Below are 72,089 nucleotides of genomic sequence, written 5' to 3' on the forward strand. Positions count from 1 at the left end.
GAAAGAAGATCATAAATAGTCCATAAACGTATAAGCAAAGGGGGGGGGGGGGGGAGAGAAGGGATTAAAAAAAAATGGGATGGAGAGAAGTGCTTATCCACTTCCATAGGAATTGGAGGTGTTTGTTTTTCTTCTCTAGAGGAGGATCTGGTGGTAGTGCTTGGCCATGCTAGCAAACTCCTCCAGGGCTTGTGCTTCTGCTACCACATCTACTATATTATTCATTCATTTTTTTCTTTCTTTTTATTCAGAACCATCATGAATGGATGAGATTTCAAAACGTTAACAATTAGTAGTAGCATGAAAAAACATCACAATCCAAAAACTTCAAGGATTTTGACCCTTACATGCTTAAAAATAATTAGGATAAGAAAAGGAATGAAAGGGTGGGCATTGGAGAATAGGAACATTTAATATCAACATCGATTTTTCAGAGGAAGAAAGCATCCAATCAATGTCAAATTGCCATAAAAGAAGACCTGAGTTTCTCAATGGGTTTAGATCCAACTCATATAAGATAGTCATACAAGCATCAACAGCCCATCATGGCATAGTTGTACTCAAACCCACCTGCTTGCTCTTTGATGGAAAGAACATCCCACTCAAGTCTTCCCCCATTGCTATCATCTGGACACCATGAATGTAGCACAATAACTTCACCATTAGTTCCTCTAGGTCCACCAACCAAAAACAACTTTTCACCACATGCTTTGAATGCTAAACCCGAACCATTGTTAGAGTCAACTTTGACTGGCAATCTCTTTTTTTGAATAAAGGATCAGACTTCTATTAGAACAAAATTATAGATTGAAATACACACACTCAGGAACCATAACACTCATCCTGCAACAGCATTTGCCCCACATACACCCAAACTCCCAATTTAGAACACAGCCATTCTTGTCACTTCCTCCATAAACAATAGCAACTTCTTCAAAACTACTTGAACCAAACAAACAATGGGATAGACACATTAAGGGGCATCTACACCACTCATGATTGAGCTTACTGTACATCCATATATGTTGCAAATCCTGATAGTTCTTGACCAAAAACAAGCAGCTCAGTTCCACCAGAAAGAGATTCCGTCTGTATATGTGAAGTAATCATTGTATGGCATTCTAGATAGGTAACCTCATCCACCTTTGTCTTGTAGGATCAAAAGCTTCCCAAGACATATTGCTCCAAGCTAGATAAACTCATTGTTCAATGACACCCATCTGCTGCCTCAATTTGTAAAGAACTCCACTAGATATCACACATGAATGATTTGGGCAATCTGATCTACTTGCCCAAGTAAGAATATCCGTGGCAATGTCATCATAAACACCTGGTATAACGGTATCACCTGATGACTGACTAGTGGAATCCCCACCTGATTACTACAAAATGCAAGAAATAAAACATGTGAGGTAGTAGAAAATCAAAATTACATGGTACTATGGAGACAAATCATTATTCAATTGCTACCATGCAACTAAAGTTCTACTTTTGGAAATATGAGAAATATATTTCTTAGGTAGGTTCTAAAATGAAAAAATTAAGCTAAATAATCCAAGTTTTTGTACAGTTGATATTGCCTATAAGGTTCAGAAGCAATTTGAATCTTTTATCTTTGAGATTTCAAGCATGCAGAAATACCAACAAGCTATTATGCCGGAAGTCATTGTAACATAATATGTTCAAGATTTCAAGGGCTTAAGAGACCTTAAGTTTGTTGGCAAGTGCAGTTTTTTCTTTCTTGGACCCAGAGGAACATGCTTCAAATATAGTTAGACAATCGCCACCGGTTCATCATCCCGCTGAGATATCCAAGCAGACATTTATCACTATTAACTAAATGAATGAAAGACCAGCTGCTTAGCTTAATCAGTTTACAATGACAAAGCAGATTGAATAACAACGATGTTCTTAAATTGGTTTTCCCATTGTGCCTGTTGATGAGGCCAGGATTTCCTTTTTTAGCTTCATGCATGCTTGACAGTCTATGTCAACTTCACCTTAAGCATCAGGGACAAACTGATGAAGTTTCACCATTTATCTCTAGGGTAGTACGTAGGGTTCGTATACAAGTGCATGGGACATGTAAGGACAAACCACTTTTTTAAGGGGAGAAGTGGTGAAACAGTTAAAAAGGAGTAGCTAATGATATAAACTAATGGACTAGAACACACATCTCAGGATTAACAGCAAGTGGGCTTTTGATTTGCGGGCAGGAGAAGTGAAGTTGAAAAGGAATATACCAGAGGACTTTAGAGGAGGAGTAAGAAGGAGTCCATTAAACCAGAAGACTTCCATTGTTTAGATAGAGAGGATTTAAGAATACCAAATGGAGGGTAGGGACCAAGGATTGGCCAATGACCACAGATTTCCAGCGGAGGGTACCAGCTTAAGTGGCAGAGGAGGGGCAGTGAACAATAGGAGAAGATGAAGGGGGAAATGAAGAATTTAAACAGATAAATCTAACAAATCAATCACAACTTCATTTTTGTAGCAAGTTATTTAGAATTGGGCCCAACATTGTTATTTTGGGCCAGGTCTCGTGTTATAAGTTCCTTTCAATTTATGTTTAGAAGTACCGCTTACATGCATATTTTAAAGAGTTTAGTGGTTGTTAATGGGCCTTAAGAGGGCCCTCGGGCTTTTGTCCGTTAGTAATAAATAGGTCCTTTCATCATATAGAAGACAATTTCTTAGTGATAACAAATTATAGACCTAGTGAGGCTAGAATTTGCTTTGAATTCTTCTATGGACTCCAGTGAATTTATCAAGGTTATTCTTTTGTGGTTTTCATCTCTAATATTCTTGGTCTGCATTTGCTACTAAAACATGAGGTCAGATTTCATTCATCATAATCTTGGTTCATGTTTTGTATCTCAAACGTGGGGTTAAGGATTCTCTATGTACCTTTTTTTTCTTATCCAAGTTAGTTTTAGGGGTCCGTAAGACTTCGTTTCTTGGGGTTCTACATCATTTATGTCCCTTGGCTACCCTAATAGGTGTGTGATTCGGAGTCTTTTAAGGTCTCACAGATACATTAGGATACCTATCCTTCTTCTTTGTTCCTGGTAGACCCCTCCACTTAGGTTTCCTCCTAGAGGCGATTAATGCATTGAGAACCACCAGTCGATGGGTCTCTTGATCACCTCATCCACAAGTACCACTTTGTGATGTGTGTTTTTTGTAGAAGAAAAGGAAGATAGATGCTTAGTGTGCTACCTCGGCCGATGGTCTCATTGATCGTCTCATAGACTAGTAGTAGAATGTGATTAGGCTTTTCTGCAGGAAAAATAAGCATGTAGATGCTTTTATACCCTCGACCGATCGGCTTTTCATCTATATCTTAGTTCTATTATGCGACTGCCTTCCTCTTGTATGCCTTACTTTCACTACAGCACCTCCCACACTACAAGAAAATGAACCTATAGCGGCATTTTGGAAACGCCGCCAAATGTTAAAAAATGCCGCTATAACGCTTCCCCGGCGCTTCAAAAACGCCACAAAAAATACCGGCAAAACCAATGCCGTATTGTTATAGTGGTACTAAATAGAAGTGACGATGATGGACGGCACTTTTAACGGCGTTTCCTAGAAACGCCGTCAAAAGTGCTTATTGCGGCATTTATAGGAAACGCCGTTAAAAGTTCTTGTTGCAGCGCCATGAAAAGTTCTTGTTGCAGCGTTTCTTATAAATGTTGTTAATAGTTCTGTTGCGGCGTTTCTTATAAACGCTGTTAAAAGTGCTGCCGTGATATGTTAATTATGCTGGCATTTTGTAAAACGCCGGGATAGGTTTTTTAAATTAAAAAAAAAATCATTCCAAAAAGCCAAATTCAATTTTACAAATGAATATTCAATTCCATCAATCCAAATCCAATTTTACAAATGAAAATCCAATTCCATCAATCCAAATTCAATTTTACAAATGTAAATGAAGTCCATTAGGTTAGATCCCTTGACAGTTTAAGTGGCCTAGGAAGAACTACATTTAAATAGGAAACTCTGATGGTGAGCAGAAAATTAACAGAATCAAACTCTGATAATGCCATATGGTTATCACTGTGTCCATGCAGAATTGCTCCAACGAGGTAAAATCATTGGTATGCTTTGGCCTCAGGTTCACTGGGAAATTTGAGGTCATGTTGATGAGGGCATGCACTGAGAGATGTGGGTATCTGAAATTACTGAAGGCCTTGGATTCAATCACCTTCTCTATGCTTTTAATTCACATCTCTCTAAATCCTTTGCTTCTTTGAAGTAGTTGAATGTGACTGATGGGTTGTCCTTGGGGTTTGTGCTGTTGAGCTCAAGATGCCCTTTCGAGATAGGACCAATGACTTTCTCCAAGATGAACCCACCTCTAAAAGCATCATTGCTAAGAGCTTTCATGGCTTCTGTTGCTTTTGCTATGGCTTCTGGAGTCCTCTGCTTTGGAGGCACAGTCGACAACTGCCCAGTCTACAACAAGAAATTCCCATTTATGTCAATTTTTGAAGATTGCACAGATGAGTAAGAGAGGTGTACCAATGAGAATTGAATAAGAACATGAGGCGAAAACATGCCAAAGTCTCTTTTGGTCTGAGAAAAGTTGCTGCCACTTGAAGCTTCAATATAGGTTCCAAGGGTAGTAATGCCAACAACCTGAATCAGAGAGATTTCAACAGCATTCATGGGATTATCTGCCATTCCTTGCCCCACTAGGGGCTGGTCCAATGTCACCTTGATGTTGTGGGATTTAAGGTGTTGGGCAGGACCAACCCCACTCAGCATCAACAGTTGTGGACTGCCAAGGGCTCCTGCTGATAAGATTATCTCATTCATGGCTCCCTTCTTCAAGTATGCTCTGTGTCTCACTCCTGCATCATCTGTGAACACCACTCCATTTGCTGTCGGTCTTAACTTCCCTGTAATGGGATGTAATGCTAACTATTTAAGATAAGATCAATGATATCGTTTATGAAGTCATGCATAAAGGAAAATTGGGTTCTTATTAGTTTCTTACCTTTGGTTCTAAACATGATCCTATGAACTGTGGCATGTATAAGAACTGTGAGACCTTTGGGGTTGGCATACCTGAGCAGATCAGCAGTAGTGTGTCGATGACCCTTAGAATCAAATATAGTTCCACCAACCTTAGTCCCATAAATGTGGTCATAAGTGAAGCCATTATCAGGCAACACACCAGCTTCAATCAATCCATCTCTGACTGCAGATTGCCACTGAAGCATGGGGGCCTTGCCGGCTACCATCTTCTCAACCCAACGGTAGGACTGGTTAACAAGTCTAGCATTCCATCCAGTGTCCCTGATGTAGTCACTGCCGGCACGGGTGTAAAACTCCCGCATTCAAGTAGCTTCCGCCGCCTAAAACGCGTGCACGGACATTGTAAACGCCATCTTCAGAGATAAATTGTTGTGCAGGGAAGTGAGGTTGGAGATGTATCAACGAGAGTGTCACCGAAGGATTCTAAGTTAGTTATATTTTGGGCCTCGAGGACCCAAATCCAATGCTTGAGTTCAAACCTAGAGCAACACCTTCTTGTGCTACACTTTTTAATCTCTGGTCGATATCCCTTACTTTTGATCCAAACTTTTTAATTTCTAGCAACTCTTCAGTGATACCATAAACCTTAGACCCAATGTCTTTTATTCCTTCAAAAGTGCCATTAACGCCTTTAATTGCAGATTCTATGCCAAAGTTCAACCAAGAAGAAATGCTACTTTCAGTTGAAGGAGTGTGAAGAACAGAATTGTGTACCTCTTGAGTTTGGCGGGCATATTCCAGTTTCAGGCATAGAAGTTCAGTGGCATACTCATCGAGTATGTCTTCAGCATCATATAGGAGTTGTTTAAGGTGATCAAGCCAGAGTTTCACAGCCCTGTTGGTGAATTGCTTCACTTCAGCTTCATCAGATAAAGCCTGAATCATGGCTGTCGTCCGTTTTAACGATTCCACCTCATCCAGGTTGATTTCCCATCGAAGTAAGAAGTCCAGCAAATCAGGAGAGGCAAATCTGTCCAAGGACACTTGAAGGAAGGTGGAGAGAAAAGACCCTCCGACAAGTTGTCCCATTGATGCCATCTTCTTCTTCCACAAACAGGGGGAAAGAATGTAAAACAAAGAGTTTCAAATGACAGAAGCAGAAGATTTGAAACAAAGGGAGCGAGAAGTGAATGAAACGTTCTTTGTTCATGAAAAGCAGACTCATGGGCTGCTACAGAAGGTTGGAAACTTTCCATTGATATATGTTGTAAGCCTTCACTTTTCTTCTTCTAACGTTGAACCCTACAGCTCAAATTTGAGTCACTCTTTCTTCTCTTTATGGATCAGTTTCCCACTCCAAGTGGATACCGAACTTAGACTATGTCTTTTTTATCAATCCCAAGTGTGAATTCTTCAAACTACTTGGCTAATGTCCTTCTCCCTCTCATTAGCAGTGTTACCAAGAACTGTCTGAGACACCCTTTTCAGTAGCCTTCCATGGATCATTTTCCTAGCATCTGATGTTTCAAACATGTACTCCAAAAAATACATGGGTAACATTTCCTCTGAATCATCAACGTCCAGAAAAACAGCACTCTTGAATTGAACACTGCAAGAGATCTCTCCGGCTGTGAGAATGGAGCTTTACGAGAAGCAGCTCTAAGAGTGGCAAAGGATAAGATAGTGCCATACACTTGTGTCCATCCACCTACCTGAAAAGACAACCAACAGTATTCTGTAACACCATACACAAAAATTCTAGCACGCTTGATAAGATTATTCATGTAACCATTCACATGGAAAGTGCCATAGCCCTTATTTTGCCTTGTGTGAATGATACTAGAAGATCTTCTGGAAGCCAAGAGCATATCATGTGTAGATTTTATAGAAGGGTCAATTATGTCTGTCTGGCTGTGGAGGGAGAATTAGGAGTTCAACATCCATTTTAGTGTCCTTCCTTGTTTTGGAACCATACAGTCCCTGCTCCATTCAATCCAAGTTTGACACCAAACCTGGATTACATGGGCATCTGATTTCTGTTTGCTGCTACAGTTTCTAATACTATTCAAACATCAAATTAGTTCACAGTTTAGAAAATTATCCCAGATGGGCTACTAAGCCACAAGATATGGAAATAGATGATAATGATAACTTTGATGGGAAGAGAATTGAACATAATGAGAGACTTCAAAAGACAAATGTGAATATTGCTATTGATCTAATTCGACAATTTCTGCAAAATAAAGTAACTTCCAAGCTTCTTTACCTGGCATGCCAAGACATGTTTGATCTTTGTTCCCTAATGATTTTTCTGCTGTTTATGGCAAATATACAATTATTTGTATGTCTAGTTCGTATCCACCATCTATCTGGCATGCAATCAGTAATCTCAGCATGTGTTTAGTGCTTCTAGGGGTTTAATTGAGTGATAGGTGTTTGAAGCATTACACTTCCCCACTTCTCAGGCAATTGCCTATTTGTATGTCTAGTTCGTAATAAACATTAATTTGCCATCCACTTTTAGCACTGGGAAGAACTCTGAAAACAGAGCATCCAACCCCCAACCCCCAAACAAAATCCAAAAAACAAATATCAAAAAGTCACATTGACCTGCAGCCTGATGAGGAAAAAAAGTTAAATCATCAACCAAGACATTACTTAAATATCACATGGTAAACAACTAAATCATCCAATAAAAGTAGATTTGGATGGCTTAATTAGTAATCTCTGGCTATCAAACAGAATGAAGAAATTCAACACATAATGGACAACAGAAGAGAAATCAAACATTAGAGTAGTTCAACCTTTCCCACCTACATGAGACTCATTAGAGCTGGCTTTTAATAAGAGCTAAACGAAAATTCCTTAAAAAATAACCTAAGCATATTCTATAGAGAAGTTCAACCAAGAAGACTTGCAAAGCAAAGCTAAGTTGTAGAGTAGAGAAAAACATCCCAGGGAGCCTAAAAACATGTCTATCACACTAACGATCCTTGCATTTTCATTGTCAAGACTCCAGACACTACTGAATTACCAAATAGATTGGGAGTCTACAAATCTGTCTTAAGCAAAACATGTGTTTTAACAGAATAAGTCGTCATTTTTTTTTAACTTAACAACAAAATTTTATACATGCTTCAAAGATAGGCCAGATCAGGAACAGAAAATCCAAAGAGATGTAGTCAAAAACAGAAACAGAAAATATCAAAAAGAGCAACAAGATTTATGAGACATTAGGTCAAGGTTTCCATACTGAGCAAAACTGAAATGCGATAGTAGGAGAAACAAAAAATGAACAAATGAATGGAGACAAATAAATATATCATTGAAGTTATCCATGGAAGAACAGAGTAGATGTAAGACAAATAAATATATCCAGAGCTCCTAAAACATAAACACCATAGCTAAATTTCATTTCAATATCTGCAACTGTAACTCTATAAGTCACATTTTCATGTAGTTCTGTAAGTGATACACTCCAACCAGATTAAAAACAAATTACTCCATAACAAACAACAGAAGCAAACACAAATTTATCACAGTAATCATTCATCAATTATGGGTGTGCGATTCTAAATTTCTAACAAACATAAATTTCCAAATCAACTCAATATGATCTACTAGACGCAGGAGGAGGGAGTCTCAGACCTAACGAAATCTCCGAACAAAGCTCCTTACCTGAGATTCAGCAGCTGAAAGCTCTGACGAAAGCTCCTATTCGAGTTCGATCTCTCAGAATGCTTGCAGGAGTGAGTGAATCGAGAAGCAGCCGTCCATGGAGGTTAGAATCAGGCTTACGAAAGCTCCAACTCGAGTTCGATGTCTCGATTGAGCGAGCAATCCAGAGAACAAAGGGATTGAGAGAGAGAGAGAGAGAGAGAGAGAGAGAATGAGTGGTTTTTTCATTCTACTGCTCGTCTTCCACAAGTGAAAAATAGGCGCGGGGTGGGAGGTATTAGGGCAACCACGGCATTTCCATGAAACGCCATAAGACCTACAATGGCATATTTAAAATACAATCATACGACGGCGTTTCCAGGAAACGCCGTTATAAACGATATACAAATAAATGCCGCGTTTCTCTAAAACGCCGTTAAAAAGTTTAATATAACGAAGTTTTAAATCATTTTTCATAGTTGTAGGGGACATATGACGGTGTACAACGGCGTTTCTGAAAAACGCCGTGATAAATAGCGTACAATAGCATTTTTTTAGCAAACGCCGCTATAACATCAATAGCATACTTATCTACAAGAGCAATCACAGCAGGACTAGAAGCAATTGGCTGGTGCAGGGATGGGTTATAAGAATGAGTGAAATTATGTAACTTACTGGTAAATCATTGATCCGATTGTACAATTTCTTTCAGTTTATCTTTGTTTCTTAACCGCTTGAAGAAAGCAATTCTCCACTTTTTTCCCATGTTTCGGTACATTCATACTCCTAAAGTAATCCCCTACAAAAAGTAACAATGGAATGAAAACAAAAATAATATTATTGAAGTAATGAGCAAAGATCATCATGTAATAACTGTATACTATACTGTTCAGATTAGAATTGTCAGCTTGTTTAGCCTGAGCCAAGATCAGAGAGAATCTTTTTCCATGAAATAAATCCTAACTATCATATGCATTTTCGTGAATTTAATCGCATCGAAATTGAACAACAACAAAGTGGTAGCAGGAAAATAATGATATCAAACACAAGAGGTAAAGAAAAAGGGGGGGGGGTTGGGGAGGGCAAGAAAGAGACGGATGTTTACCCCCAATGAATCTTGATTGCAATATAAGTTACTGAAATCCAAAGTGCTCATGTGGGGTTTATGAAGAAGGCTCACTATATAGATGGAACCCGGTTAATGTGAGTGCTAAAATCTGAAAAGTATAGCAGCCTAAATGGAAACTGGCACAGTCTCCCAAATAAAAAAGCATTGATGGTGATTGGTAAAGCGAAAGTGGAAATAAATTCGCATATTACTTCAACTTTAATGATCTATTGAATTTAAGAAATATTAATTAATTTTATATTACTATAAGAAAAACATTTTTAAAGTCTGAACGGTATTAAACCTACATATTAAAGAATATGGAAGTAGTGGGTGTTACAATGGAAAGGACGATCGAAATCATTTGCGGATTAAAAAAAATTTAATCATTTGTTGAATACTATTTCCAAAAAACAAAAAACAAAAAGAAAAAGGAATCGTTTTCTATTAATATAAAATAAATATCTTACCACTTTAAGGATGAATGTAGTGGATCCTATCCTTGTAGAATATCTAGGAGAAACCCACCTCCTACAGAAGTCGAATGGTCTTCAAAAGAGAGAGTGCACAAATATTCTCTTAGATAAGATACTATTCCCCATCTGGGAAGGAACTGAGAAATTAATTAGAAAAGAAACAATTAAAGGATGGGGTATTTATTTGGCTTTACTTTCATTTATTATCCAATAGTTAGATTTCACTTAAAGTGTACGTTTTATATTATTTTGATAAGCTAACCAATTTATTGAAATAAAGGGGAAAAAGCTACAAAAATAAGGTGTGAGTGCTGCAACCGACCCCGCGTAAAGGATGAGGTATCACACCAATGATCCCTTTCTTGGCTTCATGTCATTAGGGGTGGTCTATTTGTGTCTAGAGTTATGAGGTTCACTACTTAAATTTTCTTTATCAAAATGAGGCTTTTTCTTTTTCTAGCAGAAGCTCATTTGTGTTAATGATGAAAAGCAAATACAAAATACGGAAAAAACAACTTATATAAAGTGGACTACTATATCCACCCAAAAAAATTAGAACAGCTCTCAAAAAGATCCTATCCGGACTTGTATTGAGGGCACCCATTTGCATCCCTTTCCTTCTCCCATAAGTTACCCTTAGCAATCTTCCCTACTAAATAATCTACAATTGGATTAATCTCTCTAAAACAATGGTATATCCTCCATGTAATAATCCCTAAACAGCTCCTCAAACTCCTCCATCTTTGCAAAACACACCACATGAGTTGTTCTTTATTGATCGAGCAAACCGGTGCCATCTAGTCACACTCAACCCATATTTATCAATTCCTAACTCTCTAGATTTTCAAAACCCTATCACTAATGCCTCAAATTGTGCTTAGAATTTGTCTTGATCCATAAGAAAGGTTTGAACACAGCCACCATTTGATCTCGTTCCTTATTATTCACCCTACGCTAGCCAAACCTGGATTTCTTAATGAGCTACCACCAATGTTCAATTTATACTAGACTTCCAAAGGTCTTTGCAAACACCTTTGATGGAGTGCCCTAGTGTTAATATACTCCTCCACTCCCAGTGCTCTTATGACACACTAGGTCGCTAATGATAGGCCTTTCAAACGACCATATTGCTGCTGCTGCTAGTAACACAGTGCTCACAAAAGGGTAATGAAACCTTTGTGAGACCTCGGAGTAATTTTTGTTCTGCGAGGACCTTCAACCCTTGCTCTGACATGTGGCCCAATTTTCGATGCCACACTTTTGTCATCTCTTCTGTAGTACCGGTTGATGCAACTAATGCTTCTGCCTCCAGACACGTTTCTCCCATTAGTTTGTACAAATTTGCAGCGCTTCTTTCAGCCTTCATTACAACTAGCGGTCCTTTAACGTTCCTCATCATTCCATTTTGGATGCGTGTCTTGCACCCAATTTCATCTAATTGTCCCAAAGACACTAGATTTTTCTTTAAGCCCTTCACATGCCGCACATTTTGAATAGTGCGTACCATACCATCGTACATCTTCAACTTGATGGTGCCAACTCCAGCAATCTCCAAGGCATGATCATTTCCCATGTACATAGATCCTGTAGAGATAGGTTCATAAGTGTGAAACCAATCTCTGCGAGAGGTCATGTGCCATGTTGCTCCCGAATCCAAGATCCAAACATCAGTATGCTTCAATCTATCATTGTCTGTAGTTGCTGATTTGCTGTAAAGAATATCTCCTTCAACAATGCACCCTTGAGATGTCTCTGCCTTATCTACACCCTTTTTGAATCGACACTCATTTTTAAAGTGTCCCCTTCTGCCACAATTGTAGCACTTGAAATTCTTCTTACCCCTGGATTTTGACCTCCCTTGATTGTGACTCCCACTAGAATCACGTTCCATTGACCTTCCTCGCGTTATTGACAGAGCTTCCGCTTGTTGTGAGCTTGCCTGTCTCTCTTCCCTGCTTTTTCGTCTATTTTCTTCTTCAAGAATTGAAGCAGCGACATCATCAAATACCAGATAATCAGAGAAGATATTACTGGTTAAATAGATGATGACTGGGTCATATGAATTTGGAAGACTTTGGAGTAGAATTTCAGCACATTCTTGTGGTGAAACATTATGTCCCAACGATGAAAGTTGAGAACATAACGAAATCAGAGTATGTAAGTGCTCTATAACTGATGTAGATTCAGACATCCATAAGGTATACAACTTTCTCTTCAAGAAGATTTTGTTGTGAAGTGATTTGGCTTTATACAATTTGATGAGGTGATCCCAAACCTCCTTAGCAGTTTTTCTTCTCTTCTATGCCCGCTAAAATATCATCAGATAATGTTAGATGCAAATTGGAAAAGGCCATCACATCTATTCTGTTCCACTTTTCGTTATCTGTGATCTCCGCCGGCCGAACACTGATGGCTTCCAGGCAGTTATCTTTTATCAATAATGCCTTCATCTTCAATTTCCATAATGAGAATTTCGTGCCGTCAAACTTGCCGATGTCGATCTTTGCAGCCATTGCTTCTATCACGAACTGTTGTTGGCTGCAGAATAACTCCCACTATTTCATTTGAAACTTGTCTTCTCAGGTTATCTCCAACTGGTATATGGTTGAACCAAAATGCACTTGAAATTTTTTTAGGAAAGACTGGAGGGACACAAGCGGTCCGCTTAAATACCAGACTCCTTAGACAAAATTTTCCTAGACATGCACTTAATCACCCAATACACCTTTCTAGGATACCCGAAAAGAAACCACGTGAATAGTGACTTCTGCAGCACCTCCGTAGGATGGAAAAATAATATCTTACTTATTTTTCTGATGTGAAGGATCCATCTTAAAGTGGCAATCACAGAGCATACTATAAGTAGATATTCACACCCTAAACCAACCAAGCAGACCCCTAAGGAATTTTCCTTTTCTGATGTGGAAGATCAGACTATGATGCAACCACAGAGCATACTTTGGAAAAACCGCAAGTCGGGAAGCAAATAGGGCCCAAAGGCAAATAAAAGGAACATAGAAATTTACGTGGAAAATCCTTAACAGGAAAAACCAAGGGCAAGAGAGAAACTCCAATATTTATTTAAATAATAAATACAAGGAGGAAGAATATTCCTTTTCTAAATAGGATATTCCCTGTTGTTTTGGTGTGCTTTACAAGAGGAGGGGAGGCTTACTTTATAGCCTCCTCCTCTCCCTTCTAGTCCCACATCGACTAAAGTAGTCAAACTTTTCAACAATCAAAAGGGGCAACTGGCAAGTCAAAGCATCACCCGTTAGTCATTGTTTGTTCTTCCACTGCAACCCGAATAAGACCAAAGTTTTATTGTAAGGTTCCAAGAAACTTCAGCATACATTTGTGTCAAAAAAATAAAATAGAAAGCTCCCAAACGTAGACGAGAATGGATCTCCAATGTTTTCATCAAATGTTGAACAACAACCATTACCATATGAATTACTTCAATAACAATGAAAAAGTAAAGAGTTTTTTCCATGTTGTCTACTTAAGTTGGGCCAAAACTCTTGACTGCCCACTTAAGTGGCAAAAATTACATGCTGCCCACACAGACTTTTTTCAGAAATTACAAGTTGCCCACTATTCCTTTTTTTTTTTTTTTTAATTTTTTTAATTTTACAAAACCTCAGTTAATTTTTTCAAATTACAGAAAATACTCCCTGTTCACTCGATCCAATGAATTTGTAGTTGGATCGTGTTGTGAATAAATCACCCAAGACCTGGTTCATCCGAATGAACGTGTTCCAACTTATGGTTTGGACCAAATATTGGATCAACCCAAAAGCCATCCAAAGATCCAATCTTAACCATCGGTTCTATAACACTCAATCGACGGCTGAGAGAAGGCAGAGTCAGAAAGAGGATCTATAAATAGGGTTGAGGTGTATGCAGAAGGTAAGACATTCGAATTCACTAAAAAGTTGCTTGCATCTTCCTTCCTTAATTACATTCAAACATTCCTTAAGCTATCAGGAGCTTTACAACCTAATCCTTCGACACTCACTGACTTGACCATCGGAGACGGAATGCTGATCCAATTGATCGGCTCCGTTTCTAACAGCCTTTCCTTAGCTTTGCAGGTAAGAGGGGATTTAGGACCAGATTTGAAGAGTTTGGTAGGATTCGCAGTTCATAACCCCTGGTAAATCTGCACCAACATTTGGTGCCATCTGTGGGAATAACTTTCAAAACAAAAGCTATGACACTGTCACCTGAGAAACAAGAGGAGATGCCAATGAACAAAGCAGCAGAAACTAGGTAGAGAGAGTTAAGAGGAAAAAATCCAAAGAGAAAGACGAAGGAAGCAACATTACCACCACCAGCTCCGATGATGCTTACTCATCAAAAGTAGAAGGTCTTGGAGATCGTTCACCTCATCTCCTAGAAGTTCATAATTGACAGGAGAGATAGCTTTCAAAAGCTTCTGCTGCAACATCACAACCCAGATTCGATTCACATCAGATCTTAACTCAAATGGAAAATATGCAATGTCAGATTTTGGATACACAAAACTTAATGAGATCATACATCCGACAAATCAGAATTCCAAAACTAATTGGAACTCCAATACCAACACTATCAGCATAATACAAAACTCCTCTTTCCCGAGTTGATACGATCCTTGACAAAAATCCTCGAAAGCAAGAGTTGAGACAAAATAAGAAAATATCAAATCTAATCAAGGAAGGCTGTGGAGAAAGTCAGATCCGGATTTTGATCCACTTCCTTACGAGTTAAAATATCACATTTCAACTAGAGAAGATAGAAGAGCTCAACCAAGACAAAGCGGAAAAAGTAGAATTTTGAGAAGCCTAAGAGATCGAAAAGAGAAGCTACAAAATTAGTTAGCAGCTATTCTGAGGGTTCTTGAATCCAAAATCAATAATGGATTGGATTTTGTATTCTAGATAACTAGATCCAACGACTGGCAAATAGGGAAAAAAAGGAGAATATGGAAGAATCCATAGATCAAAATCCATCTTCGAAGGAGATAATGATGACTCCATTACTACACAATTTCAAGCTCCTAGTGTTCACAACGTACGATGGGAGTGCTGATCCACTAGAGCATCTAGCTCAGTTCAACTCGGTTATGATGTTAGCTGGAGAATCAGAAGCTTTCAAGTGCCGGTCATTCCCCTCTTCTCTGAAAGGACCTGCAACAACCTAGTTCTTTAGTCTAAAGCCAAATTCGATTGGAAACTTCAAAGATTTAACCAAAATCTTCCTATCACGCTTTGAAAGTAGCATAAAAAGTAGTAAGACAGTGGATAATTTGGCAGAAACTTGCCAAAGGCTAGAGAATCAGTTTGCAACTACATGAAGAGATTCAATCAAGAATCAATTTAGATCAAGAATTTGAATGAAGCAGTGGATTACGACGCAATGTTCAAAGGTTTGAGTGATAATAACTTATTAGAATTTCTAATCATGAACAAACCGGCAAACATTGTAGAATTAACATCACGGTGTAACCAATATGCAAACATGAAGGAGATTCTGTAAGCAAGGAAGGAAACTACTGGTGATGGAAATAAGAGAAAAGAAAGTGGAACATTGTGATCTGATCAGAAAGACTGGACGAATAATAAGAATTATTCAAGAAATGATCAACGGGTCAGAAAAGATGATCAGCGGCCAGTTCTAGATCAATATACGCCTTTGAACTCAAGATCTGAAATTCTGATGCAGATTCAAAATAAAAAAATTCTTGAGATTGGCCAATGCCAAAGATCTTAAGAGCGGAGCAGCAAAATCAAAATAACTTTTGTAGATTCCACAGGATCACGAGCATGATACAGACGACTTAATTGTTTTAAAAAATGTAATTGAACATCTAATCAGTCAAGGACGTCTAAATCGGTATGTTTAGAAAAGGAATAGAGGATAACAAAGAAATGGTGAACAACCAAGGAGGTGGAATAATAGAGGATCAACGAGAGAAGAGCAAGAAAAGAAAGACTATTGAGGGGACTGTTGAGTTGATGATTACGCTCGGATCTCATCCTCAAACAATAACAACAGTGACAAAGTTCTTACTGGTCAGGAATTTGTCGGCATATAATATGATTTTGGGAAGACCAACTCTGAATGCAATAGGTGTTGTCATTTTGACAAGACACCTGAAAATGAAATTTGCAATAGAGTCAGGCATTGGAGGATGTCGATCTGATTAGAAGTTCTCCAAACAATGTTACACGACATTTCTGAAGGATTCAAAATTCCAAGTGAGGCCTTACAAGTGTATCTATCCTCTTCAACAGCAGTAGTGAACATAGTTAACTTGAGAAGGGGAGTATAATTATAATGACTTTGACCGTGGACCCTTTGCCGTAGCTTACAGTCCACCGATTGGGGGAACGGATATTAGAGAAAAAGAAATTGTAGAAAAGAAATAATTAAAGCAATAAAAGGAAAGGAAAACCTTAACCAAAGAGAGGCATGATTGTAGGCATCTCTGATCAAGGACCCAGGGGAAGGGAGAACAATAAATAAATGCTGAAAGTAAATTGTAGAAAGTAAATAACAGAGTAATAAAAGGAAAGGAAACCTTAACCAAAGAAAGGCACGATTGTAGGCATCTCTGATCAAGGACCCAGGGGAAGGGAGAACAATAAATAGATGCTGAAAGTAAATCCTAAATTAAGAATATGGAGGGGTAGATAGAAGCGGGAATGGAGGGAGGAGAGAAGATTATTGAAGAAGATTACTTACTTGCGAATTGAACAAATGATTTGAATCTCAACCAACCATAACAACCGGATCTAGATCTAGAATGATCTAGATCTGCAATTGCTAGACCTAGAGAAAAACGAATCTTAAAACTTGAAACTCGAACTTGAGTTGCATTACATAGAAAAATTAAACCTAAACATTCAATCTAGAAATTTAAATCTCACAAATGCAAGCAAAGAAAACTAGAGAAAGCCTAAATAAACTGAAGAGAGAAGAAAGAGTGCTTCTACTAAGCTCTAAAACACCTTCTCCCTTGATGGAGTATGCTCTCCTTTATAGAGTTTACATGGGATATGAATCTTGACAGAATTTGAATCAAACTCAAGGTTTCTATCTGACTCAACCAATTAGGGTTTTGATGTACTAATCGGACTGACTTAGAGAAATCAAATGCATAATTCCACCGTTGGATTTGAGGATCAAGAAGTGTGAAGCTCTCCTCCAAAAATCAGCTCGATCGGACACCGGATGACCGTTCGATGAAGGGCTTGATCGAAATTGAACAGAGACATTCAAAAACGGGATTTTTCCTTCTTCCTTATCTAAATATAATTCTTTTTCCTCTTTTTATTTCTTTAATCAAATCACAAATAGGAAATAAGATATTGAGGTATGCAATGACTCTTTCTCCATTTGGACTCTCTCAATAATATCTCTGTAGATTTGATTGATAATTTATAATCTCAGCCGTAGATCAAATTTGCCTTCTTTATCTCTTAAATATTTCGGAGTTGGCCCATAATCACATCTCTAGCCAATCATGCTCTAGATCAGGCCAATTTTCACATTTGAGAATTTGAATGGACCTCTTGACATGTAAAATTGCATGATTCATACCCAAAACTCCAAATATTTGCTTAAATGTTGAAAAGTCCTAAAATCTACAAAAATAACATAAAACCCAAGGTAGCTCCACTCTAAGTGTATAAAATGTATGCTTTATGCCCTAAGATTTCACACATAAATGTGCTCATCACAAAGGATCTCTTCCAAACCTGCAAAATCATCTATAAACATATCCTTGAAGGGTGAACTCAATAGAACTCAACAAGTAGTTCAATCACAATAAACAACTACAAACAGTTTAGAACAAACATGATGCAAATAATATGAAACAGTGATGTCAGTATGCTTCTAACTCTATATATGCTAGTCTCTAGTGGCAGACACGCATTAAGATAGAACACCATACTCTTCTAGGTAGTCACAATCACCCTTCCCTCAACCACCTCAGTATCTTGGGTTCTCCGCGGAAATGGGTCGGGCGTCCGTCTCGGACATTCCATGGTTGGGATTTAGGTCACCACTCTCTCACTACACCATTGGTATGAGTATTGGCACATATTAGGGTTATGCCTAACCCAATGCATAGTCCTTTACTGACTCACATCTACTCGGACTTGGATACCTCCCTTCCGTACACTTCCCTTCCGTACACTAGACAATTTGTTCCGGTTTGATAGCCTCCCTTCCGTGCCTAGGTAGTCTATTCCGGTATCTCCCTCCCTAGAGTCATCGTATCCTATGGCTCCAACCAGCTCTCATGTCCTCTCATGGGCTGGCTACCGGTCTTGAGTGCCCATGATCCCAAGCTTATTATGTGCGACCCCCAGTGCCCCATGGGTGACCCTACCAATGAATGGCCCCCACAAGGGCGTGGCATCCACTCACGGGGCCGGGGGCGGGGTCTTGAGTGCCCACAATCCCCATTGCTTGCCATGGGTCACTCGGCTTCAATACCCTCGCGATGGGGTTAGATATGATGAGGTTTCCTAGCCAAACTCATCTAGACAAGTTGTCACATCCACCCAGCCGGTACCCCAATTGGAATACCCGAGATGTGATCCACAGTCCAAGGATCAATGATCTGAGGTCCATGCCTCCCACATATACGGTAACACAATCATGAACAGTAATAATCAATGGCAAAAACAGCTAATACTAAGTATCATGAATAAGATAAGATTAACTAAATCGAGTGCGGAATATAGATAATAATAAAGTGTGATCAAAATCATAAAGGGTGAGAAGGTGTGGTAGCCACCCTCTCGGGAGCGGTGGAAAAGAAGTAAATCAAGTTAGTTACATATCCAAGTGTCACCAGAATAATTCAAAAACAAGTTAATTACAAGATCCAAGGTTCCACAAATACACCAGGGGAATGGGGCACTATGCTAGGGTTTCTTCTATAGTAAAGGTAGTCTCCTCCAGATGCGGATGAAGTAAACCCAACTGCCGCTCCCGCACAACCGTGGGCTAACCCGGTGCGGATAGTAATCCTCCTTGGCTCCAATATACGGATCCTCACCGACGCCACTACCCGGAGGGTAGTATATGGAATCATAGTCCGCCTCATAGGAGGTGCCATCGTAATCTTTCGGTACCGGAATGTAATCTAAAACATTTGCACAAAAGGAATGAGTTCGAAGAACTTAGCAAGGAAGTTATCCCATAATTAGAAATCATACACATTCAGAACATATAATAATGCAATGCGATATGGAACATATGATGTAGATATGAGCCTAACTCTATGAATGCTGGTCTCTAGGGTAGACATGCTTTAAGTCATAGCACCGTACTTCTCCGGGTCGTCAGTCACTCTCCCATTTCCATGTCTTGGGAATGCCGGGGAAGATCGGTAAAGTCATCAAAAAGCCGTGGTAAGAGGATCGGTCACCACTCTCTCAGATCACCATTTGGTCAAGTACTAGCGCATGTCAAAGTAAAGCCTAGCCCAATGCAAGTCATCTACTCAGTCGGTCAAGTCAGATTCAGATACATCCATTCCTAGCCCCGGCGATCCTTTCCGTATCCTTCACACTAGAGTCGCGAAATCCCGGATTTCGGACTCATCAACCCTATTGGTCATCCACATATAGTAAACAGGAAGCTCTCACGCCTCTCACGGATTGGTTACCGGTCTTGAGCGCCCGTGAGCCCAAGTCTATCCATATGCAACTCTACCAATAAATGGCCCCTTCCGGTATCCGTAGCATGGTTTATGTCCCCTACCGGATTGGCTACCGGCCTAGAGCGCCCATCCAACCATACACTACCACGGGTTGTTCGGTCTCAATGCCCTTCGACGCACCGGACAAGGATGAACCTAGCCACACAACTAGACAATCCTATGTATGTCATCCAATAACTCGGGAGAATGTCGATAGCACAGGAGAAATCCAACACCCCCGATGCCCAAGGACAAAAGGAGAACACCCAAACCAAGCAACGAAACAAACACACAACCAACAGCATAAATGCATACATAATAGTAACAAATCATGATATTGAAACAAATCATATAAACATAAGCAAATCAAAATGATAAAATAACACAACAAGAGTATAAAGAAAACAGCAACACAATGAAGGCCAAATGATTGAAAGGAAATTAGGGATTTACTTAAATAAAGCAACAATATTTGATGACTATATGTTATGGATATAACATCTACCTTGGATGAATTGATGATGAATGAGAATACCAAGAATAGTCCAATAGAATTGTTAAGGCCTAAACAAACACAATAATAAGTTAGAAAAGAAGGGGAAGATCGGATGTCATTTGGGAAAATGACCAAGGCGAACAACGGGAGGTATCGACAAAAGGATCACAAAAGTCCCGGGCAAAAAGTGGATTGGGGATATGGTCAAAGAGCTTGCGGACAATCGAAACGAGGCAACAACAAAAGAGGACACTATAAATCAAGGAATTAACCTAACCAATGGCAATTAAAAGCCCCAATGAGCACAAGTTCAAGTGATAAACACATGGCAGAGTTGGAATTGATTGCATGATGAGGAATACATGCAATAGTTAGAGGAACTAATAGAAAGATTGGAATCATATGCAAGTAAACAGAACATAAACACCAACCATGATACAAATGGTATGATGTTAATAGGTAAACATGGAATACATAGCTAGGCATGAGATATAACAAGCACAATGAAAGCAAGGAAACATGGATTGACAGAGAGGCACGGAGGGGGGAAGGGCAGACCATCAAATGTCTCACACAAGGGACAATAGAAAAGAGAGAAAAGGAGGGTAAGAGGGAATGAGGAGCAACCAGGAAATAAGACAAGAAAAGAAAAAAGGGAGAGAACAAAACAAAGAGGAAGCTCAGAAAAAAAAGACAAAAGGCCAAGGCGAGGTCAATTAAAAGAAAAGAAACAGGAAAAAAGAAAGGGAGAGACAAAAAACAAAAATTAAAAAAAACAAAAAAAGAGGAAAAAACAAGAAAGAGGAGGCACAACAAAAAGAGAGGAAAGAAGTAGAAAAAGAGAGACAAAAAAGATAAGCAAGGGGAACAACAGGGCGAATAGATATAATCGGAATGGTCAAAATTTCTTCCAGGGGTTTGACTGAATACAACGATGGATCGGGTGGGTCAAGGTTAGAATAGGGCTAGATATTACACAAGTCCTAGGTATGACATCTAGTAGGTGCGGAAAGCGCCAAGGGGTACCATAGGAATGCATCCCATACCACCTCCACTAGTGTCCAATGACAGAAACGTCCAGTTGGCATTGCCCAATCCACAACCACACTTAGTCAATCACATCACATCATGATTCCATAAATATCATAACAAAGTCCAACTCATAATTAAATCAATCTCATTCATACAAGTACGCAATTTACATAATGAAACATATTCTGGAATAACTGAAGTATAACATTATAGAAAAAGTACTATTACAATATCTAACACTTGCATACAAGTTCTAACATATCAAAGCATGTAGCCCTGTTAATTGTGAGTGACATACTCTCCATATATCCGACTCACTAACTCCAAAGAAAAGAGATCAGGGGGGATAGGTTCGAAGTCACCAAAATAATCCTACCCAAACAATTATAGAACATAAGGAACAAACCCTAATGATCGAAGACAAAACAGAGCTAAAACAAGGAAAAGTTGCTATCAAGACACCCTTTGGTGGCTTGGTTTGGTCGGATGGGGCGACCAAGCAGACTGTGTACGGACAAAAAACCTTAAGTTTTGATCAGAAACTCATTGTTCAAGTTCCAATCACTCCAAAATTAATAGAAAAATTCAAAATAGTATATGAATACTATCTAGCATGATCTAAGCATCTAATATGGCCATTGGAATAGAAATCTATCGGATCACATAATAGTCCTAATCCGACATCAATCCATATATTTCACGGATAGACTAGAATGAATGGGGATTCTTTCTAGAGATAAGAAAACAATATATCATGGTCGAAAATATACTTAAGAACAGATCTAGCATAGGTTAGAGGTCAAACAAGACAAGTAGATCATGTGAAGTTTAAACTATGTTTAGTATCGAAATCACACCGTGTAGTCCACGGAAAGAATAGAGTGAATAGAAATTCACTCTAAGACTATGAGGATCAGAGATTAGGTCATTACAGTAGTATAAGACCTTCCTCACAATCAAAACAATGGGTTGAAATAGAAGAGATAATGGATCTAGAGAAAATAGAAGCGAATACTAACCTTGAAGAAGAAGATTCAATGGAGGAATCTCTCACAGATGCTTGGGATCTACCTTGTCCTTGAAGAGGAAGTTCTAGGGTTCTTCTCGTTTTGCAACAACTAAGAGGCAAAGTGGTACAATTTAGATTGAAGTTTGAATATATAGAGCTCCAAAAACCTAATTTTCCAAAAAGTAACAATTCTGCCCTGGACTAGCTTTGGTCGCCCAAGGCAGTGTCTTTTGGTCAAATGTTGAATTTTGGTCTTCAAAAGCCACAAACTCCTCTTGGGTCCTCTTCCACCTTAAGAGAGAGTCTTACTTGACTTTATAGGACCTTCCGAAGGTGTCATCATAGTACTCAAAGTCCATCTTCCAAGTCCATCTTCACTCAAGCTACATCTTCTATCAAAGTCATTCAGGGTTTCCATAATTGGCTCTTCATTATAAACCTCCATTGGTTCTAGGTCAAACCCAATGGGTTCAAATGAGAGGGTCCATAGTTGTCTTCTTCCTTGACTTGGGGTCTTCGGACCTACAACATAGACTTCCGGATTAGGGTTGTGAGGGATTTCACAAGATACCCCGAAATTGAAAAGCAAGCCTTGGCTCTAATAGTAGTAGCTAGGAAGATTATACCATATTTTCAAGCACACTCTCCTATTGTTTTGACTAATTGGCCGTTGAAGAAAATTCTTCATAAGCCTGACCTTACTGGGAGATTGGTGTCTTGGGCAGTGGAATTGATAGAGCATGATATAGATTACAAACCCAAAACTGCAATCAAAGCACAGATCTTAGCGTACTTTGTCGTTGAGAGTGTCTCGCCACCCATGGATTGAGGAAATCCCAGTGAAATATTTGGTAGAGGATTCTCCATGTTGATGGCTCGAGTTACTCTCAGGGATCAAGAGCAGGATTGATTCTTCAGAGTCCAGTCGGTTTTGTCGTTTAAAGTGCACTTCACTTCATGTTTCATGCTTCTAATAATGAGGCAGAATATGAAGCTTTAATTGCAGGACTCCATTTAGCCAAATCATTGTGTGTGCAAAACATTGAGGTCAAAAGTGATTCTGAGTTAGTGATTAGCCAAGTCACAGGAGTATTTTGAGGCGAAAGATGATAGGATGATCAATTATTTGAAGAAAGTGATTGAATGCAAACCATGGTTCATGCAATTTCACATATTTAGGTTACCTAGAAGTCAAAATACAATGGCAGATTCCTTAGCAAAGCTTGCTTCAGCGAAATTTGTCTCTCTCCCACAAGAGGTGTATGTTGAAGAGTTAAACTCCCTAGCATATCTAGAGCTTGAGGTAATGGAAGTTGCTAGTGAATCATCCTGGATGGATCCTATAATAAATTATCTCAGGGATGATCCTATGCCTGATGATAAAGAAAAAGCCCGAACTTTAAAGAGAAGATCAGCGAAATTTGTCTTAAAGAATGGATTACTTTATAAAAAAAAACAATTTTTGGCAATTGTTGAAAAGCTTGAGACCATCTGATTCACAGTATGCGCTAGCAGAGGTCCATGAAGTAATTTGTGGAAGTCATATTGGAGAGAACCTTTTCTTATAAAATCCAAAGACAAGGATTTTATTCGCCTCGAATGCAATATGAGGCAATGGAATACGTAAAGAAGTATCATCAATGTTAGATCCATGCTCTAATACAAAAACAACCTGCTGACTAGCTAACTCCAATTCTCAGTCCCATACCTTTTTCTATGTGGGGGATGGACATCCTTGGTCCATTTCCTGTAGCATCAAGAGAAAGAAATTTTTCATAGTAGCAATCGACTATTTCACTAAATGGGTAGAAGCTAAGGCTTTGGCAATGATAACTATCAATCCGATGGAGAAATTTAGGTGTCTAGAAGTGTTTGGCTAGATAACCCTATGTGTACTACTACCCTTCCAGTAGGGGTATTGAAGCTGGTTAACCCATGATGTTAGGGTCCTAAGAGCACCAAACAGGCCCACTACCATCATGGAATGGTAGGGTTGCATATAGTAGATAAGGCTCATGGGCACTCAAAACCAGTAACCAACTTGTGAGAGGACATGAAGACCATCATGTCCATTATATGTGGATGACCACTGGGTTAAGGAACGGGATCCAACAGATGCCTCCCGTTGAGGATACCATTCCAAGGTAAAGAAGGATATCGAACCAAAAGGGCACTAGGCATGAGGGGAGATATCCGGACCACATGTAGTATGAGACCGTATGACTATGCATTGGGCCTAGAGTTGTCCTTGACACACACTAAATCTCAAGCCAAACGATGATGTGAGAGAGTGATGACTTATATCCCCAGCCACAGATTGGTGTGACTTTACCCAACTACCGCGAAAAACCCAAAAGACATGCTTGAGTGCTGTGAGTGAGAGTGACTAAGACTACCCAGAGGAGACTGGTGTTTAACTTAATGCATGTTTACCATAGAGACTTCATGATAGATTTAGGATCATAACATCCTAATCATTCATTAGTTATATTATCATCATTATTTATATTACCATCATTAATCTTATATATTTGATGTGAGAACTTGTGAATGCATGCATGATATGTTGTTGAGTTGACCTCACTGAGTTATGTTGACCTCATTCCTTTATAGCTATGTTTCTTTTAGATTATACAACAGGTTATGAAGACTCCATTCAAATGGAGGTTATGAGGACTCCATTCAAATGGAGGATCCGTTGTCGACAGACTATTATGAAGGAGTGACTAGAGAGGAAGTGGAAAGATCCGTTGCAAACAGAATAAGATTTTTTTTCTGAAGGACAAGGGTTTTTCAGAAAGGGAAAGTAATTTCAAAAAATATATGTATGGCTTCTAAACTTCTTAGTTACTCAACTACTCACTTAGGGGTGGGGGATGGGGTTAAAAATTGATGTGCAAAGCCTATCATATTCGATCATAAGATTTCTTATTTGTTTAGTTGGAAAAGTTTGGGTTTTCTAGTAGATGAAGAGCTTGGATTAGGGAGATTTTCTTGACAACAAGGGTGTTGTTCCTGCTTGACTAGGGGTCCTGTGGGTTTCTTTATGTGGAAAGGGGTTTGCAACTAGGTGACCCTATGTCCCCAATGTTGGTTATTCTAGCAAAAGAGGTGCTATGTAAGAATCTGAAGGAAAAGGTGAGGAAGAAGGAGTTGCAAGCACTACCCAGTCCTAGGGGGTGATTGTTCCTACCTTCTTATTATGATGATGATGATGATGATGATGATGATGATGATGATGATGATGCTTCTATAATGATGATATCTGAAATATGTTAAATATTTTTAGTATAATTTACTATTGCCCCCTAGTTTGGTTTTATTACTAATCAAACATCCTTCTTTATGAAATTACTATTGCCCCCCTCACTTGTAACGGTGTTATGTGGCTATTAACATTGAAGATGTAATATCTATTTTTCCCTTAATTAAAATTAAGAAGTCAAAAAGATGACATTAACCTCATTGTTAGAAATTATCTTGAATGCCAATTATATCCTTAAGATCTTATATTTTAGAATCAATTTTGGATTTGAAAGAGTACGAGTCGTCTCCACTATGATAAAAACCCAAATCAAGAAAGTTTGTGAATGAATTACCTCTTGAGATCTTGCTTCTTCATCCCCAACTCCATCAAAATGTGCATCATGGTAAAGATGAACTATTTCACATTATAAATTTAAGTTCTAACAGCAAAAGCAGTGATCTGGGAGAAAATAAATGAATCTTTATATGAGTGTTGTAATTCTTGGAATTTACACAAAATAACAAAATAACAATGATCTCTACTGCAGCGTGATACTTGTTAATGAGGGTCTTATTATTGCACTAAAAAATATAAATCATATAGAGTTTCAAGTAAGGTTCATCTTCAAAGGAAGTTGTCCTAAAATGATTTTCCTTTTTGTTTTCTTCTAAGAATTTAATTCAAGGATTGGTGGGATCACACGCTTATGGTTGTTAAAACTCTCATGCTCCAATTAAAATTTTCACAATCACAATGATGGAAGTTTTACAACAAATTGGCATATAAGATGTTAATTAATAGGAAATTTGATAACATGCACAATGGTTAGCATATATTAGGTGATTTTCAACTTCCAACTTCAAATTAAATTTGATACTTCCTCATATTTAGTTTCTATTTTGAATTTTATTCAATCACATCTTTCCTTCATTTGGTGGTTTCTTTTCAGAGAAGAAAATTGATTTAAGGTTAATTTTCTCCCATGGTTAATTAAGGGTAGTATTATAACTTGAAAAAATGATAAATAAGTAAAGAGATGACTCTAGGGTTATTTTGGAATTTTAAAAAAAAATCTATAGATGCCACATCATTAGTAAACTAATGGAGCTTAACGGTAGGGGGCATTAGTAATTGTAGACAAAGTTAAATGTTGGATTAGTAATTTTGGAAGTACATGGGATAAAGTAGTAATAAAGTCAAAGTACAAGGGTCCGACAGTAACAATTCCAAAAAAATTTCAAACTTTTCTTGGCATGTACTACTCTTTGTAGGGTAGTACATCAACGTGGAAAAGAGTAAAATTTTCTTTGGGAAGGTGGCTCCTTTCAAAAACTAGAGGATAAAGCAGTTATTGAGAACAAGGGAACATCCTTGCCAACAAGGTACTTGGGAGTGGAGCTTTGGGCGGGAAGAGTGACAACGGATAGATTTCTGCCAGTCATAGACAAAGTAAAAGCTCAATTACAAGGCAGGAAAAGGAGGTTGTTGTCACATGCAACAAGGGTTGAGATGGTGAAGTCAGTGATCTCTTGCATGTCGATCCACACCTTCTTTGTATACTGGTAGCCCTCTTTTGTTGTGTCTTAGGTAGCAATGGATGCGCAATTTTGAGTGGAAAGGAAGCATCAATCAAAGGAAGTTAGTAATAGTAAAGTGGGCTCACTTATGTTGTACAAAGAAGGAAGGAGAGCTTGGTCTGAGAAGATTAATAGATGTGAATCTCTCTTGTTTGTGCAAACTTGCCTGGAAGGTAAAGCAATATGCTATGTTGATAGGGGTATTTATGAGAGCCAAGTTACTTGCAAAGGGTGGTGCTCTGAAGAAATGCAATGTTCGCTGTTCGATCCTCCTTGGTCTTAAAAAGGTATTGGACTTTATTTGTTCTCAGGAATAGTGGACTGTAGGAAATGGTTAAAAGATTAATTTGTTGACAGATAAATGGTGCCTTTCATAGTGGTGGAAAATATCCAGTTGGATGGTGCTACTATCCAGGGATGTCCTCAGAGAGTAGAAGATTTTTTGCATGAGAGGGTGTGGGATTTTCCTATAGCTGGGCCAAACCCTCTTTGATATGTTCTTCAGTTGTCCTCTAAGCTTGAAGTGGGTGATGCCAAAGAAATGGACAGGTGCCATTGGAAGTTGGAAACTAATGGTACATTCTCTCTCAAGTCTACTTTGAATAGCCTTAGGAATCAGCACACGAAGGTGGAGTGTCATAAGGCTGTTTGGGGTGTGAATTTGCAGCCTCGTGTGTGTATGTTTGGCTGGAGACTATTGATGAGGAGACTCCCAACAGAATCAGTTGTGCAAGGACGAGTCTAGTTTTGGCTTCTTATTGTATTTTATGTGATTCGAGTGTGGAATCTATAGAACATCTATTTATGTAGTGTGATTTGTTGTGGGTGCTTTGGTGTAAGTTCAGTGACCTTTCCTCATTCAGATAGGGGCCATGTCATTCATTGGAGGACTTATGGGCTTGGTGGTACAAGGCTACCTCTTTAGTCAACGTGTGGTTGAAGTGTTTTGTCTTGATTCCATACTTCACCTGGTTGGAGAGAAATTTCAGAAAGCATGACAGAGTTGGTAGACAGGTGGATTGAGTGTTTAGGTCAAACTTGTGATTGGAGCTTCAGGTTGAGACTTACAATGCGGAAGGGGCTGGGCAGATCTGACCAAGAGGTGATGTCAAGAGCAGCACTTTGTGTGAAGGTAAAACCAAATGTAGAGCCAAAGTAGGTGGTTTGGAACGACCTGAAAGGGGCTAGTTTAAACTTAACATTGATGGTTCGGCCATAGGGTTTCCTAGGCATGCAGGGATATTGGGACTGATTTAAGACTCAGAGTGCTGCAGTGCTGTCCTCTTTCCATGGGTACTTGGGTGTCAAAATGAGTTTGGAGGCTGAATTCATGGCCTTGATGAGAGGGTTGGCTGCCGTTCAGTCCATGAGTATTGAGAAGTTGTGGATTGAATATGATTCTATGCCAGTGGTGTTGGCGATGAAGGAATTTCTTATTCCTTGATGTGTATTTGAACTCTAGTATGGATTGAGACTATGTGGAGTAGATAGATTGGAGGATTACCCACTATTATAGGGAGGCTAATCCAGTCGCTAACTTTCTTGTGAAATCAACAGCAAGGGATTAGACTTCATTCCCTATAAGGGATTTTCTTGAACAAGTCAAGATGGATAGTGATGGGATGCTTTAGAGCTCCCACGGTTCAGGTTCTCGCTTGTTTAGTTTCTTTCTATTCTTTGAATGGAACCAGTGAGACTGGGTGTATGTGGGGTAATTGCTGTTGTAGGGTTGAGAGGTATGGTTCCTGGGTTTGTATCTTAAACATTATTTCTCTAATAAAGGTCTGATCCTTTAGTGTCTTTTTCTCCTTCCCCCCCTTTTTTTTTCTTTGAAAAAAAAAAGAAAAGAAAAAGGATCCATATTCCAAGACATGGCTTTATTACTTGGAAGGCTCTAAAAGGTAACTTCCCTAGCTACTTTCAGATGCCTTCTCTGAGACTCTTGAAAGGTGGGGGGAGAGGTGGAGTTGCATGGGTACTCAAGGTGAACTCTTCACAGTCCGTCATCGTCCATTGAGGGTGTTTGGAATTGATAGAGATCAATGCAAATTAGTTTTCATTTGGGTGGTCAAGGTGGCTGTTGGACTTCTTTCCATTAAATTTGGTTGGAGAGAAGGCTTCTCCATCTGGTACTCTCAACCAAGTATGCAGTTCCATGAAGTTTGATGTGAAGAAAAGGGTCAATCATCTCTTTATTTCTTTTTAGATTCTATAAAGGACTGTAATAATGTTTAGCATGAAAAAACATCATAATTCAAAAACTTCAAGGATATAGACCTTTACATGCTTAAAAATAATTAGGATAAGAAAAGGAATGAAAGGGTGGGAATTGGAGAATAAGAAAATTTAATATCAACATCGATTTTTTAGAGGAAGAAAATATCCAATCAACGTCAAATCGCCATAAAAGAAGACCTGAGTTTCTCAATGCGTTTAGATCCAACTCATATAAGATAGTCATACAAGCATCAACAACCCATCACGGCATAGTTGTACTCAAACCCACCTGGTTGCTCTTTGATGGAAAGAACATCCCACTCAAGTCTTCCCCCATTTCTGTCCTCTGGACACCATAAATGTAGCACAATAACTTCACCATTAGTGCCTTTATGTCCACCAACCAAAAGAAACTTGTCACCACATTCTTTGAATGCTAAACCCTAACCGTTGTTAGAGTCAACCTTGACTGGTAATCTCTTTTTCTGAATAAGGGATCAGACTTCTATTAGAATAAAATTATAGATTGAAATACACACTCAGGAACCATAACACTCATCCTGCAACAGCAGTTGCCTCACATACACCCAAACTCCTGATTCCAATACGAATTAACCAAAAAAGCAACACATAAAGTATCCAAACTCGGGAACCTAATACTTGAACTTGGGAGCTCAAGAGCATCCCATCACAACTCCTTGCTGACATGTTCAGGCCCTGACTGGGAATCTCTTCGCAACATTCCATGTATTATTTGTTTTATCGTATTTCTTCACCTCATTTGTAGTTAGATCAGCAGCCCAAAGCTGATTATTAACAACCACCATCAGGGTAGGAGACCACATAGGTCCACCCCAACCAAGGAACATGTTATTTATCCTCCTCCATGTTCTTGTCTCCATATTATATTCTTCCCTACAAGTTAGACGGTCAGATTGACTGTTAATTCCTCCAGTAACATAAAATTTATCATCCATGAAGAATCTTGAACAAAGTTTACAAGGAAAATTCATATCTGGCAAACTTTCCTTAGAACCCAGTTCGGATATGAAAAGGTGAACAGATCTTGTCACTTCCTCCAAGCAACATTAGCAACTTCTTCAGAACTACTTGAACCAAACAAACAATGGGATAGACTCATTAAGGGGCATCTACACCATCGATGATTGAGCTTACTGTACATCCATGTTCAAAATCCTGATAGTTCCTGACCAAAAACTAGCGGCTCAGTTCCTCCAGCAAGAGATTCTTTGTCTGCATATGTGAAGTAATCATCGTATGGCATTCTAGCAAGGTAACCTCATCCACCTTTGTCTTGTAGGATCAAAAGCTTCCCAAGGCATATTGCCACAAGCTAGATAAACTCACTGTTCAATGACACGCATCCGTCCTGCCTCGGTTTGTAAAGATTTGGGTAATTTGATCTACTTGCCCAAGTAAGAATATCTGTGGCAATGTCATCATAAACACCAGGTATAAGACTATCACCTGATGACTGACCAGTGGAATCCCCATCTGATTACTACAAAATGCAAGAAATAAAACATGTGAGGTAGCAGAAAATCAAAATTACATGGTACCATGGAGACAAATCATTATTCAATTGCTACCGTGCAACTAAAGTTCTACTTTTGGAAACATGAGAAATATCAGTCTTTGGTAGGTTCTAAAATGAAAAAACTAAGCTAAATAATCCAAGTTTTTGTACAATTGATATTGCCTATAAGGTTCAGAAGCAATTTGAATCTTTTATCTCTGAGATTTCAAGCATGCAGAAATACCAACAAGCTATTATGCAGAAAGTCATTGTAATAGAATATGTTCAAGATTTTAAGAGCTTAAAAGACCTTAAGTATGTTGGTAAGTGCAGTTTTTCCTTTCTTGGACCCAGAGATCATGCTTCAATAGTTAGACTATTGCCCCCAGTTCATTGTCTTGCTGAGATATCCAAACAGACATTTATCACTATGAACTAAATGAATGAAAGATCAGCTGCTTAGCTTAATCATTTTACAGTGACAAAGCAGATTGAATAACAACCATGTTCTTAAACTGGTTTCCTCATTGTGCCTGTTGATGAGGCCAGGATTTCCTTTTTCAGCTTCATGCATGCTTGACAGTCTATGTCAACTTCACCTGAAGTACCAGGACAAACTGATGAAGTTTCACCATTTATATCTATGGTAGTACGTAGGGTTCGTATATAAGTGCATGGGACATTTAAGGACAAACCACTTTTTTAAGGGGAGAAGTGCTGAAACAGTTAGAAAGAAGTAGACTAATGATTAAAAACTAATGGACTAGAACACACATCTCAGGATTAACTGCAAGTGGGCTTCTGATTTGCAGGCAAGAGAGCTGAAGTTGAAAAGGAATATACTGGAATCAAGTAAGAAGTAGTCCATTAAACGAGAGGACTTCCATTATTTAGATAGAGAGGATTTAACAATACCAAACGGAGGGTAGGGACCAACGAATTGGCCAATGACCACAGATTGCCAATGGAGGATACCAGCTTCAGTGGTAGAGGAGGGGCAGCAAACAATAGGAGAAGGGGATGGGGTCAAAGGGGGAAAAAGGAGAGGGAGCAGTTGGTGGGAGGGGGGGCTAGAGGGAGAGGGAAAGAGGGAATTCCAGGGTCTGGCTGCTGTTGGGTTAATGGAGGAAGATTTACAACAAAGGTCGGGAGAGGATGAAGGGTGAGGCCCGTCAGGCAGAGGGTTGGAAGATGACATCGTTTCACCTGTAGTAGTATTATCAAACAGTTGATGGAAGGTAGAAGGAAGACAAGAAGAAGAGAATAATGGGAGAGAGTGGAGAAAAGGAAAAAGAAACTCATCTCTCCTACCATGTCCCTCATCTTATTGAGTTGTTGCTCAACCAGAAGGGGGGAAATGATGAGTTCTAGACATATAGTTCTAACAAATCAATCATAACTTCGTTTTTGCTGCAAGTCTCGTGTTATAAGTTCCTTTTAATTTATGTTTAGAAGTACCAGGCTTACAATGCATATTTTACATTGTAGTTAGTTTTTTTTGCAGGAAAAATAAGCTGGTAGATGCTTTTATACCCCCGACCGACCGGCTTTTTGTCTATATCTTAGTTCTTTTATGCGACCGCCTTCCTCTTGTATGCCTTAGTTTCACTATAGCACCTCCCCTTTCGCCTCTTTTGTTCAAGAAGCATTTACTAAAGTGAACATCTTTACTTGGATCTTAGAGTGGTTCATCATCGTAATCTGTAGTTCCCCTTTCCTGCCTATTTCCACAAAATTCATTCAGTTCCCTTTTTGATTCTATCCTTCAGTTGTTTGATCCTAGGTTTGCATTTTCTTCTTCTTCTTCTTTTTTCACTTCATCCTTAGATGTGTTTATTTCTAGTTGTTTATGTGTTTTGCTATCTTACAGCAACTCAATGCCTTCCCATTTCCTCGACTCTCGTCTTAGGTTTTGATGGCAGCTCGAGGAGGTGGTTGTAGAGAACTTTGGCGTGGGCATTGTGCCATGGCTTTTAAGCCCCACCTATTCCAGAATCAAGAGGCCTACAACCTATACCTTGCTGTTTTTGAATATGCTATGTTTGATTACGGGAGTGATGTAGTGTTGTTTGTTGTTGCCTATATCATGTGGAGGAGCGATTCATGGCTCTTGCTTGGGTCCTGCTTTCTCTAAACAAGCTTTGCTATCCTTGCCTGGTTCACTAGTTCTACAGTAATATGTGGTATGTCTAGGACCACAACAATTTCATTATCCAAATTTGTGTGAAGGGAAGTCCCATCTTCTTCACCTAGGAGCATCTGGCTAAAATGCTTCACCTCTCCCTTAATGGTGAGATGAGGCAGATTCCTCCTCCTCCCGGTTTCGGTTATTGTTTTGATTGGTAGGAGTGCGAGGTGATTTATTCTACTTTGGCCAACCATTCAAATATGACACGTAAAAACAGGGTGCCCAGTTGTTGCCTACAACCTGTGTACTTTCTCACATAGTAAGCCGCAACAATTATCCAAAGCGGGTCATCAAGACAATATCTCACTCATGCAGGCTTTGATCACTTATGCTCTATACGTTGGTATGCCACTCAATCTGTCTTATATCCGAATGTGACACTTTGAGAAAGCTAGAGTTAAAGTTGCATACATTATGACCATTTCCAGAACCCACTGGGGTGGGACCCTCTTCACTCAATATGCCCTTATTGGAGCAGCACAATTTGGTATCATTGGCGCAGCAAACCCTATGCAATGCAAACAGTTGATCCAATATCTGATTTCTGAGGAGCATATCATAAAGTAGAAATAGGTGGGCGGCACATATTTAAAAGCATTATGGAGATTGAATTGCTAGCAATTACAGCAGCAGATTCAACGGTTACAACATCAACATCATACTTATCTACAACAACAATCACAACAAGACTTGAAGCAATTGGCTGGTGCAGGGATGGATTATAAGAAAGAGTGAAATTATGTAACTTACCTGGTAAATCATTGATCCGATTGTACAATTTTCTTTTAGTTCATCTTTGATTCTTGACCGCTCGAAGGAAGCAATTCTCCACTTTTTTCCCACGTTTCGGTACATTCATACTCCTAAATTAAACCCTTGCAAAAAGTAACACTGAAATGAAAACAAAAAAAATATTATGGAAGTAATGAGCAATGATCATCATGTAATAACTATATACTATACTGTTTGGATTAGAATTGTCGGCTTGTTTAGCCTGACCTAAGATTAGAGAGAATATTTTTCCATGAAATAAATCCTAACTATCATATGCATTTTCATGAATTTAATCGTGTCAAAATTGAACAACAACAAAATAGTAACTGAAAACAAATGAGATCAAACACAATAGGTAAAGAAAGAAAGGGGGGGGGGGAAAAAAGAGATGGATGGTTACCCTAGTGAATCTTGATTGCAGGATAACTTACTCAAATCCAAAGTGCTCATGGGGGGTTTATGAGGAAGGCTCACTATATAGATGGAACTCAATTAATGTGAGTGCTCAAATCTTAAAAGTATAGCAACATATATGGAAACTGATAGAAGGCACGGTCCCCCAAATAAAAAAGCATTGATGGTGATTGGTCGATGCAATAAAAGCAAAAGTGGAAATAAATTGACATATTACCTCAACTTTAATGGCCTATTGAATAGTATATTAAAGAAATATTAATTAATTTTATATTACTATGAGAAAAACATTTTTAAAGTTTGAAGGGTATTAAACCTACATATTGAAGGATGTGGAAGTAGAGTATGTGCAAATAAATAAATGGTGAATTCCCCCAAATCGAAAACAAAGTATAGTGATTGGTTGTTACAATGGAAAGGATGATCGAAATAATTTGCAGATTAAAACAAATTTAATGATTTGCGGAACGCTATTTTAAAAAGAAAGAAAAAGAAAAATGAATCATTTTCTATTACTATAAATAAATATCTTACCACTTTAAGGATGAATGTAGTGGATCTTGTCCTTGTAGAATATCTAGGAGAAACCACCTCCCGTAGAAGTTGAATGGTCTTCAAAAGAGAGAGTGCACAAATATTCTCTTAGATAAGATACTATTCATCTCAGGGAAGGAACATAGAAAATAAATTAGAAAAGAAACAATTAAAGGATGGGTATTTGTTTGGCTTCACTTTGATTTATTGTTCAATAGTTAGATTTAACTTAAAGTGTATGCTTTATATTATTCTAATAAGCTAACCAATTTATTGAAATAAAGGAGAAAAAGCTAAAAAAAATTAAGGTGTGAGTGCTAACCGACCCCATGCAAAGGATGAGGTATCACACCGATGATCCCTTCCCTTGGCTTCATGTCATTAAGGGTGGTGTATTTGTGTCCAGATTTATCAGGTTTACTACTTAAATTTTCTTTATCAAAGAGGCTTTCATTTGTGTTAATGATGAAAAGCAAATACAAAATACCAAAAAAACAACTTATATAAAGTGGACTACTAATTCCACCCAAAAAAACTAGAACAACTCTCCTAAAGATCCTATCCAAACCTGTATTGAGGGCACCCATTTGCATCCCTTTCCATCTCCCATAAGTTACCCTTAGCAATCTTTTGATCACATCTAAGGATTGTTCTTTTGCTGCCAACCCTACTAAATAATCTAAAATTGGATTAATCTCTCTAAAACAATGGTATATCCTCCAGGTAACCATCCCTAAACAGCTCCTCAAACTCCATCATTGCAAAACGCACCACAGGAGCTGTTCTTTATTGACCAAGCAAACCAGTGCCATCTAGTCACACTCAACCCATATTTATCAATTACGATCTCTCTAGCTTTTTCAAAACCCTGTCATTAATGCCTCAAATTGTGCTTAGAATTTGTCTTGATCCATAAAAAAGATTTGAACACCGCCATTGTTTGATGTCGTTCCTTATTATTCACCCTACGCCAGCCAACCCTAGATTGCCTAATGAGTAACCACCAAGATTCAATTTATACTAGACTTCCAAAGGTCTCTGTCAAACACCTCTGATGTAGTGCCCTAGTGTTAACATACACCTGCACTCCCAGTGCTCTTATGACACACTAGGTCGCTAATGATAGGCCTTTCAAACAACCATATTGTTGCTGCTGCTAGTCCTTCTGTATCTACTTGAAACACCCTACTTGCTTGCATTTCCACCACTCCATTGCACCTTGAACTCCTTTCTAACAAGGTTTAATTTAAATAGAAACACACCCTTTACACCAAATTGGCCACAGCTACATTGACTTTTCTTTTCTTTTCCACCAATTTGCTAACTCAAGGTGACTCTAGGGTTGTTCCCAAGTAGTTCACAACCAATTGCAAAACTGAAACCCAAGCATTCTCCATGAATAGACAACCAATAAACAAATGTTTCACCCTTTCTTCCTCCGCTTTGCACATACACATCTTGAAATTAGTGAAATCCCCTATCTTTAACCAGACTCTTCACTGAAATCCCACCAAGTAGAAATTTCCACCCAAATATACTCTGCTGAGGCTGCACCTTCATACCCCAAAAAGCTTCACCCACTCTATCTTTGGATGCTTTCTTCAAATTACATTTCACACCGATTTAGAGGAACAAGCCCCACCAAAAGATCTCTTTCAGTGGCATACATCCACTTCATCATTTGATCACAATCGAATCTAGTGGGCCACCTCAATCACCCCTTTTAGACTCAGAGCATGATCTTGAGGAACTCTCCAGTCCCCATTTCAATAAATCCAGCCACCATAACCATTTTATGTAAATAAAAAAATCTTGTTGTAGTCCTCTACATCCTGCTACAATGACTTGGCCAAACCAATGATTAGACAAAAATTGAATCTTCCCCCCACTACCAATCATCCTATGTTCTTGATCAGCCACCATATACCATACTTCTTTAATGTCTGACAAAATTGTCTATTTGGAAAATGACCAAACTATCCTCATGGAGATTGTTAGCAAAAGTACCAAACTACACTTGAAATGTTTTGTTGTTCACAAACACATAAAATTGAGATCTAATGTGATTTGATTGATCTACTTGTCTGTTTAATATAGAAATGTTAATATACAAAGCCGAACACCCAAGCAGAGAACGTACATAAAAGCACAAAAGTTGTCCAAGCACTATGAAAAGATGGATTTTCAAGTGTGAAAGACCAAAAAATGGCCATCCCCATGTGGAAGTACAAGTTCAAGGCTTAAGAACGATGAAAAGACCTCTTGAAGACCATGCATGTAGATTAGGAACGTGACACTTAGAAACTAATCGTATGTGCAAAAGGGACTCTTTGGTCTATCTCTAGGGATGTAAATGGAATTTCAAAAGTATTTTTCAAAAGCCCTAAAATGTCCCATGGTCTATGTGTTGGTCAACCATGATCTAAATAAGCTTGATCAACTACTAGCATTGTGGATGGTACATACCGTGAAAGCCCTTCGATCAACCAATAGACCACCGAGCCCCACGGTTGATGGTCAAGATCGACCATTAATTGATTGCGGAGAAAGATGGCTTTCTAACAACTAGAATGAGTTGATCGATGGGAGATCCCCAATGTTGACCATGAGTCCAAAATTTGAACATTTTATTTTTCCGTCCAAACCATTTTGGCGAAAACTTTTGGCTATAAATAGAGGTCATTATGACAATTAAAGATATGGATTCCAAGGAGTAAACCCTCATTATTGTATCATCATTATATCCTTTTAACCTCGCTAATATCCAAATCCCTTTGGAGATTCATTCCCTCCTCCTAAAGATGGTAATAGTGTTGATCTCAAGGTAGAGTTTGGAGAGTTGATCCTGACCACTCATTGCATTCATTTCATTTGAAGGGAAGTGCCAACCCTAAGGTCTTGCAAGTGTTTGCTATTTTTATTTTTATTTTTTTCATTTATTTCATCAAACAGCACGACTAAACGGATTGGCTATGTCCATGAGGTAGGTCTAGTTGAATCTCTTAGTGGCAATGAATTGGCAAGGTAGAAGCCTTTTGTTTCAAAATTGCTATTGACATATTTATTGCTTGTTTGGTATAAAAGAATGGCAGGAAGAAAGATATGGATGTTTTTCAAAGTTACTGCTTGAACAACATTAAGAAATCATAAACAAAAACTGATGACAATCGAAGGAAGACAGAGATTTAACATGGCTCACACACAAAGCGGTATACTATGTCCACAGGCAAAGAAGAATTTTTACTATGTAGGAAGAAATTTGCAATGGAGATTTCACGGCCAATCGCCAAAATGGTGTTGTTAAAACTCTCACACAAAGCCTAAGATGAAATATCAAAATCTTACAATGACCTAATAGGAGAACAAAGGTACATATTAATAGATAAATCGAGTAAACAGGTTGACCATTTGGGTCATCCACTAAAACATAGCAGTGAGCGTCCATCTTTGAAGTCATGTACAAGAGTTTGTAGTGGCTCTCTACTATAAAACATAAAGGACTTTCTAAAGATCTAATAGTGTAATGGACTTTCTTAAGAGTCATAAACTTGCATCGTTGATGTTGACTCAATTCCTAAACTTTATCATAGTCTTTGTCTCACTCTCAATACTATCACCAGAACAGCTTCTACGACACATAAAATCAAACTCTAGCAGCTACAAGTCCTTGAAACCCAGACCTTTTAGCTAACAGATGACTAATGATCAAATTTAAAGATCGTGGTACCATACGATCTTTCATCTGTAGCCGGCATAATTACTCCCCCTCCTGGGATCCCTACAAAAGTATAGTGGGTGTTAGAATTGACACCAAATAATTAATGTCAGAAATGGAACTAGTTCAAAGAAGACCAAAGGTGTAACGTGTTTGACAAACCAATGAGATGTGCTACATTCCACAAGCCAAGCTGGAAAAAAATTTCACTGAGTAACAAAAGAATATTACAGTGGCCCAAGTCTTCTGCATTCATCATGAATCTCAAAAATGGTCCATTCGACTCACCACCAAAATTAGTCTAGTGGGTAAATCTACAAATTGGGCACGAGAGCTTGAGGGAAAGATAACAGAGTTGGGATATTGCCTATTGGTGTCACGAATAGTTCTAAAGCCAAAATCTTTTTACCCTAACAAACTTCAAGTGCCCAACCATTAGAAGCCAAAAATGTGAGTCTAGGAAAGAGCATCATAAGGGCGTGCCTCAGTGCAATGGTTAGGTCTACATTGTAACTAAGTGGTTAAATGTTGAAGTCTAGAAACTTTTACTAAAAACTAGAGTTAAAGTATCATACATTATGACCATTTACAGACCCCATTCGGGTGCATGGGAGCCTCTGCATTGAAAATTCCCTTATTGGAGACAACAATATTTGGTATCATTGGCCCAGATAGACCCTATACAATGCAAAGCGTTGGTCTAATTTACGAGGAGCACATAAATATGTGGGTAACACATATTTCTAGGTATTATAGACATGAATTGGTAGCAATTACTGCAACAAAAACAACAATTACAACATCAACAACATAGTTTTCTATAACAATAGTCACAGCAGGAGTAACAACAATTGGTTGGTGTAGGAATGGGTTATAAGAAAGAGCGAAATTATATAAAACACCTGGTAAATCATTGATCTGATTGTAGAATTTTCCTTCATTATATCTTGGCTTTTTAAACACTCAAAGAAAGTAACCCTCCATTTCTTCTCATGTGATGAACTTCCCATGTTTTGGAACATATATATACATACTCTTATAGCAAATTCCTGCAAAAAGTATGGCCAAAGTGAAAAACAAAAATAATATTATAAAATTAATAATCAATGATCATGATGTAATAACTATATAATATTGTTCTAATTAGAATCGTCACTTTGAATTTAATTGCTTCAAAAATAAAACAACAAAATGGTAACTGGAAACAAATGAGATCAAACACAAGAGGTAAAAAGAAAAGTGAGGGGATGGAAGAGATGGATGGTTACCCCCCAATGAATCTTGATAGCGAGATATCTCTGTTGAAATCCAAAGTGCTCATGGGGGTTAATGGAGAAGGCTTGGTATATATAGAGAACCCAATCGATGTGAGGGTTAAAATCTTGAAATTATGGAAACCGATAGAAGGCACGGTCTCCCAAAAAAAGCAACGAGAGTGATTGGTTGATACAATAAAAGCAAAAGTGGAAATAAATTCGCATATTACTTCAAATTTAATGCTATATCAAAGAAATATTAATTAATTTTATATTACTATAGAAAAATTTTTTTTAAGTTTGAAGGGAATTAAACCTATATTTTGAAGGATGTGGTAGTAGAGTGTGTGCGAACCAATAAACGGTGCATTTCCCCAAATCAAAGACAAAGTATAGTGATTGGTTGTTACAATGCAGAAGACAATTGAAATAATTTGTGCATTAAAACAAATTTAGGGCCTTTGCCCCGGGGGGGGGCCCCCCCCCCCCCCCCCTTTTCCCCATGCACTTTTCCCCGCCCCCCCCCCAACCTAAACAATTGAACCATAATTCAATCAATATTTTTTGGAAAAATTCAAAAAATTTTACCCAAAAATCCAACAACCCAAACAGAGAATTTTTTACCCACAAACACGAAAAATTTTAGTTCTATGTATTAAACTCTCTTTTTTTCCCCCCCCCCCCCAAACCCCACCCCCCCCCCTGGCACTTTGCACCCGTGCAAAGGATGAGGTGTCACATCGGATATCCCTTCCTTCACTTCACGTCATTGGGTGGTCTATTTGTGTTTAGAGTTATTTTCTTGACAAATCATCTGACATTCATATCACACTTTGTAAAATTCTGACCTAGGGGCTATTCAAATTAGCTAGCCAGGACAGGATTCACACGCATAGACCCCCCTTAGATTGGCCAATGCAGTACCATAAGTAGTGTATGGCCACATTGTTCACAACAGAGATAACCGGCAAAAGTACAGTAAGATATAAAAGGGAAAGATACATCAGTTCCTTTGTTCATAAGGTGTTTAATTTATTACAATTGACCAACTCTATTACTAATAACAATTAGGCAGAATGTTAAATTCAACCACCTTTTGGTCTATTCCTTGTCTCCTTAGGTGACATCCCAAATCTATGATTCCATATAAAAGAAGAAATCCTGAGGGGTGAGTTCTACCAAACTTGTGAGGAAAAAACAAGCACATTCAAATGCACATGATATTGTTGTACATTACATCCATTACATATAAGTTATGCAAGTCTCTATCTTTGGTAACATGCTTTAGTAAATGCCAATCCTTAAGGATGGTCTCTCAGTCCACGAAAAGAATGTACACAACTAGGGAAATAGGATAAGGGCCACACTCTATACAACAACAAGGGTCAAGGGATATTAGGTCACACCTGGTCGCCATCTCTCATGAACATCACCCATCCACTCATAATGACCATTGGAGTAGACTGGTGTGTGTCGAGACTCACCTAGCCCAATGCAACTTTTCTATTATGTTTGCATTCCATGACTTGGGGGTACCACCCTCATGTAACCCACTATCTTGGCCTATCTCCCCTCGCACTCTAAGAGTGTATAGCCTCAGGCACCTGCCAATTGGACATACACCACAACTACTATATGCCACCACCTCAAGCCCAATATCTTGGTAGTGGCATGAATCGTATACCAGGGTAATCAGTTTTCTCTCATGGCTCTCATTCCTTCTGTTGGGCTCCCACTAGTACCACTACTCCAAACCACAATTCAAACTTCAATACCCCTATTGATAGGGTGGTTGCACTCCAGGATAGATCCTAACCCATGTGTGCATATGCAAACATGCATGATGATGTAAGATGCATGAGCATTCGAAGGCAATGGCCATAGCCATCACCCCCGGCATTTTACCCATGATCACATTCATGTAAGCATTGTGCCAATGATAAATAAGACATTACATATAGCATAATGTGTGTGTGTGTGTGGGTTGAGTGTGGGACCCAAGCATTATATTATGGGTGCATGTTGCATGTCATACATGGTTTCATATTCATATCATAGCATTGATAACATTTATAACATAAGGAAGAATTTAAATTACATCCTATGTCTAGCATCCATTTCCTCCTCACCTTTTTTATAGGTGCCTTCCGATCCAATTAGTTTTTCCAACACATAACTTTATGCTTCAATATCGGCCAATTACCCAATCATGACATACATAAGCTAGTAAATTAAGTGACGTGATAATAAACCTCCAAAATTTTCCCAAATTCAGCTTGGTTGGACCCCTGCAAGACACCCGATTGATACATTGGGTACCAACTAGTCGTTACAGCCTTGGCCGATTGTATTAACTAGTGTGCCAACAAAAAGAATACCACCCCAGAATTTGGGGCTTGTTCTTCCCCATTTCTAGTGGGCTTCCCAAGGAGTGTTCCTCACTCAAAGACCCCTTTTTTGCCTAGACCAATTTACCAATTAATCCTCCATTCCATATTTTAGATTGGGTTTCATTCACCTAAAAATTGGGTTCCAAACCCAAATCTTTTTCCTAACTGAACTATTTCTCCAATCATTGTACTAGCCTAATCTAGGGCCTTGAAACACAACGAAATCATTGATGGTGAAAAACCCTTTGTTTTCTCACAATCCCACACTAATGGCTTCATCCATGAATCCATCTATGGCCAAATTTGAAGAAATCAACATGAAAAAAGTGGGGGGGGGGGGGGGGGGGCAGTGAGATATACTATATTCCTATACCTTCTTGCCAATTCCACACGTTGGATTCCCAGGCTTGGCAACCAATCCACCTCCCTTAGCCTCTTCTCCCTCTCTTCTCCTCTCTCAAGTCTCTTACTGTGTTTTCATGAAATGAGGCCCCAACCTCGTAGTGTAAGTCTCTTTAGGGTTTTAGGTGCCATTTACCATTCTACCCTGCATTATACACTGTCTAGCTGACATAGGCGGTAGTTGATAGCATCGGTCGGTAACTTGGTGGTGGCTCTCTAGGAAAGTGAGATTGGACCCAAGGTCTCTACAATAAGTTTGAGTATGTAGAGGAGATAAAAGACTATTATAGGGAGGTGAGATTTTCCTAACAAAGCATCTCATATCTATAGTTCCTAAAATCGTAGTATCTACCTCCCAATTCCATCAAAACGTGTGCTTCTTCTGTTGTCTTCTTTCCACACTCCTGCATGGTCCGGGTCATCCACATCCATATCTACAGCGAAATTGTGGGACTTATATTCAATGCCCACAACATAGCAATGCTAGCTCTCTTGAGTCCCAAACATACAGCACAACCAAGTTAGAGTTTTGTGGAGGATGTCACACACTTCCTCCTACAATGGAGTCTCGACCTGAATTTGTGTAATGCAGGTAGGATTATATTTCTCCTCCGGTGCCAAAAGATTGTGTAGCTCTTGATCAAGTCATCCTTGAACCTCCTTTTGACATTGTAGAGCCACGGAATTTGCTTGAACTCCCCATTGTGGAAAGCCTTATGTTAGGTTGCACTAGGTGTTGTCTCTAACAGTAGCATGTCTATTGGTGGTGGTGAAAACACTCTCTTCTAGCTTGATAATTGGACTCCTCCGAACTACAACCTTGCTTAAATGGTTGTCTCGACCCAAGTTTCCAGGGATAGGTGTGGTCCACAACACCAAAACCTTCCAAGGCTCGTGGTATTTTACCTTACCTATTAAACCTATCATCAAAGTATTACCATAAAAATGCAAAAAATGTTGGTAGAAAGGAGGAAATTGGAACACCCTAACTGATGGTACCTACCCTTCTCTTTTACAATATATACATAGTGCTAAAGTACTAGCTTAAATTACAATTATACTTGTACTTTCCTTAGAGATGGATATATACATACATCACAAGATAAGCTTATATTCTACTAAACCAAACAAGAAACTATCACCTTCATGTCAACCCTGTTGCCTTTATTCAGAACCTAGGCTTTTGTTGACACTAAAAGTAAATGAGCTTCACATGCCCATGAAGCAATATGCATAATGTGCATGCAATGTGATGTACTAAACAACCAACTCATTCCATCTTTCTCTATAGTAAAAACTTCAATTTGTCATAATAATTTTTTTTTCGATTCATTTACTTTCATTCACTCTTAAATCTAAGACCCAAGCTTCACTTATATAGAGGGTACCTCAGTCTAATCCACACAAGTGGCATCTGTCTCGAGTCTTGAGGATTCCCATATAGGCTTCCCAATTTCAATTTCTTTGGCATAGGGCCCAATATGCCTCATATGTAGCTATCGGCCTAGACCTTGTCTTTCCACTTCTCAGTCTTGCTTCATGCTTTCCCATTTGGGTATACTAGGTACCAAGACTTACAAAAGTTATTCTCATTAGCAAAATAGGTTTTATTTATCCAAAAAGAAAGTATTAAAAAAAAAGGTTTTATTCATTTTCAATTATTATCTTCTAACATTTCTTGTTTTAGTCTCATTTATGAACTCTTCTCTATGATTAAAACCAACTAAAAATGTCATGATTAAAAGGATAAGCTTTATTAAAAGAAGGGGAAAAAGAGTTATAAGGAATGTTAACAATCAAACTTGCAACAGTTTCTGACCCTAATACACCCATCGCTTGCCAATTCAAAAAAAACCCTTATTAAGTGGTAGAATTAGTTGAGAGAGCACCTCCCTACTATGGACCTTTTTAAGTAAACTGACTCACAAACATAAAATAACACAAATTTATTACTAGGAAGCAACTCAAAGAATACACAATAAACGACTACACTAGAAGAAGCATAACCTTGGATGTTGCACCACAACCCAACCCATTTCAGACTAAACACCATTAAAACTAGAGACTTTATTCTAAGATTCAGTTTTACTATGCTAGTAAAACCATGATAAACTTGAATCTATGACTTTAGTAGGTATCATCCCCCCTTTCATGATTTTCCCATAAATTGTATTGGACAATTCATGTGGATATCATTTCTATAATCCAATGTCTCTACAGAATAACAAAATAAGATCTAGACATGATTACAAGTAACAATAGAAAGATTGTGAGATCAATCCAATAGCAGATATTTGGTGAAGTCGTAGTAGCAAATGAAAGAGTGTTGGATAAAGTGTTGGATTGGCCAACCCATATCAATATAGAGCTTGGTTGAGATGCAATGCAACAACCACAATTTCATATTGATTAGTCACTTTTTTTTTTAATGCTTTTGAGTTGCTAATTAGCAGTTTTTTATTTACTATTGTGAAATTTACATCAGTTTTCTTAAAGGGGGACCCTAGTTGGGAAGGGCTTTCTTGACTAAAATTTCCATTTGATAAGGAATTGGTGAACGTTGATTATATTGAGTCCAATTGCTGTTGTGGGCTTGAGAGTGTTTGGTTCCTTGAAATATATATTTTTTTTTCCTCTTTTAATAATGCTGATCTTTTTATTGCAAAAATATATAAAAAATATCAATCCCAATCTAGTATGGGTATGGCTTTGATACCAATTATTGGAGAAAACCAAGCATAATGAAACCCACAAATCATTCAAGCAATAGACAATCAAAACTAATGTGGAACAAAGTATTTCAAAGACATATTAAACTAATTGAAGAATCTAGACAATCCAAAACAATTCACTAAGAGAATAAACAACTTAAGACTTGTTTATCTGCAACACTAAAAGTTATACAGTATATGGTTTTAAACTTCAAAAGTAAAGAAAATTGACACAATTATGATTTGACCTCCAATAACCCATCCTTCAAAGCAAGAATGGATGACACCAAAAGGGGCAATTGGCAAGTCAAAGCATCACCCGTCAGCCATTGTTTGTTCTTCCACTGCAACGCGAATATGACAAAAGTTTTATTGTAAGGTTCCAAGAAACTTTAGCATACATTTGTGTCCAAAAAATAAAATAGAAAGCTCCTAAACTTAAACGAGAATGGATCTTCAGTGTTTTCATCAAATGTTGAACAATGGCCCACTACCATATGAATTACTTCAATAACAATGAAAAAATAAAGAGTTTTTTTCCATGTTGTCCACTTAAGTTGGGACAAAACTCTTGATTGTCCACTTAAGCGGCAAAAATTACATGCTTTCCACACTGATCTTTTCGGAAATTACAAGTTACCCACCATTACTTTTTTTTGCTAATTTAAAATTGAAATGACCATTTTGCCCATTAGAGATATAAGTTTTTTTGTTTATTTTACAAAACCTTTTAATTTTTTCAAATTTATAGAAAATACTCCTTGTTCATCCAATGAATCTGTAGTTGGATCTGAATGTTTGTTTGGCTGATTTCACCTGTAACAAAATCTCTTTTTTCCTCCATTAATTTCTTCATCATCTCCATCACTGCTTCCTTCCTTCTCCACTTCTTCGATGTGATTTGTGAAGAGCTCAATTCGGTCGTCGCCATGAAAGATACAATGCTTATTAGAGCTACGATTCCAGTTTGTCAAAGTGTTGCAATTTGTATGTGGAGGTTGGTACCTCCAATCAGAATTAGGGTTTTCTTTGCCAAAATCTTCCTTTCTCTATTGATGACGATTCCAATAAACTCAAAGGGGTATCGGATGAAACATGGCCTCAAATTTCTTCTCATGAGCAATCAAAATCACAATAATCATTTGCATCACAACTTGGATTAGGATAAAAACATATTAGGGAGATTAAATCTTGACTATTGATATTTTATCATACCTCTAGGCTCAAGTCTAACTAATCAATTATGGTCTAAATAAATCAAAATTTTCTAAAATTCGAGTAGATCCACATATTCTGTTTTTCTCTAATGACTAGTGGATGCACCCCATGATTTCCTTTCGCACTTTCTAGTTACTACTTTCTTCTAGAATTCTTTCCAAGGCTTTAAATGCAAAAATATTTTTACAGCGTGAAAAGGAAGAGAGCTCCATTGCAGAAAGTCAGTAGAAAGAAACAAGAATATCCTGTACAAGTAGCTAATGGAGGATTAGTGTAATGGTTGAGAACCTCATTTCTTAGTGGAGAGGTCATGGGTAATGGGTTCAATCCTTATTGACGGCATATGTAATATCCTCATCCCCAATTCCTCAATATAAATATCACCTTTGTACCAAAAAAAAATAATAATAAATCCTGTACAAGTAGTAGAAACTATTTAGGTTTGTCTTGGTCAGCAATAAATATCATATAAGAAACTTTGCCAACAATGAAAATGTAGTCAACCAATTATCTAACCAACTGTGAAACAAATCCAAACTCTTTTTGAGTTCATAGATGATGAATAGTATGAAACAAAGCCATGAATTGATCCAATATTATAAGAAATGACAACACTTTCTATGTCATTTTTCTTCTCAAGCTTCTTATTGCCTCTTTCTCTGTACAAATCCAACCAAAGATGTGAGATTCATGATATGCTGATAGAAAACCCTAGATATTTAGGGTTAATGGTGATTTTAATGTTCAAAAGATGGGAGATTCATGATATGCTGACAGAAAACCCTAGATATTAGGGGTTAATGGCAATTTTAATGTTCAAATGAGTTAGGGTTTCTGCAACTCTAATTTGCCTGCTTTGTTTTGTTCTGCAAATTAAAAACCCTAGATTTTTAGGGTTCTCTCAAAGAGACGATGATGGTCTAAGTTTTGCGAAAATTTGGTCTAAGTTTAAATGAGTTAAGCTTGATTCTGGCTTGTTCAAGCTAAAATGTTTCATTCTAAGGTACTAGGAGCAACTGAAGAAGCAAAAGCTAATACGAGTATCATCCATGAAAACTTCTTCTTCTTAGAAATCTTAACATTGCCATTACCCAAACTGAATCTCTTTAAATGCTTAGCGATTTGCAGTTTCAGATTGAAGTAGAAATCACTCCAGTGCCCTAACAGTTGCAGATGAAGGCTGAGATGAGGGAGGCTTGCTGTTGCAGACAAAGGCAGAGAAGGGCAATTGCTATAGAGGTAGCCGGAGAAGGGGAAGAGAAGTTGCAGAGGTAGAGAGAAGGGGAAGGCGAGTGAAGAGAGAGAGAGAGAGAGACAATGGAAGGGACAAAGTATAGTGAGTGAGAGGGGCATTATGGTCATTTATATGGGTGAGGGGCAAAATTCATTTCAATTTCAAAATTAACAAAAAAGTAACAGTGGGTAACTTGTAATTTCTAAAAAAGGCCAGCATAGACAACATGTAAGTTTTGCAACTTAAGTGGGCAATCAAGAGTTTTTGCGCAACTTAAGTGGGGAGCATGAGAAACACTCAAAAAGTTAAAGTTGCTAGATTACACAAACACATGGGCGAAACATGGACACATTGAAAAAACACTAAGACTTTGTGGGATGGTAGTGCTGCAAAATCAGCTTAGAATCTAGGATATGAAAAAAGTTCAGGTGAAGTTACTGGTCATGACAAAGTTGAGAATATAGTATCTAGAACAATCAAAGTCAAGGTTTAAAATGACAGTTTAAGTACAATAATTATTTCTTCGAAACATTTTTAAGACAATGTCACAACCAATATTCAGGAACTAGAATATCAAGATTGAAGAAAAACATAAAAGATAATAAGATAATCCAAGAACATATCCATACCTGCAGTGGCTTGTACTAATGCGTTCATCAATAATTTCATCACAATTGCATTATTCCCTTAAAATTCACTTTTGTGGCTTCCATTTGAATAGCTCACATCTAATCATCATACAATCTAGCATGAAAATTTGGACAAATACCCAAACAATAACCCCAAAATTATATATAAATGTGCATCGTACCTGTATTACACATTTACACTACACAAGCAAAAGCAATAGACAACAATAACTCACAAATTCAATCCAAACAAAACTAAGCATAATGAAACCCAAATCATTCAACATCCATTGTGAAACAAACTGCTACTTTTTTGATAAGATGGAACAAACTACTTTCAATACATATTAAACTAATTGAAGAATCTAGATAATTCAAAACAATTCACTAAGCAAAAGAACAACTTAATAGTTGTTTATATGCAACATGCACTAAAAGCTATAAACTACATAGTTTCAAATTTCAAAAGGAAAGAAAATTAATACAATTATGATTGACTTTCATTGACCCATCTTTAGTCACAAGAAGAGATGACAACAAAAAGGGCAATGGTTCTTCTTCCATTGTAAATAGAATATGACTGATCAAGTTTAACTTTAAGGTTTCAAGAAATTTCATATACAATTGTATTCAAAAAAGGAAAAATTACATATAGACCCCTAGATCTACAATCAATAGATCTATTACTTTTGAAAAGAAATTAATTACAAATACCTTTTTATTGTTAAGTAGTAAAGTTAAATGATGACATTGTAATTGATTTCTTTATATGGGTAATAGATGTAATTGATTGCAAATCGAAGGGTCTATATATAATTTTCTCTTCAAAAAATAAAAATAGAAAACTCCTAAACTTGTAATTAGTTACTCTGTTTTTAGCATAACATATTAAAAAGAGTATTTTATGTGTAGTTCTTCTTTTTAAACCTTAAACTAATGTTGGATCCCCTTAGTGCAATATATTATATATGGGTCCTAACCAGATTAATGCAGTTATTCACCATTAAACATTTTCAAAATTCAAACTTGGGGACCAAAATACCTCTCATGTTATTTAATGAGCAAAATAACCCCTTTACTAATACTATTTTCATTCTTATGTCATGAATCCTTATACCTAACCAAACCCGTGACTTTTAATTCCCAAGCAACTAACACCCAATTGAAGATTCAAATTTTGCAAACCTTTTTGCCTGCATAAAATACAACTACATCATCTTACACCTTGATCCCAACCAAACAATCTATGACAAGTTTGCTAGAGTGTCTGCATAAAACGAAATGAGAAATGATGGAGCAAACATTTATAGGATCGTTCGTCCTCTCTAGATCAAGAAGAGAGACAGGCATCTGATTATCCGTCCTTACCTCCAACACATCCACTCCGACACTGGCAAGATCAAACTGACGAAGAAGGAGGTTAAGCTCTATACGAATGCCAAAATAGAATATCACTTCCAGAGTGGAGCGATTCTAAGCCCGGCGGAGATCTGAGAGATAATGATCATTAACGGGAGATTTTCCTGTTTTTATCTTGAATTGCAAAATCTTACTCTTTACAAATGTCATCAAAGGAATAAGATCCACTGAGGAAAGTCAGATGGGGATTACATGGATTTGATATTGAATTTGGTTAACTCTTCTTAGCTACTTGAAGAGTCCACCTGCAATTCTTGGTTGAACGAGTGAACTCCTTGGAGTGGAAATATCGCTTGAAAACTCGGGGGTATTTTGATTATTAAGCTTTAATTAATATCTATTTAAAAAAAAATTACTATAAATAATTAAAGGGTGTTTTAGTCATATAATATTGAATTAAATAACTTGAGGGGGTATTTTGGTCCCTTCAAGTTTGATATTTGAAAACACTATTGCACTAAGGAGACCCAATATAAGTTTAGGGTCTACTACCAAAGATGGTATGTTAAAGTGGTCCAACTTCCCTAGGGGAGGTCTTGGGTTCGCACCCTTTGAGGATGTAAATCGTGGTGCGCGCAAGCTTGCCCAGATGAACCTCATATCCAAAAAAAAAAAGTTTAGGGTCTCCTAAGAAGACCCACACATAAAAAAGATCAATTAAATATTAAAAAATAACCAATAAATCATCTATTTTTACTATGACAATGACAACAAAAAACAATAATAAATAATTATACATAAAAATCAAGAGTCATGTGGTTAAAATGTTTCAGGGTCAAATTTGACCGGAATCAAGCTTAATATGAGGATCAATATTAAGGTTAAATCAAATTAGAGTCAAGATCAAAATCATGATTATGGCCAAAATCAGAAATGAGCCAGGAAAAGTTGATTAGGAAAAATAATGATCAAGAGTTTGCCCTTGGCCTGATTCACCCTCAAAAACACAATCTTGAGCTCAGGTGTATTCAGAGCTATCAGGGCCAAACTTCCACCCCTAAATTAATGAATGTGGATTGAGTTTATCACTCAAATGTTGGTGCGTGCGCCATACACACCCAAACTGTCATCTATTGCCTAGCAAACCTTTAGGCCTTGGTAAAAGGATTTTGTTTGAGAACAACGCCAGTACAATCGACAACCCAGATTCACTGCTCAATCCAGATTTAAATCTGGACCTCTACATTTTTTTTAAGGAAAGAGTTTAATTTATTTAATGGAAAGACATGGACCTTTGCTAAAACTTACGTAAATGTGAATTAATTAAATGGGCGCGTCAAAATGTGAATTAATTAAATGGGTGCGAATCAGGCAGCCGCCATCCCAAGTAGTTGACCTAAATCTGATCTTGTGATTAGATTCGTTGGATTAGATTCGTTGGATGGATCTCATTAGACACGTTCTCATTTAAGCCTGTTTTTTTATGAACAACCTTCCAGTAAGACAGCAAGATAGCTACTTTGCCAGTTCAAGGAAAAGCTTTGAAACAAGGGAAGAAGATGGGAATCAGATTGATACTACTGGTGAATAAGCAAGGGCAGACCCGCCTTGCCCAGTACTATGAGTACCTCACTCTCGAACAAAGAAGAGCACTCGAGGGTGAAATTGTCAGGAAAGCCTTGCCCGTACCGAAAACCAGGTACCCTTTTTTGTGGAAGTCATATTAGAGGGAGAGCTTTTGCTTTAAAATCTTAAGACAAGGATCTTACTGGCTGCAAATGCAATTTGAGGCAATGGATTACGTAAAGTAGTGTCATCAATGTCGGATCCACATTCTGATACAACAATTTGCTAAAAACAATTTGCTAACCAACTAACTCAAATTCTCAACCCTTTACCTTTTGCTATGCGGGGGATGGAATCCTTGGTCCATTTCCTGTAGCATATGGAGGAAGAAAATTTTTCGGAGCAGTGATTGACTACACTAAATGGATAGAGTTGAGGCTTTGGCAATGATAACTACCAATCAGATGGAGAAATTTAGGTGTCTATAAGTGTTTGGCTAGATAACCCTATGTGTACTACTACCCTTCCGATAGGGTTGTTGAAGCCGGTTAACCCATGATGTCAGTGCCCTGTGAGCACCAAACAGGCCCACTACCATCATGGAATAGTAGGGTTGCATAATGTAAACAAGGGCTCATGGGTGCTCAAGACTAGTAACAAACCTGTGAGAGGACATGGAGAGCATCATGTCCATTATATGTGGATGACCACTAGGTTAAGGAATGGGATCCAATAGATGCCTCCCGTTGAGGATACCATTCTGAGGTAAAGAAGGATATCAAACCAAAAGGGCACTAGGCATGAGGGGAGATATCCGTACCACATGTAGTACGAGACCGCTTAACATGCAATTAACCTAGAGATGTCCTTGACACGCGCTAGAACTCAAGACAAATGGTGATGTGAGAGAGTGGTGACTTATATCCCCAGCCGCAGAATAGTGTGACTTTACCCAACTATCGTGGAGAACTCAAAAGACGTGCTTAAGTGGTGTGAGGGAGAGTGACTCAGACCACCCAGAGGAGACTGGTGTTCAACTTAATGCGTGTCTATCGTAGAGACTTCATGATAGAGTTTGGAGCATAACATCCTAATCATTCATTATTTATATTACCATCATTAATCTTATATATGTGATGTGAGAACTTGTGAATGAATGCATGATATGTTGTTGAGTTGATCTCACTGAGTTCTGTTGAACTCATTCCTTTATATGTATGTTTCTTTTTGATTATACAACAGGTTAGGAGGACTCCATTCAAATGGAGATTTTGTTGCCGACAGACTATTATGAAGGAGTGACTAAAGAGGAAGTGGACTCGCATGAAGCTTCGTGCCCGTGTTAGGATTGTTCCTATGGAGCTGGGTTCCAATAGAAAATTAGTTTAGTTTAATTCCACTGCAAACAAACAATCCTTTCTTTTTAGACTTTGATGTTCAGTTTTGTTTTCCTTTGGATTATGTTTTAATCCTAATTGGGAGATAACTATAACCTTTTCATAATTCAATTTATAACTTTAATTATTGACTCTACTTTATTCTTGTCCTTTGATTTTTCTATATCATATGATTGTATTGATTTGTCAGTGAACCGTGATCCTATAGTATATGACCCCCATGGGTATTCGGGTATGACCAGATCCGGCTGGGTGGGGTGTGACATTAAAGGCTAAGATTCAGTCCTTGAGAAAGGTGGATAGCACTGTAGTATCCGGTCAGGTACAACTTCTAGAATATATTTCTTCTTTTTATGAAAGTTTCATAAGATGTTGATGGTGTGGCTTATCCTGGGTTCTTAGATGTGATACCATGCTTGCTAACTAATGAGGATTGCTTGATGCTTCATAGCTTGCCTTCTGAGGAGGAGGTCAAGCATGCGGTGTGGGACCTTGACCCAGAGAGTTCCCCTGACCCTATTGGATTTTTTGACCCATTCTTTAGGTGTTGTTGCGATCTCATTGGGAATGACTATTTTTTGGCACTGTTGTACTTCTTTGGCTCAGAATGTATTTCTAAGGGGATTAATAATAGTTCTATACTTTGATCCCTAATATGGAGAGGCCAAAGGCTTTGGACAAGTTCCTTCCTGAGATTATGGCTACTCTGTTGGCTTGTCTTCTCCCTAAGTTTATTTCAAAAAAAATAAATATGTATGGCTTCTAAACTTCTTAGTTACTCAACTACTTAGTCAGGGGTAGGGAATGGGGTTAAAAATTGATATGCAATGCCTATCATACTCTATCATGGGATTTCTTATTTGTTTTGTTGGAAAAGTTTGGGTTTTCTAGTAGATGGAGAGCTTGGATTAGGGAGATTTTCTTGACAACAAGGGTGTCGTTCCTGCTTGATCAGGGGTCCTGTGAGTTTCTTTGTGTGGAAAGGGGTTTGCAGCCAGGTGACCATATTTCCCCAATGTTGGTTATTCTGGAAAAAGACTTGCTATGTAAGAATTTGAAGGAAAAGGTGAGGAAGAAAAAGTAGCAAGCACTACCCGGTCCTAGGGGGTGATTGTTCATACCTTCTTATTATGGTGATGATATTTTTTTTCTTCTATAATGCTGCCTGGAAATATGTTAAAAATTTGAGATAATTAATGTTGCCCCCATGCTTTGGTTTTATTAGCAACCACACCTCCTTCTTTATGAAACTACTATTGCCCCCCTCACTTGTAACATTGTTAAGTGGTTATTAACATTGAATATATAATATCTATTTTCCCTTTCATAAAATTAAGAAGTCAGAAAGATGACATTACCCTCATTTACAGAAATTTTATTGAATGCCAATTATATCCTTAAAATCTTATATTGGAGAATCAATTTTGGATTTGAAAGAGTACCAGTCATTTCCAATATGATGAAGACCCAGATCAAGAAAGTTTGTGAATGAATTACCTCTTGAGGTCTTGCTTTTTCATCCCTAACTCCGTCAAAATGTGCATCATGGTAGAGATTAACTATTTCACAGTATAAATTTAAGTTCTAACAATAGGAGTAGTGATCAGGAGAAAATGAATGAATCTCTATGTGTGTGTTGTAATTCTTGGAATTTACACAAAAGAACCAAACAAATGAAGTTAGTAACAAGATCTAGGATCAGTTACAAGGCTGGAAAAGGAGGTTGTTGTCACATGCAACAAAGGTTGAGATGGTGAAGTCAGTGATCTCTTGCATGTCGATCCATAGCTTCTCTATATATTGGTAGCCCTCTTTTGGTGTGTCTTAGGTAGAGCAATGGATGCTCAATTTTGAGTGGACAGGAAGCATCAATCAAAGGAAGTTAGTAACAGTAAAGTGGGCTCACTTATGTCTTACAAAGAAGGATGGAAGGCTTGGTCTGAGAAGATTAACAGATGTGAATCTCTCTTGTTTATGCGAACTTGCCTGGAAGATAAAGCATCATGCTATGTTGATAGGTGTATTTATGAGAGCCAAGTTACTTGCAAAGGATGGTGCTCTAAGGAAATGCAATGTTCGCTATTTGATCCTCCTGGGTCTTAAAAAGGTATTGGACTTTATTAGTTCTCAGGAATAGTGGACTGTAGGAAATGGTTAAAAAGGTTAATTTGTTGACGGATAAATGGTGCCTTTCACTGTGCTGGAAAATATCCAGTTGGATGGTGCTACTATCCAGGGATGTCCTCAGAGAGGAGAAGAATTTTTGCATGAGAGGGTGTGGGATTTTCCTATAGCTGGGTCAAACCATCTTTGATATGTTCTTCAGTTGACTTCTAAGCATGAAGTGGGTGATGCCAAAGCAATGGACATGTGCCATTGGAATTTGGAAACTAATGGTACATTCTCTCTCAAGTCTACTTCGAATAACCTTAGGAGTCAGCACACGAAGGTGGAGTGGCATAAGGTTGTTTGGGGTGTGAATTTGCAGCCTCGTGTGTGTATGTTTGGCTGGAGACTATTGATGAGGAGACTCACAACAGAATCAGTTGTGCAAGGACGAGGTATAGTTTTGGCTTCTTAGTGTATTTTATGTGATTTGAGTGTGGAATCTATAGACCATCTATTTATGTAGTGTGATTTTGTTGGGGGAGCTTTGGTGTACGTTCAGTGACCTTTTCTGGTTCAGATGGGGGCCATGTCATTCATTGGAGGACTTATGGGCTTGGTGGTACAAGGCTACCTCTTTAGTCAACGTGTGGTTGAAGACTTTTGTCTTGATTCCATACTTCACTTGTTGGAGAGAAATTTCAAAAAGCATGAAGAAGTTGGTAGACAGGTGGATTGAGTGTTTAGGTCGATCTTGTTGGAGCTTCAGTTTGAGACTTACAGTTTGGGGGGGGGCTGGGCAGATCTGACCAAGAGGTGATGTCAAGAGCAGCACTTTGTGTGAAGGTAAAACCAAATGTAGAGCCAAAGTAGGTGGTTTGAAATGACCTGAAAGGGCCTAGTTTAAACTTAACATTGATGGTTCGGCCATAGGGTTTCCTAGGCATGCAGGGATATGGGAACTGATTTAAGACTCGAGTGTTGCGGTGCTGTCCCCTTTCCGTGGGTACTTGGGTGTCAAAATGAGTTTGGAGGCTGAAATCATGGCCTTGATGAGAGGGTTGGCTGCCGTTCAGTCCATGAGTATTGAGAAGTTGTGGATTGAATCTGATTCTATGCCGGTGGTGTTGGCGATGAAGGAATTTTGCATTCCTTGGTATGTATTTGAACTCTGGTATGGATTGAGACTATGTAGAGTAGATAGATTCGAGGATTACCCACTATTATAGGGAGGCCAATCCAGTCGCTAACTTTCTTGCAAAATCAACAGCAAGGGATCAGATTTCATCTCCTATTGGGGATTGTCTTGAACAAGTCAAGATGGATAGTGATGGGATGCTTTAGAGCTCCCACGGTTCAGGTTCTAGCTTGTCTAAATTAGTTTAGTTTTTCTCTATCTTTGATTGGAACCAGTGAGATTGGGTGTATGTGGGGTAATTACTATTATAGTGTCTTTTCTTTTTTATTTCTTTGGAAAAAAAAGAGGAAGGATCCATATTCCAAGACATGGCTTTATTACTTGGAAGGCTCTAAAAGGTAACTTCCCTAGCTACTTTTCAGATGCTTTCTCTGAGACCTAGAAAGGTGGGGGGAGAGGTGGAGGTGCATGGGTGCTCAAGGTGAACTCCTCACAGTCCGTCAGCGTCCTTTGAGAGTGTATGGAATGGATAGAGTACAATGCAAATTAGTTTGCATTTGGGTGGTCAAGGTGGCTGTTGGACTTCTTTCCATTAAATTTGGTTGGAGAGAAGTGCCAGAAGGCTTGTGCATCTGGTACTCTCAACCAAGTATCGCAGTTCCATGAAGTTTGATGTGAAGAAAAGGGTCAATCATCTCCTCATTTCTTTTCAGATTCTGTAAAGGATTGTAATATTCTATGTTTGGCTTTCTTTTTTGGATTTCTCTCTCTTGCTAGCCTAGGGGTGGTAACTTTGTATGGTTCTCCATTTCTTTAAAAATATTTTTATTTACCAAAAAAAAAGGGTTACATTAAGAGTAGCGCACAATAGTTAATACAAGCTTTGTCTCCATAGACCCATTAGAGACGATGCATAGGCCTGTTCTAGGTTTGCCGATTGACCTTCTACATCTTCCATGATATCAACCACTTGACTATTCAGTTATAAGTTGAACAAATTCAGTCTACTTTTCACCACATGCTTTGAATGCTAAACCCTAGCCATTGTTAGAGTCAACAACCAAAAGCAACACCCCAACTTTGATGCCCCTACCATGTAGTCAACTTTCTCTTTTTTGAATAAAGGATCAGACTTCTATTAGAACAAAATTATAGATTGAAATACACACACTCAGGAACCATGACACTAATCCTGCAACAGCAGTTGCCCCACATACACCCAAACTCCCAATTTAGAACACAGCCATTCTTGTCACTTCCTCCATAAACAATAGCAACTTCTTCAAAACTACTTGAACCAAACAAACAATGGGATAGACACATTAAGGGGCATCTACACCATTCATGATTGAGCTTATTGTACATCCATGTTGCAAATCCTGATAGTTCTTGACCAAAAACAAGCAGCTCAGTCCACCAGAAAGAGATTCCGTCCGCATATGTGAAGTAATCATTGTATGGCATTCTAGATAGGTAACCTCATCCACCTTTGTCTTGTAGGATCAAAAGCTTCCCAAGGCATATTGCTACAAGCTAGATAAACTCATTGTTCAATGACACCCGTCTGCTGCCTCAGTTTGTAAAGAACTCCACTAGATAGCACACATGAATGATTTGGGCAATCTGATCTACTTGCCCAAGTAAGAATATATGTGGCAATGTCATCAAAAACACTTGGTATAACGGTATCACCTAATGACTGACCAGTGGAATCCCCACCTGATTACTACAAAATGCAAGAAATAAAACATGTGAGGTAGCAGAAAATCAAAATTACATGGTACTATGGAAACAAATCATTATTCAATTGCTATCATGCAACTAAAGTTCTACTTTTGGAAATATGAGAAATATATTTCTTAGGTAGGCTCTAAAATGAAAAAACTAAGCTAAATAATCCAAGTTTTTGTACAGTTGATATTGCCTATAAGGTTCATAAGCAATTTGAATCTTTTATCTTTGAGATTTCAAGCATGCAGAAATACCAACAAGTTATTATGCCGGAAGTCATTGTAACAGAATATGTTCAAGATTTCAAGGGCTTAAGAGACCTTAAGTTTGTTGGCAAGTGCAATTTTTTCTTTCTTGGACCCAGAGGAACATGCTTCAATTATAGTTAGACAATTGCCACTAGTTCATCATCCCGCTGAGATATCCAAGGAGACATTTATCACTATTAACTAAATGAATGAAAGACCAGCTGCTTAGCTTAATCAGTTTACAGTGACAAAGCAGATTGAATAACAACTATGTTCTTAAACTGGTTTTCTCATTGTGCCTGTTGATGAGGCCAGGATTTCCTTTTTCAGCTTCATGCATGCTTGACAGTCTATGTCAACTTTGTTGAAAATCTTGGTGTAATTAGGAGCACGAGATAACAGTATGACAGCTGAAGCTTCTAGGCACGTTACTATGTCGCTGTCCTTAAGACGTAATTCGCCCCTCATGGAAGGTGCTATGAGGTACCAGTGAACCGTCTCCCAGGATACAAAGAAGCCCAAACTCAAGGTTGTTTTCCCGAGTTTTGCAAAGCACAGACAAAACTCAAGAACAGAGAAAACTTTAGATTTTCAACTTCCTTGCTGTTTAGAAACTTGAGGGTATTTATAAGCATTGAGGTGCCTCTACTGAACAGTTCATGACTCTGTTCATATGAGTGCACCTCTCTGTAGGGATACAAATGCCAACGTTTAGATCTGAGCCGTTGGATCGTTCGGCCGCACGATCTAACAGTCCAGATTGAACCATCAAAAAGACATTTATGGATCTACTTCCATCGCCCTAGATCTGCCGTTGATCAAAATACTCGGTTCAGATCTGATCTCGCTCGAAGCGATGCAAGCGTGCTAAGTGCGTCCGCCAAAAGCGCCTAAACAGCCCACTGCCCACGCCGCGCGCGTGCGCAAGTGTGCTCGGACGGTACACCGTCCTCGCTCGTACACTGCACATGCAGGAGTGTCTTATGATAATAAATCAAAGTTAATAGGTAGTACCTATTAATTAACTTGGATTCCGACATCTCGGTTTCCAATGTGGAACTATATAACAAACACTTTCCTAAAATAAACATAGGAAAGTTTCCGCACTTATAAATCAAATTTAAATGAAACGTTTATTATTTTATTATATTTGAAATAATACAACATTTCTCCACTATTTTCAATATAATGAAAGTAAATACACAACAACAACTGGGAACCAAATGCTTAAATGGTAGGTGTACTTAGACTTGAACCTCCACTTAGTGAAATCCATCAAGGCTAATCAGAAGTATACAGTAGACAAGTCTTTGAACTGATAATTCTATGATGACAAGCTGGATGTATCACACACTTGATTTCTTCTCCAAAATTCTCCAATAAGTGGACACTGATAAGGCCATGTGTCTCTATCCCGGTATCATGAGTGCCTTAGAGTCTAAGCCCAAACTCAAAGAAGCTGCCTCACTTCATGCACTCACTTAGGTAGATCTATCAAAGGTGTCTTGTAATAAACACCTCAACAAGAACTGTTATAGATCTATTAAGAGCATACAGCTCATCCTCCACTACATTACAGGTACCAAGCACTCCTCTATGGGATGGTTGATAATTAGTGCTTGCAGATCACTCCATACAAAGTACTTTACTCATTGAACTCAAATTTGATATCTCAAGTATTGAGACGAGTTTCCTCTAGTGGTGACCTTAGGAAATGAGCTTAAGACCCATCCCTTTTGCAGTATTTTTGACCAAGTCCCTTGTAAGACCTTTTGTCAATGGATCTGCCAAATTTTGACTTGATCTTACAAAATCGATGGTAATTACTCCATCAACTATCAACTGCCTCACAAAACTGTGTCTAAGTCCAATATGTCTTGACTTTCCATTGTAAATCTAGCTATATGCTCTAGCCAAGGTTGCTTCACTATCACAATGAAGCGAAATTGGTGGCATGGGTTTTGGCCATATTGGAATTTCTATCAACAAATTCCTAAGCCATTCTGCTTCTTTACTACCATAAGTTAATGCCACAAACTCGCCTGCCATAGTAGAATCAAGCAATACAGGTTTGCTTCTTTGAACCCCAAGATATTGCACCCCCACCAAGAGTAAATATCCAACCACTTGTGGATGAGTGGTCTTCACTATCTGTTATCCAACTAGCATCTGTGAACCCTTCAAGAACAGTAGGGTACCCACTGTATCTTAAACCATAGCTAGTTGTTCCTTTAAGGTATTTAAAAATCCTAAAGACAGCTTTCCAGTGTAGGTTACTAGGGTTACTAGTGTACCTACTAAGTTTTCCTACAACATATGCTATGTCTGGTCTAGTACTGGTCATTGCATACATTAGACAACCAATAGCACTAGCATAGTCAATTTGTGACACAGCTCTTCCATCATTTGGTACTAATTTAACACTAGAGTCAAAAGGTGTACTAACAGGTGAACTATCTAAATGGTTGAATTTCTTCAACACTTTCTCAATGTAATGAGAATGTGTCAACATTAATCCATCATCATGTTTGATTATTCTAATGCCAAAAATGACATCTGCTTCACCCATATCTTTCATATCGAAACTAGCAGACAAATACTTCTTAGTAATTTCTACTTGTTCTAAACCAGTACCAAATATAAGCATGTCATCAACATATAAACAGATTATCACACCTTTTCCTCCAAAAAACTTGCTATACACACATTTGTCAGACTCATGTATTTTAAACCCATTTGACAAAATTACTTTGTCAAACTTTTCATGCCACTGTTTTGGTGCTTGTTTGAGTCCGTATAGTGACTTTACTAACTTACAGACCTTGCACTCCTGTCCCTTCACAACAAATCCTTCAGGTTGTTGCATATAAATTTCTTCATCTAATTCACTATTTAGAAATGTTGTCTTGATATCCATTTGGTGAATGACAAATTTATATATAGATGCCAATGCAATTAAAACTCGGGCAATAGCAATCCTAGCCATTGGAGCATAAGTATCAAAATAATATATTCCCTCTTTTTGAGTGAAACCTTTCGCTATTAACCTTGCCTTAAATTTATCAATGGTTCCATCAACTTTTAATTTTCTTTTGAAAATCCACTTACACCCTATTGTTTTAGAGCTAGGGGGTAAATTAACTAATTTTCAAGTATTATTTCCCATGATGGAGTCCATTTCATCATTTATGGCTTCTTTCCAGAAAGCACCATCCTGAGACTTCATAGCTTCCTCATAAGTTTTAGGATCTGTCTCTACATTTAAAGCTACTAAGGTTTGATTGCTTTGAATTTCTCTAGTACTTTCAACTAGATACATAAAGAAATCTGGGCCAAAAGACTTTTCAGTCCTTTTCCTTTTGCTCCTCCTTAGTTCAGCACTAGGTGTTTGAGACTCTTCATTCATTTCTCTTATGGTTAAAGAACTTGTAGTCCTAGGAATGGAAGAGAATCTGGTTTCATCAAAAATAGCATCTCTTGACTCTATAATTGTGTTCAACTCTATTGAGTCATTAGGTTCAATAACCATGAACCTATATGCTTTGCTATGCAGAGCATAACCTAAGAAAATGCACTCAACACCTCTTTCACCTAGTTTCTTCCTTTTTGGTTCTGGAATTTTTACAATAGCTCTACAGCCCCAAATCCTAAGGTATGACAAATTTGTTTTTCGTTTCTTCCAAAGTTCATATGGGATCTTTGGGCTTTTCTTGAAAGGAACTATGTTCAGTATATGACAGGCTGTTAATAATGCTTCCCCCCCCGAAAACCTCTACTTAAACCAGAATATGACATCATAGCATTCACCATTTCCATTAAAGTCCTATTTTTTCTTTCTGCCACACCATTCTGCTGAGGAGAATAAGGTGTTGTAACATCATGTACTATGCCCACAGTTTCAAAATATTCGGGATCATAGTATTCTCCACCCCTATCACTCCTAAGACATTTGATGGTTGTCTTACAAAAATTCTCAGACTCACTTTTAAAAATTTTAAAATATTTCAAAACTTCATCTTTGGCATTCAAGAGATATACATAACAGAATCTGGAACAATCATCAATAAATGTTACAAAATATTTCTTTCCTCCTCGAGTAGGGGTACTGTGGAGATCACAAACTTCACTATGTACCAAATCCATAGTTGTCACGGCGACGAGGCGATGCGAGGCGGTTTTAGCTAGTTGGGGCGATGAATCGATGAGGCGCCCTCCGAGGCGCTTTTGAGGCGGTCGAGGCGTTTTAGTGTACATCTCATACACTAATTCATTATAACATATCTTATATATAATAAAAAAAACTAATATTAACCATTTAGCCTACCTCAAGTCATCCAACATACAACAAACAACACATAGTAGGTCCTAAATAAATTTCAAGTATCATACTATCATTAACAAGAATCAAGATACAATAAAATGTAACTAAATACTAAATAGTAAACACATAGATGCATGAACAAAACAAATAAACACTAGACAACATACCTTCATTAAATGTCACCAACACTAGCACCACCTACAACTCCATGGCTCCACCTCCACCATCACCTACAACTCCACCTCTTCTACATTGTTGAGTTGTAGCCAAATATCCTCACAAGTAAAAGAAGAAAATGAAACAAAGCATATTATATCTAAATAGAAAGTTTTAAATATTTAAGCAAACAGTCCCACTTATATCTAAAATCTAAAATCCAAAGCCCAAATGTACCAACACACCCATATCCAAAATTCCCAATAAAAATCCACAATTCATATCCAAAATTCCCAATAGAAAAGTATAAGTCAGCTAGTCATAATCATCATCAATTAAATTGGTAGCAAGTGGGAGATCTTCTCGAACTTGTTGTTGCTCCAAAGAGGTAGACCTCAAACCAAAATCATCTGCAATGTTCTCATCATCATGCAAGTCTTCCTCTTCTTCCAAGTCTCCATCAGACTCAGAGTCATGTTCCTCTTCCTCAACCACCCTCTCCAAAGACCTGGCTGCGACGTGAATAACATATATTAACTCCACAGTCTCCACCAGATGTTGATCCACTTGGTTGACCTCTCCTTGGTCTATTTTGGCCCTCAAGTGATGAAGATGCCCCTATAGCTATATCAACAGTGCTCCAAGTAAGATCACCCTCAGGATGGACTAAATCATCAGGCTGATCAACCATCCACTCACTGCTCCAGTCAAGCTCATCAAGGAGTAGTGGATCATAATTTCTAATCTTTAATCGCCTTTCATCGAACCTTTCTTGAAGACGGCGATTGTACTGAACAAAAGCTAGATCATTCAACCTTTCATGTTCCAGCCTATTCCTCTTCTTGGTGTGAATCTGAATTCATAAGCAATTGAAAAGAATCCCAAGTCATTCTTCTAAATTTAAATTTAAAAGTGTTTTAAATACTTGAATCATTTAATACTTACAAACTCAAATGTGCTCCAATTCCTTTCACAACCAGAGGAAGAACAACAAAGGCTTAGTATCCTCCGTCAATCTTTGTAAGCTCAAGAACAGCTCCTCCATGTGTATCCCACCATGTAACTATAGTATTAAAAAAAAAAAAAAGATTAACATAATAGGTAGAGTTACAAACCAAATAAGTATACCTAAAAATAAAATATACAAGTAAAAACTTACGAGGACTCATAGTTGTACGCTGTCTGATAGCCATAGCTGTGGAGAAAGGACCTCTAGCTTCCTTGTAGTCATTTACCTGGGACAATATCTTATCTTGTTGATATGCATCAGGCACTATTCTTCCAACAACTTCATTGAAAGAAGTTTGGAGAGAAGTGATCAACCCATAATCATCTACATCATCTAAGTTGTAGAACTTCCCAGGATTCAAGAAATAGGCTGCACCATATAGAGGTCTCTCCATCTGGCACTCCCATCGCCTATCAATGATTTTATGACTTTCTTCCAAAGTCGTTCTTTGCCTCCAAAATTGTCCTTTATTTTTTTCTTGGCCTCTTGCATGGCTACAAACACTCACGTCAGGTCTTTCATCAAACATCCACAATCCTCAATACAATCATAAGAGGTTGTGATGCTCTAATACGATCCTCCACACCATGCCAAAATGCTGTAGAAAATGTTGTTTCAGCTACTTTCTTCCCGCCGCCTTGGACAAATTGGAATTTGTCCACTCCTCAGAAATGAATAAGTGCCTCAAATCATCCTTGTGTTTCAACAAGCTTTGCAATGTCAAGAATGAAGTGGCAAACCTAGTCACTGCAGCCCTCACAAGATCTCTGCCATTTGTCTTCTGTCTCAAGGCCTCCAGCAGTCTTGTGTGCCTATAAATGAAAGTGGTAATTCTCTTCCCCGAATTATCACTTCTTATATTGTTTCAAATTTCCAATGTCCTCTAGCATCAAATCAAGACAATGGGCTGCACAAGGAGTCCAATATAATCTAGTCCTCTTCTCCATTAATAATGCCCCCGCCGCTTTGTAATTTGAGGCATTATCAGTCACCACTTGAAGTACATGGTCTTCCCCAATTTCTTCAACTTTGCTATCCAATAACTGAAAGAGCATGTTTGCATCTTGCACCCGGCTAAATGCATCCACAGAACCAAGGAAGAATGTTCCTCCGGACAATTGACAAGAAAATTGATGAGATGCCACCCTTTTGTCTCCACCCATCGGACATGAGTGTGCATCCATACCCCTCCAATACTTTCATACTTTTTCCTTATCTCCATTGTTCTTTCTTTTGCACTCTTCAACAAAGGCACCCGATTTCATGGTAACTTGGGGCTTATACCCAGAACCATATTGTGCAATAGACTCAACCATCACCTCAAAGCTTTTAGCTTAACGCATTGAATGGAATGCCACACCGAACATCCAATCACAATGTGGTTATCCACTCGCTTCTTCTCTTCGGGGATCTCATTCTATTCAAGATGGTTGTTTGAGTAGCACCCTTAGCCCTCCTTCTTCAACAAGTTCTTCAGAGTGCGTCTAACATGCATATCCATGGGACCCCTACTGGTGCCTTATTAAGGGCACTCGGTCTCTTGATGCAGTCCCGAGCTTGGTATCTTGGAGCACACCTCAACCTCGACCCCACACTAGGTAATGTAGTTCCTCCACTAGAGGACCTAGAGGCAGGAATAGGATGTTCTTCTCCAATTTGAATGTCATCATACTCCTCATTATCCAAATCAATAACAACAGCTCTCTTTTTATTTTTCACCAACACTGCATTCATCTCTTGGGCAATTCTGCGAGTGGTCTTGGTGCACTTTACAACATCCCCATATCCACCCACTAGATGTTGCTTCAATCTTTTAATTCCTCCTTTAAAGTTTTTGTTGCACAAACTACATCCGATTGTATTCCTATCAGCAACATCGCCAATACCCATATTTCCACCCTAGGTCATTTGACTTGGCCTTTCTCTTTGGGTCTTTTGAGGGATCATAGGCTTCACCCCCACTAGGAATAGGCTGACTAGGAGCAGCCGCTTGATTATCACTTGAGGGCCTTGAGGTCATTTTAAATAACTAGTAAAATCTACAACAAATAAACATGATACACATATAATTAGCCAAAATTAAAAACAATAATGAAATTGATAATGATACCAAGCTTCTATCTAAAAATCAGAAAATATAAGATGAAGATGATGACTAAAAAAATTACTACATGGTGATGAAGCTGATCAGCCGATGCAATTGTTAATAGAAGGATCCATCACAAGCAAATCAAAATTCAGAATACAGAACAGGATATTGAGTGAACCAGGGAGCCGTCAGAGGTTAGTTTCTATTGTGATCATCAAATTATAAATGTTTAGAAATGTTGGTATGAATTAATCTGGAAGTTAATTTGTGTTTTTGTTTTGGGTTCAGGTAAAGCGAAGCAATCATGCAAGGGTGAACCAGGGGAGCCTATAAAGAAGAAGCCAAGAAGGTTTCTTGACCGAAGCAAAGCTGATGGAAACAAAGCATCAATCTCAAATTCTCAACTGCTTGATCGAAAACAAATGGTTTGCACATGGTGCATCAACCAAGCTCAAAAATTCATGCTTGGGAGCCAATCGCAGAAAAAAAAAAAACATCATACAATGATAATACATCAATTAGTCATACACCAAGGCGATGCAACAACCAAACCCAAAAAAAGGAAGAAAAAGCAAGTTGTAACAATCTTACAATCGCAGAAAAAAAAAAAATCCGGCACATACCGTCGCTCGAGATGGTGACGTAGCCCTGCAATTTGATCGCCAACTAAAGTGCTCCGTATGAGCCATGAGGAGGGGAAAAAAAAAAAAAAGAAGTAAGAATCGAGTGACCAGAAGTAAGAAAAAAAAAAAAGTATTCGGCGACTATCGTCCGAGATGGTGACGAGCAATTTGATCGCAACTAAAGTGGCCTCGATAAGCCATGAGGAGGGGAAAGTACAGAAGTAAGAATCGAGTGACCAAGTAAGAAAAAAAAAAAAGTATTCGGCGACTTACGTACTCGAGATGGAGACCAAGTGACCGCGCAAGCCCGCAACCGCCGGAGGAGTTGCAGAAGAAAGAAGAAAGCCGAGAGCCCGAGATACGATGGAGTTACGCCTTAGAAGAAAGAAGAAGAAACAGAGTCCGAGTCGCACGAGTCCAAGAGTCCAAATCCTCTTCAAAGGCGCGCGGGACGGGCTATCGCCGATGATGACGCTTGTTGTTGCCGGTGTCACCCGGTGTCGCGGTGGTCGCTGTCGGAGTCGGAGATGAAGAAAGTTGTAGAGGGAGAGTAGCAGAGAGCGAGAGAGAGACTGAGAGAGAAAGCGAGATAGGGTTGAGAGGCGAGATAGGGTTGAGAGTCTTGAGACCGATTCGATCGATTTCAATCTCGTTTTTCCTTCTTTTTTTTTTTAATTAATTTAATGTTACAAATGATAATATGTAATAATACGTAACACCTATATAACAACTCACCCATTAGATTCTTTCCGATCAGAATCTACGTTTCAAATTAAATTTCACCTTTGATTTGGAATCAAAAAATTTACAATTTTAAAACCCAATAAGGCGATCGCCCAGTGCAATATGGCGTCCGAGTTGTCTGAGGCGACGACTCAGAGATGCCTCACCTCTGAGGCGCCCGCCTTATTCACATTGCCTGAGGCGACCATCGCCTCAGGCCTTATAATCCTGCCAGGACGCCAAGGCGTCGCCTAGGCGACGCCTTGACAACTATGACCAAATCTAGAATGTTAGAATCTCTATTCACATTAGAAAAAGGCTTCCTAGTAATCTTAGTCAACATGCATGTTTTGCAATTATCTACATCATGGTTAACTTTAGGAAGCAAGTCTAGTTTAACCATATCATTCATTTTAAGAAAATTCACATGTCCTAAACGACCATACCATAAAGAAAACGAACCAAGCATGTAAGCAGAATCATTCACTTTATTCATTGAAACAGGAACAATGTTTAACTTAAACATACCCTCATACACATATCCTTTCCCCACAAAGACACCACCCTTAGTCAAAATAAATTTATCTGACTCAAATACAAGTTTGAACCCAAATTTACTTAAAAGACTTGCAAACACAAGGGTCTTCCTAACTTCTGGGACATGGTAAACATCTGTCAGAGTGAGGGTTTTTCCAGAAGTAAACTCAAGTTTCACTTTCCCTTTTCCTTTCACTGTAGCAGTGGATGCGTTTCCCATATAGAGAATACTCCCATCTTCTTTTGACTTATACTCAGAAAAGAAACTTCTGTCATTACAGACATGTCTGGTAGCACCAGAGTCGACCCACCAGGAAGTATCAACACCAAGAACATTAGCTTCAGAAATCATAGCCACTAGGTTCTCCTTATGGTTGTTCTTGTCATCTAATTTATCTAACTTCTTTTTCAGAAGCCGACATTCCTTCTTGATGTGACCCATTTTGCCACAGTGATAATAGGGACCCTTTTTCTTCGGATCAAACTTCTGCTTCTTGTTGGAATTCGAACTTGAGCTCCCCTTCCTTTTCATTTTACCTTTGTCAGAATCTTTCTTCTCTTTAGGGTCTTTGCCTTCCTCCACTACAAAAACTTTAGAGGTATCAGTTCTATCACGGATTCTGTCCTCTTCTTCAATCTGCATATCACTCTCTAGTTCTGCAAGAGTGACATCTTCCTTCTTGTGCTTCAGACTTTTCCTATAGTCTTTTCAGGAGGGAGGTAACTTGTCTAAAATGGTTGAGACCACAATGCTTTCATTCATTTTCAAACCATGTTGGGAAAATTGATTGAGGATTTGTTTTATTTCAAAAAATTGTTCCATCACTTTTCTATTATCTACCATAGTGTATCGAAAGAACTTACTTGCAAGGAACTTCTTGCTCGTCGCATCTTCCACTAGATAGGTGTTTTGCAAAGCATCCCATATCTCTTTTGCAGACTGCTTCTCATGGTGCATGTCGAACAAAGTGTCAGACAGAGAATTGCAGATATGACCTTTGCAGCAGTAGTCATCAGTCTCCCACTTCTACCTATTTTATGTCTCTACGACTGTTTTGTTCTCCTTCTCTTTTGGCTTGGGTGTCTTCAGTACATACACCACGCTTAGTTGACTTAACGGAAAATGCATCTTCTTCTGCCAACGCTTGAAGTTAGTTCCATCGAAACGATCCAGTTTGATGATGTCCATCGCAAGTTGCTTCAATGACTGTGCCATCTCGTAAATTACGTCTTAAGAATGTTGAAAATCTTGGTGTAATCAGGAGCACGAGATAACAATATGACAGCTGAAGCTTCTAGGCACATTACTATGTCGATGTCCTTAAGATGTAATTCGCCCCTCACGGAAGGTGCTATGAGGTACCAGGGAACCGTCTCCCAGGATACAAAGAAGCCCAAACTCAAGGTTGTTTTCCCAAGTTTTGCAAAGCACAGACAAAACTCAAGAACAGAGAAAACTTCGGATTATCAACTTCCTTGCTGTTTAGAAACTAGAGGTATTTATAAGCATTGAGGTGCCTCTACTGAACAGTTCATGACTCTATTCGTATGAGTGCATCTCTCTGTAGGGATACAAATGCCAATGTTCAGATCTGAGTAGTTGGATCGTTCGGCCGCACGATCAACGGTCTAGATTGAACCATCAAAAAGACATTTATGGATCTACTGCCATCACCCTAGATCTGTCGTTGATCAGAATACACGGTTCAGATCTGATCTCGCTCGAAGCGATGCCTAAGTGCCTCGGACGGTACACCGTCCTCGCTCATACATTGCACATGCAGGCGTGTCTTATGATAATAAATCAAAGTTAATAGGTAGTACCTATTAATTAACTTGGATTCTGACATCTCGGTTTCCAATGTGGGACTATATAACAAACACTTTCCTAAAATAAACAAAGGAAAGTTTCCGCACTTATAAATCCAATTTAAATGAAACGTTTATTATTTTATTATATTAAAAATAATACAACAAACTTCAACTTAAGTAATAGGACAAACTGATGAAGTTTCACCATTTGTCTCTATGGTAGTACGTAGGGTTCGAATACAAGTGCATGGGACATGTAAGGACAAACCACTTTTTTAAGGGGAGAAGTGCTGAGATAGTTAGAAAGAAGTAGCTAATGATATAAACTAATGGACTAGAACACACATCTCAGGATTAACAGCAAGTGGGCTTCTGATTTGCAAGCAAGAGAACTGAAGTTGAAAAGGAATATACCAGAGGACTTCAGAGGAGTAAGGAGTCCATTAAACCAGAGGACTTTCATTGTTTAGATAGAGAGGATTTAAGAATACCAAACGGAGGGTAGGGACCAAGGATTGGCCAATGACCACAGATTTCCAGCGGAGGGTACCAGCTTAAGTGGCAGAGGAGGGGCGGTGAACAATAGGAGAAGATGAGGGGGGGGGGGAAATGAAGAATTTAGACAGATAAATCTAACAAATCAATCACAACTTCGTTTTTGCAGCAAGTTATTTAGAATTGGGCCCAACATTGTTAGTTTGGGCCAAGTCTCGTGTTATAAGTTCCTTTCAATTTATGTTTAGAAGTACCAGGCTTACAATGCATATTTTAAATAGTTTTAGTGGTTGTTTAATGGACCCCACGAAAATATCTGAAGAGGAGCCTTGGGCTTTTGTCCGGTAGTTATAAATAGGTCCTTTCATCATATAGAAGACAGTTTCTGAGTGATAACAGATTATAGACCTAGTGAGGCTAAAATTTGCTTTGAATTCTTCTATGGACTCCAGTGAATTTATCAAGGTTATTCATTTGTGGTTTTCATCTCTAATATTCTTGGTCTGCATTTGCTACTAAAACATGAGGTCAAATTTCATTCATCATAATCTTGGTTCATGTTTTGTATCTCAAAACGTGGGGTCAAGGATTCTCTATGTACCTTTTTTTCTTATCCAAGTTAGTTTTAGGGGTCCGCAAGACTTCGTTTCTTGGGGTTCTGCATCATTTATGTCCCTTGGCTACCCTAATAGGTGTGTGATTCGGAGTCTTTTGAGGTCTCATAGATACATTAGGATACCTATCCTTATTCTTTGTTCTTGGTAGGCCCCCTCCCCTTAGGTTTCCTCCTAGAGGCGATTAATGCATTGAGAACCACCAGTCGATGGGTCTCTTGATCGCCTCATCCACCAGTACCACTTTGTGATGTGTTTTTTTTGTAGAAGGAAAGGAAGATAGTTGCTTAGTGTGCTACCTCGGCCGATGGTCTCATTGATCGTCTCATAGACTAGTAGTAGAATGTGATTAGGCTTTTCTGCAGGAAAAATAAGCCTGTAGAAGCTTTTATACCCTCGACCGACCGGCTTTTCATCTATATCTTAGTTCTTTTATGCGACCGCCTTCCTCTTGAATGCCTTACTTTCACTACAGCACCTCCCACACTACAAGAAAATGGACTACAGCGGCATTTTGGAAACGCCGCCAAATGTTAAAAAATGCCGCTATAAAGCTTCCCTAGCGCTTCAAAAGCGCCTAAAAATGCCGGCAAAACTAATGCCGTATTGTTATAGCAGCACTAATAGAAGTGACGGTGATGGTCACTTACAACGGCACTTTTAACGTCGTTTCCTAAAAACGCCATCAAAAGTGCTTGTTGCGGCATTTATAGGAAACGCTGTTAAAAGTTCTTGTTGCGGCATTTATAGGAAACGCTCGTGAAAAGTTCTTGTTGCGGCATTTCTAGAAAACGCCGTGAAAAGTTCTTGTTGCGGCGTTTCTTATAAATGCCGTTAAAAGTGCTGCCGTGATATGTTAATTATGCTGGCATTTTGTAAAATGCCGGGATAGGTTTTTTAAATTAAAAAAAAAAAAAAATTGTTCCAAAAAGCCAAATTCAATTTTACAAATGAATATTCAATTCCATCAATCCAAATCCAATTTTACAAATGAAAATCCAATTCCATCAATCCAAATTCAATTTTACAAATGTAAATGAAGTCCATTAGGTTAGATCCCTTGACAGTTTAAGTGGCCTAGGAAGAACTACATTTAAATAGGAAACTCTGATGGTGAGCAGAAAATTAACAGATTCAAACTTAACAGAATCAAACTCTGATAATGCCATATGGTTATCACTGTGTCCTTGCAGAATTGCTCCAACGAGGTAGAATCATTGGTATGCTTTGGCCTCAGGTTCACTGGGAAATTTGAGGTCATGTTGATGAGGGCATGCACTGAGAGATATGGGTATTTGAAATTACTGAACGCCTTGGATTCAATCACCTTCTCTATGGTTTTAATTCCATCAACACATCTCTCTAAATCCTTTGCTTCTTTGAAGTAGTTGAAGGTGACTGATGGGTTGTCCTTGGGGTTTGTGCTGTTGAGTTCAAGATGCCCTTTCGAGATAGGACCAATGACTTTCTCCAAGATGAACCCACCTCTAAAAGCATCATTGCTAAGAGCTTTCATGGCTTCTGTTGCTTTTGCTATGGCTTCTGAAGTCCTCTACTTTGGGGGCACAGTCGACAACTGCCCATTCTACAACAAGAAATTCCCATTTGTGTCAATTTTTGAAGATTGCACAGATGAATAAGAGAGGTGTATCAATGAG

The 72,089-nt window shown here is 38.4% G+C and overlaps 4 pseudogenes across 2 annotated transcripts in view; all 4 read right to left on the reverse strand.

Moving 5' to 3' along the window:
* Positions 1-532: 532 nt before the first annotated feature.
* LOC149011408 (F-box/kelch-repeat protein At5g60570-like) lies at positions 533-2,298 on the reverse strand (annotated as a pseudogene).
* Positions 2,299-3,738: 1,440 nt separating this feature from the next.
* On the reverse strand, positions 3,739-5,451 carry LOC149011409 (protein HOTHEAD pseudogene; annotated as a pseudogene). Its single transcript, XR_016174559.1, has 3 exons — positions 5,003-5,451; positions 4,563-4,904; positions 3,739-4,458 (listed from the first exon to the last, which is right to left on the reverse strand). The product of XR_016174559.1 is annotated as a protein HOTHEAD pseudogene (transcript).
* Positions 5,452-29,756: 24,305 nt separating this feature from the next.
* On the reverse strand, positions 29,757-60,101 carry LOC149011410 (F-box/kelch-repeat protein At5g60570-like; annotated as a pseudogene).
* An 11,186-nt stretch (positions 60,102-71,287) lies between these two features.
* The window catches only part of LOC149011411 (protein HOTHEAD-like), a 2,362-nt pseudogene continuing 1,560 nt past the window's right edge, over positions 71,288-72,089 (reverse strand). The window contains exon 4 of the transcript XR_016174560.1: positions 71,288-72,016. The product of XR_016174560.1 is annotated as a protein HOTHEAD-like (transcript). The remainder of the gene's footprint in view (positions 72,017-72,089) is intronic.

This window comes from Hakea prostrata, chromosome 7 (genome assembly GCF_041222555.1).
Source record: "Hakea prostrata isolate BN-2017 chromosome 7, UWA_Hpros_2, whole genome shotgun sequence".
Lineage (NCBI taxonomy): Eukaryota > Viridiplantae > Streptophyta > Magnoliopsida > Proteales > Proteaceae > Hakea > Hakea prostrata.